We start from the raw sequence: 72089 nt of genomic DNA, 5'->3' as shown, positions 1-72089 counted from the left end.
TAGCCTACGAATAGGCAACGACTTGTCTTGGATTCCAATTTGTTCGCACTCATTCTTTTAACGTGCAGAGGACAACCCCAAATCTTCAAGTGTCTGACACTTGGTTTCTTTCCAGTCCAAAGTTCATATGGAGTATTCGAAACCGATTTGGTTGGAACCCGATTCAGCACGTATATCGCAGTCTCTAATGTGTAACCTCAAAAGGATGTGAGTATCTCTGAGTGTACGAGAAGTGACCGAACCATATCCAATAAGGTCCTATTCCTCCTCTCTGAAACACCATTAAGCTGTGGTGTAGCAGGAGGAGCCAACTATGATACTATCCCGTTGACCTTCAAGTAGTCTCTGAATTCGTTAGAGAGATACTCGCCACCTCGATCTGATCGAAGGGTCTTAATTTTTCTCCCTAACTATTTCTCGACCTCTTGTCTAAACTCTTTGAACTTTTCAAATGATTCAGACTTGTGTCTCATTAGGTACACATAACCATACCAAGAATAATCATCGGTAAATGTAATGAAATACACATGTTGGTTACGAGTCCTAACACTCAGGGGACCACATACATCAGTATGTATTAGGTCAAGCATGCCCGTACATCTTTCAGGCTTACCATTAAATGGCCGTTTTGTCATTTTACCCTGAAGGCAAGGCTCACAAGTGGAAAGATCTTCTATAGTTAGAAAATCCAAAGGACCATCCTTTACCAACCTTATGATACGATCAATGCTGATATGGCTAAGTCGGTAATGCCACAGGCACGTGGGATTAATTGTATCATAGATTCTTTTCTTAGGGATATCAGCCGACATAGTTTTGGCTATGTTAGTTTCTAGAGAATGATGGAGAATATAGAGACCATTCTCAAGTTCTCCATATGTAATGAATCTGTTGTTTCTTTTAATAGTAATCGTATTACTAAAGAAAATAGAATATCCATCCGCACACAGTTTTGAAACAGAAATCAAATTTTGTACATAAAGACAATCTTTCTGTACAATTGATCCTTCTCTAAAAATTAATTCTACGGTTCCTATGGCCGCAGCTGCAACACTTGCAGAAGTCCCCAAGTAAAGAGTCATCTCTCCTTCACTTAGCCTTTTGCTTACCTTGAACCCCTACAGTGAGCTACACGCATGAGTTGAAGCCCCAAAGTCAATACACCAGGACGCTGAAGTTACCAACAAATTGGTTTCTATGACACAGGATTTGAAATTACCTTGCTTGGATTCCAGGTATTGAGGACATTTCCTCTTCCAGTGGCCGGTTTGTTTGCAAAAGTGACAGGCATCTGATGCCTTGTATTTCCTCTATTTCTTGGGTTTGGTGGCCTTCTTCTGGGGCTTTCTCTTTGCCCTCCTTTTCTTGCCCTTCTTTCCAGCTTCAACAAGCATGGCTAGGGGCTCATCCTTCTTGATAAGTTCTTCGGCCCTCTGCAACATATTGTTGAGTTCCTGAACACTGACATTCAGCTTATTCATATTATAGTTCATAATGAACAGATTGAATGATGGAGGCAAAGAGTTGAGAATGGCGTCTATCTGGATCATAGATCTAGTCCAGATCCAAGAGCCTCAAGCTCATTGATGTAGCCCATCATCCGAAGACAATGGTCATGAACTTGTTGCCCCTTGGACATTTGCATGGTCATGAATTGTTTCAAGACCTTCTGTCGAGTAGAACGATTCTGCTCTTCGTACATTGTCTTTAGACTGTCTAATATGTCATTGGCAAGTTCGATCTGATCAAACTGCCTCTGTATCAGATTGTCCAGGGAGGCAATGATATAGCACTGGGCGAGAGAGTTTTTATCCTCCCATTCTTGATAGTCTCTTCTCTGTGCCTTCGAAGCCCTATTTCCTAGACACTCTGGGGCAGGATTCTTGGCCACCTTATCTAATTTTTCAGAGGTCAAAACCAGCATTAGGTTACGGTACCAGTCGGCATAGTTTGGGCCCTTAAGCTTATTGTAGTCCAAAACCTTTGCAAATTATTCGTTTTCCATTTTCTGATAAAAGAGCAAACATCAGTCTACAACCTAATTTGATTCATTTATTTACATAGATATGGCTTTTAATCTATGTTCCATTCCCATTTGTTCATCTCTGAGATTTCCCTCCTATCTCAGTGACGGAGACTGCAAATTGTCTCTGGAAATGTGGGAAATCACATAGGATGCATGGAGCCAACTGTTTCAGCTGCATAACCCCACCACCTTTCTATGAAGGATCATATCCACTCATCGTATGAGCTTTCCCTTTGGCCTCTGTCAGACAAGGTTCGTTGTCGTTTTAGGTTAGTCCTTTCTGTCCAGTGAGTGCTCACCCATCATATTCGTGAATGCCAAGGTACTATGAGAGTCTCCCATTTTCTGGTGAGGTCCTCCCACATCGGTCTATGATGCCCCTATCATCTTATGAAACACTTCGACAAATCCAACAACAAATGGATAGCCCAATTTTATGATGTGTTTCCTCATTATTGAAGGACCCATCTTCATGCTAATGATGGAATGCCTTTAGAGAGTTCATCACATGAATCTCCCTATCACATGCACTTATATTTCAGGAGGGAACAAAAGTTACGCCCTAGTTTGATTTAGGTCAAGCCAAAGTGGCTCCCACTGACTTTCATAAAGCCAGATTTTTTGTGGGCTCTAAACGACTAGGGTTCCGCACGTATCCTTTTCAGGGGTGTGGGGCCCACCACTAAGGAAGATCATCCAATGATCTTTAGGGACACCATGGCAATGATGTGCATTCAGCCATGGTGTGCGCAAGAGCCACTATCGTATCTGCATGAGCCAAGTGCTTATGGCCCATGTACGTAGCACATCACACATCCATACATCACATGCAATGATAGAATTGATCCAATCAATTAATATCTGTAAAGCCCATTTTAAACCATAATATTACTGATTAATATTATCTAGGCATATGGGCTGAATAACAGTTAGCAGCTCGGCCCATATAGCTTTCCTACAATTAGTGGGCTTTAGTAGTTTTAACTCTTTAAAACTATGCCTTCCAGGTGTGGGCCGAATTAATTATCTTAATTAACTATCAATCCCTTGATCCAAGAGTGGGAAATTAGGGCTAACAATCAGCCTCCATCGAACCACAGATTTGGTCCAACCAGTTTGGTCCAATCTGGTTCGAATGGGTCTAGGGTTTGGTTTTTAATTAAAGATTTAATTCAAGAAATGATCTGAGATTAAAATTACTGATCAAAGAACAAACAAGAATCAGTAACAGGGTTGTTCGCACATCTCCATCCTGCAAAACAAATGTTAGATCTCAGTTTGCAGCTTCATAAACTGCAAACCGCTGATATCAATTTTCATACCTGCGAAATCTCCTCCTTTGCGCCGCCAACTTCAATCATGAATGAAATAAAATAGAAAACCCTAGTTTTCTATTAATATTACATCAGATCGAATACCTATACATTCGGTCTAAAAATAAAAAAAAATTATAGACCAGAATGAATAGTAATTGCGAAATTGCAGATTTTCTGTGCCAATCAAGATTTCAATCTCCATTTGTATGAACAACCTAGAAATCAAGAAAATAATAAAGAGTAGTTCTAAATAAATTTCATATTTATAGAAATTAATTTCAGATCATTCGACCTTTAACTGGGAACCGATTTCCCAAAAAAACCCTAATCTGTGGAAATCAGGTAGAATGCCTTCTGTCCATTTGCGCAGGTTCACATCTAGTCTATTTTGGTTCAAGATTTGAACCATGGCTCTAATACCACTGAAGGGATGAGAGATCCATCATATGGATGGCCGAACCCTGCAGGAAGGTAGGGCAAATTTTCAAAAATTTCTCTCTCTCCCATGTGGGAATCACATTCCCTGTTTTAGAAAAACTGCATTTTTCAATGATCAATCTTGAACAAGAACCGAACCAGATCTGAACCAAAATAGTAGGAGAAGGATATACCTGATACGAAGAAATAATATATTCCAATGGAGGTGTTCACGCCCAAGGAAGGATCCAAAGACTGCTCCCACTGAAGATGACACAGTGTAGGGTGGAGCAGAATCAGTAGTGTTCTTCCCAAGAACCAAATCCTTCACCAAGAATTCACTGGAGGGTAGGTGAGCACAACTCCGAATCAAATTTTCACAAAAAACTGATATCAAGAACACTTCTTGATCGCTCCTACAGAATGGAGGTCAAACTGGCTATGGCGGCAACTGGAGGAGAACGCAAGGAGAAGATGGCGCAGTCACACCGGTGCTGTCTTCACTCTGTGTAAACAGAGATCTGATCTCTGGAATTTGGGATGGGCTGAATGGTTCGCCCCCTCATCCTTTTATAACCTTAAAGAGAGCTCCTAATCTCATTAGGAGTTTCCTAATCCAAATCTGTATTTGGATAAGGAGTTCTCTTTAAGAGATAAGGATAAGTCCTTATTTTATCTACATATTAGATAAGCTTTCTCCTAATCTTATCAGGAGGTTTCTAGATCCAAATCTGTATTCAGTGGTAGCTATGATTATAACCCTAGCAAGTGCACTAGTTATCAAGTAGTATAAAAATATTGTTCCCACGAGGATTTAATAAAATAAGTATTAGAACTACAGCCTTCCTTAATTATTTGGACAATCAAAATTCAGATTTAAGGCAAAGAACTAATGGAAAGCAGAAAAAGAAAACAAGAGCAGAAGTAACCACTACTGAAGTATGTAATGATTGATTGAATTTGCTAAGACTTTTGGTCCACCTAACCATTCCAATGAATATTAATGTATGAGATTATCCAAGATAATTTGTCACTCCCATAAGCTGAAGTCTTTCCAATTTTATTTAATATTCTCTCTTGAGATATACTAAAACTACTACCATCAGGTAACCCCTCGATGTCTCGACTAGAGTTTTCAAGATAGAAGTGCATTAAGTTCAAGGAAAAACTATTATATTCAGATGAATCATGTGTATATACCCCTATATACCATTCAATTCACACCATGAATTATGTGGTTAGCTATATGAATTCCTCTCTTGATTCATTCACATACGTCTAATCAATTAAGAGATGGTCACTCCTAATAGCATTAAGCAAGATAATTCATAGACTATAAGGAAATCATGATATTGAATAAATCAGAATAAAAATATATTCATTGATATGATTAGGCTTTCCATAACCCTAACTACAGATAAATTAGTTCATACTAGGAGAAATAAAACAAACAAGAGGAAAGAAAGAACTCATGGTTTCGCCCTTGGAGTTGAAATCTCCTCTTCTCCTTGCCTCCACCTCCTTCTTGCAGACTTCTTGCTTGATAGCTGGATTGCTCCTCTGCTTCTTGATGCCTCTCTAGTCCGCCCCTACCCCTTTATATATCTTAAGGGGAGGGGTGGTCTCCTACTCTTTCTTGAAGTTAATCTCCCAAAAATAGAAAGTCCTAGTCTAATCCTACTCTTATCTCTTTATCTAATGAACTCAATCTCTTTATCTTTATGGGATTACATTATAAATTTAGATCTAATAAGACTCTTCTCAGTTTCTTGTTCTTGGATTCGTATTAGACCTCCTCTGCGAATTGGGTTGCTGCCAGGCTTTTCTGCAAGTTGGGCTTAAGCTACGGATTGGCCTTCCTACGAATTTGCCCCGACTTCGGGCCCAGATTTGACTTTGATTCAGGCCGAATCTATGAAAGCCCAAAACATGAAAGTTGTAGGTTTCTCTCTTGTCTTTCAGTGAGTTTTGAATTAGTACAATCAGACTTTGGATACGAGAGTTAAGCCCAAATTACTAATCGGTGCTGAAACTGTGAAAAATTATCCGATTTGCCTTTCTTTGCTCCTGATGCCTTCTTTCATGCCCTGAACCGAAATACAAGATATATGAGTCCAATTAAGTACTAATTAAGTATGCAAGACAGAATATTTGGGGACAAAAATGTGATAAATTCTACTCTCATCATTCAGATCTAGACTCTCTGAGTGGATAGGGAAAGACCCTATCCTATGTGGTGATCCAATCCCAGATCCACCCCTTTCTTTAATTAGTCCAACTAAACCAGTTTGAAATGGGCTTTACGCCCAATAAGTCTGTGTGCTCATTAACCTTCCAAACTGCTACACAGTTGGGCTTCCTTGTATAGCATGGGACCCAAACATTGATCTACACATCAGCCACATTGGTTCGGCCCAACCTCTGTTACAAGGCCTGGCCGAATTCACTGAAAAGACAGTGAACCCCTTGAAGCCCATCACATGGACTTCTAATGGGCCTAACACTTACACTAAGTGGTCCCTGGGCCAAGCCACCTTATAAAACCCAGGGACTGTGGGCAGATGCAAGATTAGCCCATCAGGTATTACCCTCAATGGTCTTACACTTAACCTCTTAGCCCATAATGATCAAACACTACCCGACAAGAGAGGACTTCTCCCTCGGCTACAAGGAACAGTGCTACACTCTCTGCTCACATGGATCCCGGGAATTAAAACCTTTTGCAAACATTTTGAAACCATAATATATATATATATATATTTATATATATGTACATCCATATATAAATATATTTTGCAAAACAAATTTCAACGATTGAAATCGGCTACCGGAAGTCTTGGTTTCCATCAGAGAGAGTGCATCCCCGACCATTACCTTTGTCTAACAAAGGGGTTGATCCTGTCACTATGATCACCCACTCAGATGAATTCTCAGACTATCCCAACATACCCAGGTTTTGACCCCCTCTAAGGATCTCATTGATTGGCATATCAAAGACAGCCCAATCCGACACCTCGTGCAGTATCATAATCGAGTCTATGGGCCAGGTGTAACATTCCAGTTTTGCCCGCTAATCACCAATGTCCAATGCAATACTAGAATTCTGGTTCGGTTTAGGGTTTCAAGTAAACCTACACTGCATGTACCTCGGGTCTCACCTTGGCAGCTGAGACAGGCCACCCCAACACTTGGCAGCGCATCAGTGTCAGCTTTAGCAGGATAAATCTCCCCAGATCTATCCAATGGCTGTGAACATTCTAAACTAACACGAGTCTCATATGTGTCCATTTTAAGGGTATAACACAGAAACACACCATAATAACATGAATCAAATATGTACTTTATTCATTTACAATAAATGTCATAAGGTACATCATTCTGATTGGAGCTAAGGGCATACACTGTCTAGCAAAAGTGTGTAGACAAACTATGATGATTTCTCATCACTTTTTTGTAGATGACAACTTCATCTCTACATTAGCAAATCTTAAAGGAGGGAAACTTCTGGAGGCAATCTCAATCTATGAAGTAGCTTTTGGTCAAATGGTGAATTATGACAAGTCTGAGATTTTCTTTAGTTCCAATGTGCATGAAAAATTTAAGAAGATAATCTCCAAAGCTTTGAAGTTTAAAAAAGTGAACAATCTTTATATTTAAGACCAGTCTTAAGGTTGGACTTCTCAATCTTTCTTAGTGCTAACATGAGGACTTCTCAGTCTTGGGGTTGGACTAGTGTTCTAAGGGGGAGAAATGTGTTAAGAAAAGGTTTAATCTGGAATGTTGGAAATGGTAACCAGATCAAAATTTGGTCAAACCCTTAATTCCAGATATGGATCATTTAAGACCAGTGGGACCGGCTCCAAGGATAAGTCAAAATCAAAATGTTGCTGATCTTATAGACAATCTTACCAGAACCTGGAATCTCTAGGTGATCAAAGGCCTTTTTCTAGACGAGGTGGCTGATAAGATCCTAAAAATCAAACAGCCTTTGAATTCATGGGATAACAAATCAATTTGGACTAGTTCTGTTTCAAGCCAGTTCTCGGTCAAGTCAGCTTATTTTATTGCCTCTAAGGATTTGAGTGACTCAAGCCCATTAAGAAACAACTCTCTAGAGGAGAAATCCTTCTGGAAGAAGCTCTGGCATATCCTGGTTGAACCAAAAATAAAATATTTCTTGTGGAAATGCTATAGAAATGGCCTTATAGTTAATGAGAATTTGTTTAAGAAGAAAATAATTCCTTCTCCCCTATGTAGTAGATGCAAAAGAGAGAATGAATCCGTAATGCATACTCTCTTTCATTGTGAAAAGAGTATATGCATTTGGTTTGGGACTGGTTTGGGTCTTATTGTGGATCTTGTGGAAAGGTCTATCGCTTTTGTGGATTGGTTTGCTCAAACTCTAAAAATTCTTTATATTGGAAATTTGGATGTTGTTGTAAAAATTTTAATAGGACTATGGGAGATTTGGAAAGATAGAAACATGTGTGTCTTTGAAAGTTGCTCTACTAACCCATTAGAAGTTTTTAATGCCATCAATAGGTCAACAGCAGAGACATCTCTGCTCTTGCAACTGAGATCTGGAAACTCTTCAGCTGAGGGGATCCAAAACCCTCCCTTTTTTTGTTGGTGCCCACTACTAGATGATTTTGTGAAGATTAATGTGGATGCAGGTTTCAGGGCTTCGAATAAAGCATCATTTGGTCTTATTGCAAGGGATACTTTAGGTTTATGCAAATGGGCGGCTTGTGGCTCTCCTGTAGCTGATTCTTCCTTAATGGAAAAAGCTTTAGCTCTGTTAGAAGCTGTTAAAGCTACAAAGAGAAATGGTTTACTACGCTTTTTTGTAGAATCATACTATTAGATCTTGATCTCATATCTAAACAGTTCTAATTATTTTTTACCTTTTGATTTGGCTTACCTAAAGGAAGATCTTCTTAATCTCTGTGAAGGCTTAGAAATCAAGTTTCTTTGGTGCCACCGCGGTGCAAATGTTGCAGCCCACGAGTTAGCCAAGATTTGCTTTTCTTCTTTAAATTTGGATGGAGTGTTTCCAGACCAACTTTCTTCTCTAAATTTGGATGGAGTGTTAGTTTCTTGCTTCTTGTTGGTGTTGTTCTGTTGTATGCCTTAGGGCACTGTTCTTTCTTAAACTTTAAGAATATAGAATTTTTTTTATACGCAAAGAAATCCATTAAACTAAACCAAAAGCAGAAAACAATAGAAGGTCTCAAGAGAGGTTAGCTAGAATCAGATCTTACAAGGGACTAAATCCAAGCAGGGCAGTCCAAAATAAACAGACCTCGACCCTGGAAACCTCTCTGAGCTAAAGTATGAGTACAGCTATTACAACTTCTGCTCACAAAAGGAAAGGAAACAAAAATAGACTTAGACACACTCAAAATATCTTTTAGAATGGATTTCACGGTTGTAGGGACCTCAGGGAGGCTTTTCTGAATTGCATTCACCAGCTCCTGATAGTCAGACTCAAGCACACAAAAGGATAGGCCCGCCATCTTTTCCAAGTCTAAGCCTTGCCTAACTGCAATAGCTTTAGCCTGGAGAGCTGAAGCCACAAAAACAGGTCCATAGAAGGCCGCCACACAAGCACCATTGTGATCTCTGATAACAGCACCAAAACTTCTTGAATTAGGATGTCTGAAACCTCCATCCACGTTTATCTTAAAAACACCTGCACAGGGAGGCACCCAAAAAGTGTTGCAGCTCTGGGTTGTCTCAGATACACTCGTACCTTCGAAGGAGCTCTTCGAAATCTCTGTCATGAGCAGCAATTGCCTGCAGACATCCAAAATAATAAAATTCGCATTGAAACATTCATTTTCAAAGATAACTTTGTTTCTGGCTTTCCAAATGAACCAGAGCAAGTAGGTTGTGCTTTGGATAAGAAAGACTAAGTTCTCTTTTGAATCTTTATAGGATTGGATCCATCCAGCAAACCAGTCAATGAAATTTATATTTGGAGGATAAACCTCCATTCTTGCATTGAAACAAATCCCAAACCACACCTTCCTTATCTCCTCACAGGAGCACAGGGCATGAAAGGTAGTTTCAGGTTCTTTACCACAAAGTCTGCAATCCTCAGAGATGATAATTTTCCTATGCACCAGATTTGAACTAATTGGGAGAGCATTCCTACAGCATTTCCAAAGAAAAGATTTAATCTTCAATTCCACTAGTATTTTCCAAATTGCTTTCCAGAGAGTACTTCTTGGCACAAGGTTATTCACATTGATTTCTGAAGCCCGACTTTGTTTTGCTAAAAAATAGGCAGACCTAACACTGAAATTACCTTTAGTGTCCGGGATCCAAGCTAAAACATCATCCCGCTCACCCCTAGCTAGGTTGATATTTTCAATTTGGTCCGCAATAACCCCACTGAGGCAGCCCTGGATTACCTCAGTATTCCACCTCCTGTTCTCAATATCAATAAGCTCATTGACAACCTGAGGAGTACCTGGTCTTGGATTTGGGCCCATAACTCTAAAGCCCTCCACCCCTAACAACCAGTTATCTGTCCAAATGGAAATATCACTACTTGTGTTGACTAACCAATAGAGCCCTCTTAACACTAACTCTCTTCTTGCCAAAATGCTCCTCCATCCCCAAGATCTATGTGTAGGCAACTTGTCTCTAAGAAATTTATTTATTTCTGAAGTATTTGTTTCGAATGACTTGTGCCCACTGACTATTCTCTTTATTTGCTAGCATCCATGCTAGCTTGGCTAAGAGAGCCACATTGAAACAATGAGGATCCCTAAAGCCTAGGCCGCCATTGCCTTTGCTTTATGTTAAGGAACCCCAAGATAGCCAATGAATCTTGCTTTTCTCATTTGATTTTTCCCCCACTAGAAGGACCTCTAAAGCTTGTTAATTTCATTACATATTTTCTTTGGGAGGAGAAAGCAAGACATGCAGTAAGTAGGGATGGCAGCAACCACAAATTTCAGGAGCACCTCCTTACCCGCTTGGGTGAGGTACCTCTCATTCCAGGCATTTGTTTTCTTATACACCCTCTCTACCAGATAGGAGAAAAGATTTGCTTTGGATTTGCCCATCTAAGTTGGCAAGACCAAGTACTTTGACTAGCTCCTAACAACCTTGATTTTTAGGCTTTTTTCTATTATCTTCATGAATCTAAGGTGGGTTTTAAAACTAAAAAACACCTCAGATTTTGCAAAATTCACTCGTTGACCCGAGGCCTTTTCATAGTTTCGAATCGCTTCCACCACATGGCCTCCTTCTCTGGAGGGAGGCTCTAGTAAAGATGTAGCTATCATTTGCAAAGAACAGGTGAAGATAACAGGACAATGAGCATTTAACTTGATACCTGACATTTTTGCATTTTGCACTAGGTCTGTTATGCTAGCCGAGAACATCTCAGAGCACAGAATAAAAAGCTAGGGGGAAAGAGGGTCTCCCTGTCTTATCCCCCTCTCTGAGATGATTTTCTCAGAAGGGGAGCCATTCACTAGAATTTGGTAAGTTACTGAGGTAACACATTCCATTACCCAATGTATCCATATTGGACCAAAACCTAAGGTTTGGAGGACCCTTTCAAGAAAAGGCCATTCCAGTCTGTCATAAGCCTTACTCATATCAAGTTTTAAAGCCATCATCCCTCTCTTGCTCTTTGAGGTCCTCATGTGATGAATGAGTTCATGAGCAATGAGGATGTTACCAGTTATCATTCTATCTGGGATGAAAGCACTTTGGTTTTTGTTGATAATGGTGTCTAGCAGCGGCTTTAACCTGTTCACTAGAACTTTGGAGATAATCTTGTATATAGTATTACGTAGACCGATGGGCCTATAATGGGCAGCACACTTTGGATAATTGTTTTCTGGAATCAGAGCTATGTAAGTTGTGTTCTGTTTCCTCAAAAGGTGGCCTGAGTGAAAAAAAAAAACTCTTAACAACCCTAGAAACATCCTCTTTCACAATGCCCCAATATTTTTGAAAGAAAAATTTTGGAAGGCCATCTAGTCTAGGTGCCTTCCAAGGACCCATTTGGAACAAAGCTGCAGTAATCTCCTCCTCAGTAATATCTCTCTCAAGCAAGTTCCTTGCCTCCTCTGTCAGTTTGCTATTACCAAAACTGGTCGCCATGTTCAGCATTTCCATAGAAGGGTTTGAGGATTTAAAGATGCTTCCAAAATAGTTAACTAGAATTTCAAAGATCCTATCCTCACCCTTGACCCAAATTCTATTGGAGTCCTAACTTTTGGAAATTGAATTTTTGGCCCTTCTCTTAATAGTTTGGATGTGAAAGAATTTGGTATTTCTATAACCTAGACTAAGCCAATTAATTCTAGATTTTTTGGCCCACAACATCTCTTCTCTTCTCATCCAAGAGTCTAGTTGGTCCTGTAGCCTATTCACTGCCTCTATGTTAAAGTCATCTCTGTCGGCGTTCATTTCTCTGGCTAGGGCTTCCTTCGTTGCAGCTATCTTACCTTGGATGTTCCCAAACACTTCTCTATTCCACTTTTGGAAATTTTGTCAGAGAAATTTACACTTCTCCTTAAACTTATATTGGCTTGAGCCTGAATATTGGGTTTCCCACATCTTTTGGATAAATGGTTCACAGTCTCTATGGGTTGTCCAGGCTTCCACAAATCTAAAAGGCTTCACTTTTTTAGTAGGAGGGACCTCAGTATCAACAACAAGGGGAAAATGGTCTGATCCCGAGGCTGGTAAGACCCTAATTCCAACATGTTGGTACAGAAGCCTCCAATTTGCATTCGAAAGAACACAATCCAGCTTGGCTCTTACATTTTCTGCCCCTTGCCTTTTGTTTGACCAAGTGTAAACTGGACCCTTACTCTCTAGAATGTTTAAACCACAATCAGCTATCACCTTCCTATTTCTGAGGATGACTACCCTCTATGCTGGCTTTCCCCTCACTTTGTTGCTTTTGCCGAAATACATGTTTAGATTCCCGACACAAAGCCAGGGGCCTACAGACAATTGGGAAAGATTTAACAATTCTCAAATTCTCTAGAGCATGTGTCCCTTGCTTTGTTGAGAAAACTGGGGAGACCAAGTCTCCGTTGTTGAACTTATCCTATTTTAGAAAGGAAGGAGAACCAGGTGAAGGGAAGGGAGATCCATCATATAGATGGCCGAACCTTGTAGGGTGGCTGGGAGAAAATTCAAAAATTTCGTTCTTCCTTTTCGGGAATCGTATTTCCAGTTTTAGAAAAAACTACATTTTTCAAGGATCGTTCTTGATCCAAACCGGACCAGATCTGAAACCAAAAGAAAGTAAGAGCAATACCTGATACGAAATCCACACATGTAGCTCCCATAGTAGGTGTTCATGCCCAAAGAGGGTACCAAAACCCGCTTCCACTGAAGATAGCGCAGCTTGAGATGAAGCAGGTTCAGCAATGAAGTCCTTTAGCAAGAACTGCAACCCAACAACTTGGGTTGAACACGGGAGGTAAGCTCAAAATTTGATCTGATTTTTCTTGCAAAAATCAAAATCAGAACTGGTCTCTATCTGATGTAGGGTGATTTGGCCCGACCTAGCGAGAAGGGGACATGTGGACGTGACCTAATCAAGGGATGAAATCTCAGCTCGACAAGTCTAGTTCGCAACATTAGGAGCTCGGGTATTTAGCCACCTCAGCCCAAATCCCACCTTGGTGTAGAGACACCTCGGCATCCAATCCGATTCGAGACTACATAATTGAAGTACCAGCTCAGGCTAATGACCCAAATCACTACGTAACCGACTCCAGAGGCCTCTCCAATGGATCTCGAGTTTCTTGAGATCACGATGAGCCAACAGATCCCAAGTTTCTCGAGATCACGATGAGAACTCGTCCCAGCTCCGCTGGAGTTGGAAGTGAAATGATAAGCCTTATCTACACACTGCTCTCCTTCAAAGATGAAACAAACCTTATCTTTACACCCCGGGGATCTTGGAGCTCTTTTGTGAAGCTCATGACTACTTCACTATATAAAGGCATGAAACCTCAAGGCAAAGGTACGCGTGATTACTCTACTCTCTAGCACTCAAGCTCTCAAGCACTCAGCTCGCGCTTACAGCATACTAACTTAAGCATCGAAAAGACCTTGCCGGGTTAGCCACCCTAGGTTCTCTGGTAGATTGTCTTGCAAATAGATCCAGCTCATTGCTCGATTGGAAGCCATATCATCCTCCAGCTAGGAGTAGTCAGATCACGCAACAAAAATTGGCGTCGCCTATGGGAAATGATCGAAAGGTCATCCCCATTCTTCATAGTTACCAACCTTGATTTCTATGTCAATGGCATCTTCCAGTCATACTGGGAAAAGCAACGAGATGAACATCTCCAAGGGGCAACCCCAACCCCCTATGATGTGCATCGACCAATTCACCATCCCGCTTTCTGTGTATGGAGTTCCAACACTGACCGCACCACCAAAGACCACACAGGTGAGCACCCCACTTCCCCTAGTGGTAGGCACAACTTTTTCTGAGCCTTTTGTGGTTCCCCCCGGAGTCGGGCAGTCCCAGTTCAACGACCTGGTTTAGTGCATCTGGGCTATCCAGATCTAGATGTAGCAGGTCCAACAGTTTCAATAGTACCAACAGCATTATTTCTACCAGCAGTATTAGAATCAGTTCCCTTCACTACCACAGAACCAGTAGCTGGTTCCACCTCGGCACCCAGGGGCCCATTAGAATCAGAATCAGCCTAAGACTAACCAGAACATCAGCCAATCTCCCCATCGGGGCGAAGAGACCTCACAAGTACCAATTCCTCTCAGGAGTCAAGCCTCACCCCGTGGGAGAAGAGACGGTAAGCTTACTCCACCGGACTCGCAAGGGAATCTCGGAAACAAGTCCGGGGATACTCAGCCTAACAGGACCAATCCTCCTCGGCATTCACAGCAAGAAAATGATGGTTCACTAGCAGGTAACCAGTTCAGGGTTCGAGGAGCAAACTCAAGGCAGGGCCTCTCCGTCCCTCGTGATAGCCAGCCCTAGAATCCCACAAGGAACTAGGAGTTACCTCGCAATAGAGCGGTACCGGAGCATACCGAAGTCAGTAGCACCAACACCGAGCCAGTGAAGAAACAACAATGGAGATGCCACAAGACACGTCGTACCTCAGCTTAGAACAGCCAGCCATCAAAGCCAAAAGAGCAAACCAAAGGTAAGGAAGAAGTAAGCTCGGTGGCTACGAAGACCGTGCCTCCATTGCTTTGCCGGTCATCCCCTCTATCTCCCAAGCTCTCGGTGACTCCAATGCCTAAAGACTTCAAGATGCCTCCCTTAGACAAGTACGGTGGGTCGTTCGACTCCAATGACCATGTGGACTCTTTCCAGTCTTAGATGCACCTAACTGGGGCTGATGAGTCTTGTATGCGTGTGACATTCTCTACTACATTCAAAGGGGTAGTTCACACCTGGTACCGAAATCTCACACTGGGCTCCATCAAAAGCTGGTCCCAGTTCGCAAACCTATTTACCTCGCACTTCATCACTAGCAAGAAGTGCCTAAAGTCACAAGTAAGCCTTCTCAACGTAGTTCAAAGGGAAGGGAACCGATTAGAAGCTATATTAAGCGCTTCAACGACACCTGCCTACAGATACCAGACCTTGACCCGGTGGTAAGACTCATTGTAGCAAAGAAAGGAATAACCCACAAGGAGCTTAAATGGCATGTGGTGGCCAACAAACCAAAGGATATCACCGAATTCCTTAAGCTAGCCGATCAGTTCATCGGAACCAAAGAGGAAATCAATCAGAAGACTGACAATCCACCAACAGAAAAGAGGAAAAGAGACAATGAAGAAAAAAGTAATGGTAAACGAAAAAGGAGGAAGAGAAAATCCCCGAGCAGAGGAAGAAACAAATCTAGAAGCCGGTCTCCCTCGTGAGAAGAAATCCTAATGGCCATTAAGGACTCCTCCTTCGTTAAATGGCCTCCCAGGTTAAGGGGAGATCCTGCAATAAGGAATCGAAACATTTACTATCATTTCTATAGAGACCACGAGCACAACACAGAAAATTGCAGGAACCTCCACGACGAGTTAGAGGACTTATCCGCCGCGGATACCTAAAGAATTTCATATAGCGAGAAGAGAGAGGCCAAGTAGATCGGCATACAGATCAATAGGGGGACTAGAGAAGGAATGCCCCCGAGACTAGCAGGTAGAATGAGCAACCACCGCGACAGTTGCCCGAAGAAAGACCGATCCACAGGGTAATTAACATGATTACTGGTGGGTCCATCATCGTGGGGTGTACATCAGTAGTCAGGAGGACCTCAGTCCGCGAGCTAGAAAATGAAAAGGAAAACCCGCCAAAGCAATTTGGGCTTGAAGAACCAATAGGCTTCATAAAGGACAATGCACGCGGGATCCAATACCCTCATGACGATTCCCTAGTGGTAAAAATGAGAATCAATGACTTCAAAGTGAAGCGCATCCTGGTGGACTCAGGTAGCTCGGCGGATATATTATTCAAGGAGACTTTTGACAAGCTACATCTATAACAGAGCGATCTAAAACCGGCAGACACTCCTCTGGTAGGCTTCAATGGTGAGAAGGTTAGACCTCTTGGACGAGTCACGGTACCCGTAGAGGCCGTCACATAGCCAAATATTATGAGGTTTGAGCGCACATTCCTAGTGGTCGCGACTCCCTCTCCCTATAATGCCATAGTAGGTCAACCCATTACGCATGTCCTATGTGCAATAGTATCCACCTACTATCTGGCGATAAAGTTTCCAACTGACTATGGAGTAGGAGTTGTGTGAGGTGACCAGCTCAAATCTCACAAATGCTATGTAGCTACTCTCAAAGGGAAAGCGAAGCTAGCGGATGATGTCGAGCTTGAGTGGCCAGCGGAATATGTTGATGAGCGAGCTGCCTTGACAGAGGGGATGGTTCATATCCCGGTCTCAACTGACGACCCGACCAAGACTCTCCAGATCGGTGCCTCGATCAACAAACCACTCTGCTCCCAACTAGTAAGACTGATTTTCTCTTGTTTGTTTAGTTTGTTATTGCTTTCTTGTTCTTTTAATTTTAGTTATTTTATTTTCCCACTCAGTTATATTATCCATTCGGCTAAGAGATTATTAATTTGCTCCCTGTGGGATTCGACCTAGTACCACTTTTACTGCAATTATTTGATTGTGGGACTAGCATTAATTTTGAGAGCTTCGACAACCCGTCAAAATTTTGGTGTCGTTGCCAGGGAGCAACTTTAATTTCTTAGCTATTACCTTCTCTTTGTTAACCTCTTTTGTTTTATGACTCGTGCTTCTCAACGAGGTGAACTCGAGTACAACCCCAAAATTGAGAAGACCACCTGTAGTTTAAGGAAGGAGGCAAGACAAAGGAAGGATCGTTCACCAAAAAAGGTGAATTCAGATTGTGATTTACTCATCTATGATCTACCCATCTTCGAAGGAGAAGAAAGAATGGCTGATAGAGAGAGGATGTTGAGAGAGTTAGCTGCACCAATGATGCACCAACAGCCCCTATGCATCACGTATCCCAATCTTGAGGTAGGTTTTGAATTGAAATCTGGTTTGATACAATTATTGTCTCTATTTCATGGTTTTCTAGGTGAAGACCCTCATAAGTATCTGAGGAATTCCATGTTATCTGTTCAATCATGAAACCCCATGGTATAACCGAGAATTAGGTAAAACTCATAGCCTTTCCATTTACTTTACGTGATAAAGCAAAGGATTGGTTGTATATTCTTCCTCCCGGTTCAATACGCACATGGGATGAGATGAATAGGATATTTTTAGACAAATATTTTCCTACATCCTGGGCTACAAATATAAGGAAAGAAATATGTGGAGTTCGACAATTTGGTGGTGAGACGCTATATGAATATTGGAAAAGGTTTAAACAACTTGTTGCTAGCTATCCACACCACCAAATACCCGAACAACTTTTGATCCAATACTTCTATGAAGGGCTTCAGCCCATGGATAGAAGTATGGTTGATGCAGCTAGTTGAGGAGCACTAGTGAACAAGACACCCAAAGCGGCCAGGGAATTAATTCCCAACATGGCCAAAAATTCACAGCAGTTCGGTGCAAGGATAGATGGCACCACAAGATGGGTTAATGAGGTAATCCATGTCAATTTATACAATCACATTTCAGATCTAACAGCTTTGGTTAAGCAACTTGCTGTAGGGCAATTACAAACAACCAGGGTGTGTGGTATCTGTTCGATCCATGGTCATCCTACGGACATGTGTCCATCATTACAAGATGGATCGATGCAGCAAGTAAATTCCATAGGAGGATTCTTGGGGCAGCCCCAATGAAAGTATGATCCCTACTCCAATTATTACAATCCGGGGTGGAGAGGTCAACCAAAACTAAGCTACGAGAACCAAGGAGGAAAACAGCAATATCAGCCCCATTTTTTCAATTAATAGCCCTAATTTTCAACACCCATTACAGCGCAAGGCCAACCCCCGAATTCAGGTACGTCATTAGAAGATATAGTTAAGGCTCTAGCTACTAATACTCAGCAATTTCAACAAGAAACAAGAGCCGCATTCAGAATTTGGGAAACCAAATCAGCCAACTTGCCACTGCCGTTAGCAAGTTGGAGGCATAGAGCTCTGAGAAACTACCATCACAAACGGTAGTCAACCCCAAGGAGAATGTAAATGTAGTGGTGCTAAGAAGCGGGAAGGAATTGCAGCTAGAACCTACCTCACCAAGGAAGGTGGATAAAGGACAGGAAGAAGAGGAAGTACAGGACTCAAGAGTTAGAGAGAACGTTTCAGCCATGATCAAGAGGACCTTACTAGAAAAATATGTTGATCTAGGTATGTTCACCCTACCTTGTGTGATTGGCAATAAGCAAATCGAGCATGCCATGCTAGACTTAGGTGCATCTATCAATGTCATGCCATACTCGATTTACTATGCTTTGAGATTAGGTCCTTTAAGGGAAACTAAAGCTATTATCCAATTAGCTAATCGTTCTAACGCCTACCCAGAAGGGATTGTTGAGAATGTAATGGTGCAGGTTAACAATTTAATTTTCCCAGCTGATTTTTACATTTTGAAGATGAAGGAAGACACGATCGAAAATTCAGCCCCACTTCTATTAGGCATGCCATTCATGAAAATGACCAAGACCAAAATAGATGTGGATGAGGGTACCCTCTCCGTCGAATGTGATGGAGAGACTGTTAAATTTAATATTTTTGAAGCTATGAAGTACCCAATTGAAGACCATTCGATCTATTCGATTGACACTTTTGATCCAACTATGTAGAAAATTTTTGAAAAAGATATGAATGAGGAGTTAGAATCGAGTGCATAATTGGATACCAAGGCCCCTATTCCAGATTTGAACCCACCCATGATTGATGGAAGGGGAGCACACCGAAAGTTGCAACCACGAGAGTTAAAGTAGCAAAGGAGGACGTCGAGCATAACGACGTTAAGCAATTGTGTTTGTGGGAGGCAACCCATTGTGTTTAGCTAATTTCGTTATTTTGGTTTTGATTTTTTTGTGTTTAGTAAGAACCCAACAAGACAAACAGCGAAGTACCCCCAAATCCTTCTACTTTATGCATAATCACATACATTGGGGACAATGTATAACTTAAGTGTGTGGGGATTAGGGAAATCTAATGGAAATTTGGGATACCTTACCTTCTTGAAATTTTTGCTCCCTGGAAACTTATCCTTGAACAATTTTAACTTTTCAGGATTCATGTATTTAGGTTGAATGGATAGGATAGGATGCAAGCATGACTAACTGAATCTTTCTTGGCTGCATATGGTACCTCATGATTTTAATCAATCAATAGGCAAGATGCATAAGGGTTTGATTGATTTTCACATAATTATCTGTCAAACATGGGTTGGTTATTCTAGAACTTGCTGTGTTAGGCATATAGAGACCACAATCAATGAATTCATGGATTAGGCGGTGAAATCCTGTGATTCTTGAGCAAAAAAAATAATAAAATTGTGACTAATGTGAGATGGAGCATAAAATGCACTTACATGTAGAAATAAAAACAAGTATGAGATGGAGCATAAAATGCACTCACATCTAGAAACAAAAACAAGTGTGAGATAGAGCATAAAATGCACGCACATCTTGAAACGAAGGCAAGGGTGAGAAGGGTGAGATGGAGCATAAAATGCACTCATCCTAGAACCCCAACCCCATTCTCACCTTCAAATCCTATGAATTCATACTAAGTGGTGGAGATGTGATACATAGCAAGCTTATGGCAATAAGCACACCTTGTTTTGGCTTAAGAGACAAAGAAAGGTAAGTGAATCTGGCTATATTGGTTTGTTAAAGCAATGAGTACCCATTCAGCCAAGGATGCTTCAGCTGGGAAGGCTTGTCTCTTGGACTATCGATTTAACTTGGGACCATGGGGAATGGTGATACGAGAAGAAGGGGAGAAAGAGATATAAAGAGGGAAGGTTACCAAGTCTGAATTAAAGCATGCAATGAACCAGGCCTCATGTAGAGAAAAAGAAAGATTGAAAATCAGTAGTTGGTTTCTTTTGTGTTATTTGAGTTTTTGCCTTGCCCGGGGACAGGCAAAGTTTAAGTGTGGGGGGATTTGATGAGACCAAAAAGAACCCTATTTTTATCCCCTAATATTCACTCTTTTACATTAATTTGGCACTTAGATGGACTCATTACTCTTGTATTTCGATTCAGGGCGATAAAGAAGGCAATTGGAAGAAAACATGGCAAATCCGGTGATTTTGCACAGTTTCAGCGACAGTCCGTAATCTGGGTATAACTCTTAATTCCGGATTCCGAATTGGACAATGCAAGAAGCATTAAAAGATGAAAGAAAGGCCCACAACTTTTATGTTTTGGGTTTTGACAGACTCTGCCCACATCGAGTACGAAAACGAGCCCGAAGTCGGAGCAAGTTCGCAGCTAGGCCCATTTCACAATTGAATCCCAACTCGCAGAAGTACCTTGAAACGGCCCAAGTTAACAAAGCAGCCCAACATGAAATCAAGAGCCAAGAGTCTCAATTTCGAATATAACCTCTTGAGAGAGAGTCTTATCAGATCTAAAGCCTTGAATGTAATCCTATCAAGATAAGAAAATTGGATTAGATCACTAGATAAGAGATATGATAGGATTAGTTCAAAAATAGATTAGGACTTTCTAATTTGAAGTTAATCTCCTAAAAGGAGTTGGAAAGCAGCCCTCTCCCTCTGCTATATAAAGAGGGTGGTGGACCAGCTCTAGCATCACTCAATCATCCAGCAATCAAGCATCAAGCAACTCAAGAAGATCAGTTCGGCCATGGAGAAGCAAAGCATGGAGATTGCGCAGATCATGAGCAGCTAAGCTTCTTTTTCTGGTTCAAGGGGGGAGGTTCGATTGTGTCATTGTGAAGTTCTGTTGTTAATTTATTTTTTTGCTTTTTAATTCAAGTATTCATTGATTCTTGAGCATATTTTTTATTGGATGTTAATGTTAATTAGTCTGACAAACTGAATTAATGTTGATTTTCCTACTGCAATCCATGATTTCAGTAATCCGTAATTGTCACGAATAGTGGTACAAGTAGCAATTAGGTTGATATCTTTTTGGGTCAATTGTTCATGATAGCCTTTGACCAATGTTTTAACATGATACAACCTAAAGGAATCGATGGAACAAGATTCAATCATTGTAGCTATCTCAATTATTGTTGTTTTGGTTTAACTGTTTTCACAAATCTTAATACTATCATCGGTTAATATGGAACGTTATCGTATCTAGTTGAGTGGTGATAAGTGTTGATCGAATGCTGGGTTTGGTCAACTGAATTAGGAAAACACAAGGTTTATTATGGCTATCCTAATAAATCTAAGGTTAAATGCTTGAATTGCAAGAATGTTGAAATGTACCTAGGATCGATGGCCAATCGATTCAACCTGAACCCTTGAATCAGAATTCGGTAATACTGATTTTCTCTTGTTTGTTTAGTTTGTTATTGCTTTCTTGTTCTTTTAATTTTAGTTATTTTATTTTCCCACTCAGTTATATTATCCATTCGGCTAAGAGATTATTAATTTGCTCCATATGGGATTCGACCTAGTACCACTTTTACTGCAAATATTTGATTGTGGGACTAGCATTAATTTTGAGGGCTTCGAAAACCCATCACCAACACCTTGTCCCAATTAGCCAACACAAGTAGTAACACCATGTGGACCGTATACATAGAGGACTTACCTCGGCCCAGCATTCTTGGGGGGGGGGGGGGCAGAAGAGGTCGCTCCCGTATCACAAGCAGAACCGAGCTGGATCAATCCACTTGTAAGTTATCTGTTTCATGGGACACTGCCTGTAGAACGCAATGCGGCCCGAAGGGTAAAGCGCTAGTCAGCTAAGTATGTCCTTATAGGCGGACAGCTGTACAAAAGGTCTTTTACGCTCCCCTCCCTGCATTGCTTGCGATCCTTAGAGGCCAAGCATGTACTCCGCGACACCCATGAAGGCTTGTGCGGTGGACACTTGGGGGGCAGGGCTCTCGCATAGAAAGCATTACAACAAGGCTATTATTGGCTCATGATGAAGGCAAATGCACTCAAGCTCGTCAAAAAGTGTGATAGGTGTTAGAGGCATACCAACATTCACCATCGACCTGCTGCTGATCTGAAATACCTCACTAGCCCATGGCCCTTCACACAGTGGGGAATCGATATCCCTGGTCCTTTCCCACCAGCAACAAGACAGAGGAGGTTTCTGGTTGTAGCAGTAGATTACTTTACGAAGTGGGTGGAAGCCGAACCTTTGGCAATGACCACAACCCGCAATATAGAAAATTTCTTTTGGAAAAATATAGTATGTCGCTTTGGACTACCTTGGGTACTTATCTCGATAATGGGAAGCAGTTCGAGGATATCAAGTTTCAAAACTGGTGTGCCGAAATGGGAATTCAACAAAATTTCACCTTGGTGGCACACCCCCAAGTGAACAGTCAAGCAGAAGTCACTAACAGAGCGATACTTTGCGGGTTGAAAGCTCGCTTAGCCCGACCCAAGGGATTGTGGGTGGACGAACTGCCTAGTGTCCTTTGGGCCTATCAGACCACTATCAAAACTACCACAGGTGAAACCCCCTTCAATCTCACGTACGACACAGAGGCGGTGATCCCAGAAGAAATCGAGGTACCTACGCTACAGTTGGAGGCTTACGACAAGGAGACGAATGATGATGCGCTCCGTGCCAACCTAGACCGGGTAGAAGAAGTATGAGACCTGGCTTACATCTGAACTGCAACTTACCAACAAAGAGTAGCTCGGTACTATAATGCCCAGGTCTAAAAACAACACTTCCACATCGGTGACCTAGTTCTTTGGAAGGTTATGGTGCCTGAGTCCAGCGTTGGTAAGCTTGGACCGAATTGGGAAGGTCCGTACCAAGTAAGACAGGTGTTCGGGGAAGACACGTATGAGCTCGAGACTTTGTAAGGGAAGAAGGTAACCCAAGCATGGAATATCGACAACCTGAGAAGGTACTACATGTGACCATTGAACTGGTCAAAAAAGGTGACTGAACTGGAGAGAGGACTACAAGTTGCTCCTAGAAGCCTAAGGGCCATGGCGTCGAGCTGACAGAAGACCTCGGCACTACGATAAGTCCTAGTCGCCTCTTCAGCATAGGCATACAAGTCCTAGTCACCTCTTTGGCATAAGCAGACAAGTCCTAGTCACCTCTTCATCATAGGCATACAAGTTATAGTTGCCTCTTCGGCATAGGCAGACTAGTTCTCACGCCTGAGGCATAGACAGTTCAGATACAAACCCTACAACGTCTAGCCCATCTCAGCGAATAATAACAGGTCAATCTCATTTGAAGTCAGGCCCGATGGCTCGACACTAAGGGATAACCAATACCTAAGCGAGTAGCCCGTGTGCAGACAGGTCGGGTATATACCCTACAGTGTCCGCTCACCTCGGTGTATAACGATACGAAGTTATCCCTACTTGGAGTCTAGCTCGTTAGCTCGAAAATTCGGGGTAACCTACACTTAGAGAATAAATTCACTCCTATTTGGTTTAGTTCGTCAGTTCGGGAGTCATCTACACTTAGAAGAAAAAAGAAATTTTAGCACAAAGATTGCAAAAGAAAAAAAACATTTATATTTCATTGATATAACATGTCGAGTACAAAAAAATATATTTTTACAATGAACCGAGCTCAGAGGCTCGGAGTATTGAGCATTACAGAAGGAGGTCCAAGAAAAGAGGCATCTAGTCACTCCAAGGGTCCTCATCCTTACTGGATGCTTTGGCAGGAGGATCCGTCTCCATGTGGCTCTCGCCAGCACTGGTCTCCTCATCTTCATTGAGCAGGTCGCCGTCAATTTTTTTTTTCAGAGTCCAAATCTTGGGTAGCTTCGACGGACATCTCCTATGTGATCCTCGAAGTGGTTATGACACTGAGGTCGAGCTGGGGAAGTTCACGTTGGGTCAACCACCTTCTAAGTTTGAATCCTTTGCAGTAGCTCTCCGTCCCTACCTCGACCATCTCTTTCCGGTAATCCACTGAGGACTTGTACTCCTCGACAGCCTTAGCCTTTGCCAGCTCCATTGCCTGAAGAAGAAGCTCGGTTTGTTCCTTCACATGAGCCTTGAGGTTCTCCACCTCCCTCTTCAATGTCGCCTCATGCTCCTCGAGCTCCTTCTTCTCCGACATCAACAAAGTGAGCAGCTCCTTCTTAGCCTGTGCATCGTTCTTCAACTGGTTATTTTCATTACGGGCTAAGTTCAGCTCGACGTGAGCTTCCCGGGAAGACTCCTCGACTCCGAGGGCTCGCTTCAAGTTCACCTCGGACTGATCAGCCAAGGAGTGGATGGTGGAATTCAACAGCCAAGAGAAGAAAATAAGCGTCAATGTACAAAAATCCAAGTATAAGACAGATTGAAGAAGATAAGTCTGAGAACTTACCACCATGCAGTGAGTAGTCACTCGGGCTCCGAGTTGAGCAACTGGCAGTTCAGCCCAACTAGCAACCTCCTCAACAAATATCATTCCTTTGCTCTTGAGAAAGCTGAATTTCAGAGTTAAAATACTCCAAACTGCATCGTCACTGCCCGAAGAAGCGGCAACTACAGGGACAGGCTTCGAAGATGTAGCCTCCTCAGGCATGTGGGGTGGGGAGGGCTTGCCTGAGTCCTCTTCGACCAGGTATATCACAGGAGGCTAATCGGCAGTTTATGGCTGCTCGGGCTCAGGAACGGCAGCTGGTGGGTGCTCAATGCGAGCCTTCTTGGTGGCTCTCTTCTTCTTCCCCTTCTTCATGCTCTCGAAAAGTTCATTGGCAGGGATGTCCATGATAGTTGTGACAAAAGATGAGCTATCAGATAAATTACCAAAGTAAAACAGAGAGAAAGTATAGCAAACAACGACCTACTAGGACTCATACCGGCCTGCATGAGTTTCTCCTCGGTCATGAAGTCTTCAAACTTTAGGCCGAGCTCTGACCAAGATCGGAGCGCCTCCCTTGTCTTCAAGTCCAACCTAACACCAGGGTCCTAGATGGCTGCCCTCCAATAATTCGGGAAAGGCCATCCCTCAATGTTGCGGACCATGAAATAGCGCCTCTTCTAGGCCAGGACCTTGTTAGGGAGCTCATGCAAAAGTTTGAAGCCAGGACGAGGTGATAGATAGTAAGTTCGCCTGTGCTTGGGCAGAACACAAGATGAATTTTTCTTTACGGAAAGAATAGAAGAAAAAACATCGAGGTCAAGGGGAAGATCATAATCGTGGAAAAGTGAAATGGTCCCTACGATGTTGCAAATAGAGTTCTGGTGTAATTGATCTATGGTGATGTTGAAAAACTTTACGATCTCGACTATGAGAGGGTGAAGTGGAAGGCAAAGTTACCTAAGGGGATGTTATACACAAAGTTGTTGGGAAGTCTGTACCGAGCTACTAGGGTTAGGACCCTGTCTGCCGTCATTGTCGATGGGCCAAAGTTATCTGGCAGCCGACCTCGATGTGAGGTGAAAGCTAGGTTACCTGAGGCCTCTCACTCCCGTCGAGGTGAGTTCACCTTGGGAGGACCGTGGACCACATCTTGGCCTGAAGTAACCTCCTCGGTAGGACAAGGATCTACGGCCTGAGCTGAGGTACCCACCTCGGCTCCAGCGGATTCACCGCTCCAATCTAAGAGACTATCAAAACTGAATCGAAAAGAAAAAGCAAAGGAAGACTCACCCAATGGAAGATCGAAGAAAGGAAAGCGACCTTGGAAAGATTTGAATGTGACCTCAAAGATTGTGGATTTGTGGAATTGTGGCAAGGAAAATGAGCCCCTTGGCCCCTATAACAGAAATAGGGGTTCAGCCCCTATATTTTTTGAATTTTCTTTTCTTTCTTCTTTTTCTTCTCATGAATATGTTGGAATATGTTGATTTTCTATACTTTAACATGAAATTTATACTTTTCTTATGAAAATTATGGATATTTATTAAGAAAATATGATTATGGAACCTAGGGAACTACCCTAGGATACATGTTTTTACTGAAAAAAATCCATTGCATAGGTGCCCGCCTAGGCGACTAGGTGACAAGGCGCCCCCCTGTCGCCTAGCCTCGCCTTGGCGCCTTGAAAACCATGCTCCAAGGGCGCTTTGTTGCCTTGACAACAGGCAAGACTTGGTACTTGAATGGAAGTATAATTGGATCTACGGAGAAGGGCCCTGAACATGACAAATGAAACTAAAAAACTGTATGGTGATGTCTTGGTTGTTGATCAAGCTAAGGCCACATATTTTGAATATGCAAGAATCTTTCAGTTACAGGTTGAGTTGGCTGCATGTAAACAAGGTGAGAAGTCTATATGTACCTATTATTCTACTCTCACATCCATATGGAAAGAGTTGCACTACTATCAGACTATTGATTGGAAGAATGAAGAAGATGCTGAGGACTATAGAAAGCTAGTGTCTCAGCAGTGTGCTTTCGCGTTTCTTGCTGGTTCGCACTCAGTGTATGAACCTATTAGAGTTCAAATCTTTTGAAGCAAGGATTTTCCAAGTTTATAGGAATCTTATGCTCTCATCCAATCTGAAGACAGTAAAAGGTAGGTGATGAATTTGTCTGAGGGGGAGTAGGTGGCCTTAGTTGTAAGGAGGTTGAAGAAGGGTGAACCATCTAAGATGGATGAGGTTGACAAGGACAAATTGTGATGCAATCACTATGGTGTATGATGGCACACTGAGGAGCATATGTGATCAGTTGGTACACGTGCATGATGAGCAGTCTCCTACAGCTCCTACTGCACCTACTCAGAACTCTACCCCAGAAGAATCTACTGAGTTCCACATGTGATCAGTTGGAGCAGTTCAGTTGGTCTCTATGTAACTTAGAGGGAAATAACAGTGCTCCCTCAACTTCCTTTGCAGCTTTAGGTAACCAGGGTTCTGCTTCCCATACTTCTTTTATCCCTATTGATTCCTAGATCATTGACTTCGAGGCTTCCAACCATATGATTGGTAAGCCTACATTGTTTTCTTCACATCAATTGTTATCTGGGAGGGATAAGGTGAGACTAGTGGATGGTTTTCTTCATATCAATTGTTACCAACCATATGATTGGTAAGCCTTTATGTTCTTGAAGATGATACTGGATCAAAGTCACTTCCTTCTACAACTCTTATTAGTCACAGTAATAGTCATGTTACAAGTCAAATTTATTTGTTGCATCATTGTCTAGGTCATTTGTCTTTTGAAACATTAAAGTGCTTGTTTCCAACTTTGTTTAAGTCAGCATCTCTATCTTCATTTCAATTTTCTACTTGTCAGTTACGCAAACATTGTATAACTTTGTTTCTACTGAATAATAAAAGATCTTTTTTTCCCTTTCACATTGTTCATTCAGAGGTGTGGGGCCCTGCTACTATTATGACTAATGGTGGTTATCAGTACTTTATAACTTTTATTGATAATTACTACGCTCAATATACTTGGATATATTTACTTCACTTCCAAGAAGTTCCACATATAATAAAGGACTTCTCTTGCATGATTGACACTCAGTTTCATGTGGATTTTCAGATCTTCCAATTAGACAATGCTAAGGAATATTTTACCCATGGACTGACTGAGTTGTTTGCTACAAATGAAATGTTACACCAAATCTCTTGCTCTTGGACACCTCAACAAAACAGTGTAGCTGAGAAAAAATACTGGCACTTGTTGGAAGTGTGTTGTGGTTTACTACTGCAGATGCACATGCCAAAAAAATTCTGGGGTGATGCTATTCTTTTTGCCACATATTTAATTAATCACGTGCCTAGAGGAATTCTCAAGTTCAAGGCCCCCATAAACTCATGTATCCTTAGTCTCCCCTTTCTCCTATTCCCCTTTCACGTGTTTGGGTATAAGTGCTTTGTTCATAATTTGTCTCCTTCATGGGGTAAACTTCTATTCCTTGTGTCTTTCTTGGCTACCCTTCATCTCAAAAGGGGTTATGATCTTGTGTTAGGTAAATCTTATGTGTCCCTAGACATCACCTTCTTTGAATCCCAACTGTATTTTACTGCTTCTCATCAGGGGAGAGTAATAGTGATGAGAGATAGGTTCAATTTCCTATTTCCATTCATATTTCTTCTAGCTCTATTCACCTGCTATTAGTTATTTACATCCTCAATAGGTAAATCTTATACAAGATCCTCCTTGTATGACTTGGGATCACTCCATAGATGACAAAAGATCAACCTCTGGGTAATGTACCTTTGTAGGAGGTAGCCTTGTAACTTGGAGAAGCAAGAAACAATTGGTTGTAGCCAAGTCAGGTGCTGAAGCTATGTACCAGGCTATGACACATGGAGTTATTAAATTGTTACAAATGAAGAATATGCTTATAAAGTTATTGGATAGTCCTATGGCACTGTACTATAACAACAAGGCTGCCATCAATATTGCCCACAACTCTGTCCTTCATGGTAGGACAATATTTAGATGGACAAGCATTTCATCAGAGAAAAACTTGAATTGTCTGATATTTGTACTCCTTATATTGTCCATGAATCAGTTAGTTGATGTACTTACTGAGAGAGTGTTTGCCTCTCATCACACTGAACTTTGTAACAAGTTGGGAATGATAAATATCTATGACCCAACTTGAGGGTAAGTGTTGTTTATGTTGTGTTTTATGTACTTTTAGTGTGTCACAGACAACACTGTTCTACTGTTTATGGTCACCCTAATATAAGATGGGCAGCCAACAACTATTCTTTTTCTCCCAACAGTTCAATCTTCTCTTCTCTCCTTCTATTCCCTTTTCGTCAAGCTTTCTAACACTGAAAACACCTTGCCATTAATATAACCAGCATTTTCCCTTGCAACAATGTATATTTTAATACCTTTAGACCACTCTAGGTAATTTCACCATCCAGGGGGGCTACAGCCATAGGAAAATTGATGCTATACATTCCTCCATTTAGCATTCCCCGAGAAGGGGATCAACAATCGAGATCAACACGATCCAATGGCTCCTAGGAAAACCGCTTGCACAACCCCCGAGATTGAAATCAATTTAGCGTGTGTTTTGACGTCCACGGAGTTATAAAATGGCGTGACGTCCGCGCGTAACTTAGACATGACCTGGGTTATTCTTGGTTGAGTTGGGCGGTCGAACAGGTCCGACCAACAGTTCACCCATCAAGCCACCTAGACCTCGTGCCAAATCCACATGGACTTGTCATGAACTCCCAGCACCGGGTTGAGACCCCTGCCTCGGGGAGTGGGGGCAATTGATGAAGGATGATTTGGCCCAACCTAGCGAGAAGAGGAAATGTGGACGCGACCTGATCAAGGGATGATAGCTCAACTCAGCAAGTCTAGTTCACAAAATTAAGAGCTCGGGTATTCAGCCACCTCGACCCAAATCCCACCTCGGTGTAGAGACACCTCGGCATCCAATCTAGTTTGAGACTACATAATCGAAGTACCAGTTCGGAGCTAATGACCCGAATCACTATGTAACCGACTTCAGAGGCCTCTCCAATGAATCCCAAGTTTCTCAAGATCACAATGGAACAACAGATCCCAAGTTTCTTAAGATCACGATGAGAACTCATCCCGGCTCCGCTGGAGTCGGAAGTGCAACGATAAGCCTTATCTACACACTGCTCTCCTTCAAAGATGGAGCGAACCTTATCTCCCAACCCCGGAGATCTTGAAGCTTGTTTGTGAAGCTCACGACTACTTCACTATATAAAAGCATGAAACCTCAAAGCAAAGGTACGCGTGATTACTCTACTCTCTAGCAGTCAAGCTCTCAAGCTCCCAAGCACTCAGCTCGCATTTACAGCATACTAACTTAAGCATTGGAGCAACCTCGCCTGGTTAGCCACCTTGGGTTCTCTGGTAGATTGCCTTGTAGATAGATCCAGCTCATTGCTTGATTGGAAGCTAGATTGTCCTCCAGCTAGGAGTAGTCAGATCGTGCAACAACACTTTCTATTAGTTCAAGAATGGAGGTCAGGTTAGGGCAACAAGAACAGAAGGAGAGGGACAACTGAGAGCAGTGTGTAAACCTAGAGCAGTTTGCCCTCCTTTATTTATATAGCTTAAAGAGTTGCGCTCCTAATCTAATTAGGAGTTTCCTAATCCAAATCTTTATTTGGATTTGGACTATTTAAGTGGATAAGATTTATCCTCTTATCCTTATCTACTCATCCAAACCCATATCCATACCCAAATTCGCCCATGTTGATTAATCCAATTAATCTTTGGGCTTTAGGCCTATTAAGGAGGTGGCTCACATCCCTTATTAATTGTTGGCTAACTTGTCGCTCTTTGTATGGCATGGGACCCTAACATTGATCTCACAAAAGCCATATGGGTTCAGCCTAGCATCTATGACAAAGCCTGGCTGAATTCACTCCTAAACACAGTGAACCCTTGAGTCCATCAGTATGGGCTCTTAATGGGCCCAACATTTACACTAAATAGTCCTCAAGTCCAGCCATCTTATGAAGGCCCAGGGACAATGGTCTTAAGTGAGATTATCCCATTAGGTATAAAACCCCTAAATGGTCTTACACTTAACCTCTCAGGCCTTATTGATTGAACACTGCCCAACAAGAGATGACCTCTCCCTTTAGTGTTGCACTCTCTACTCAGATGGATCCCGGGAATTAAAACCTTATGTAAACATTTTTCATAAAACATATACATATATATATATGTAAGGGCATACACTATTGAAATCGACTGCTGACAGTTTTAGTTTCCACCAAAGAGAGTGCAATCTGCGGTCATTCACTTTGTTCAATAAAGAGGCTGATCCTGTTACTATGATCACCCGCTCGAGTGAATTCTCAGACTACCCCAACATACCTAGGTTTTGACCCCTGAAGGATCTCACTGATTGGCATATCAAAGATAGCCTAATCCGACACCTAGTGCAGTACCATAATCGAGTCTAGGGGTTAGGTGTAACTTTTTAGTTTTTTCCACTAGTCTCCAAGGTCCAGGGCATAACTCGAAAATGGTTCGAGTTCATTGTTTCAAGCAAACACACACTAAATGTGCTTTGGGTCTAACCCTGGCAACTGAGACAAGCTACCCCAACTGAGTTGGCATCACATTAGTATCAACCTTGGCTAGATAAACCTCCCCAGGTCTATCCAATGATTGTGAACATTCTAAACTAACATGAGTCTCATAAGTGTCTAGTTTAAGGGTAATTATATAGAAATACACCAATTATAACATGAATCAATTATGTACTTTTATTCATTTACAATAAATGTCTAGAGTACATCAATCTGATTGAAGCTAAGGGCATACACTATCTAACACTAAACACCCTGCCTAGTCTGCATCTGTATAGGATTTCAGCTTTAGATTTTCATGGTTTGAAAAATGAATGCCTCTGTCAGGATTCAATGTTAGGCCCTTTCATGAGGAATGTAACTACTCCCTCGGGGTTAGATCCATTGTCAATACAACACAACCCAATTTTCCGTCATGGTGGTTTTTCGGTCACCTTTTACTAGTGAGAGCACAAAATTAATCATTCATCCGACAGCTTGGCATCTGAACTCTTTCTTAGTATCTTGATCTCCCACTTTAGATGAGGGATGATCATCCTCGCGGACCTTCTCCTTCGTAACATTAGAGTAAGCCACCCCATTGAAGTCCAACAACCTTCGTGGTTCTATGTTGTTTCTAGAAGTTTGTCCACCAGAAGTGTCTCGACGAATTCGTGTATGCTCCTTGTTTTCCTTCCTTTGGTTTCACTCTTCTCCTTTCTAGTGAATTTGAATTCATTTGGAGCTATAGAAGCTCTCATCCAGTGCCCAAAAATGCCTCTTCCACTCTCATCTTTCATTGTTTGGCTTGCTAGAGTGGCGGTAAGTTCCTCCTACACTTGGGTTTCTGAAACTCTTAAGCACTTTGATTCCTCGTGCCCAAAAAGCCCACACCTATAGCATAACAGAGATAACCATTCATATTGATATGGGAACTAGAGAGATTTTCCTGTAGGTGTCACTGAAAGGAAGGGAGATCCATCATATGGATGGCCGAACCATGTAGGGTGGTTGGAGAATTTTCAAAAAAATTCGTTCACCCTTCTGGGAATCGTATATCCTGTTTTAGAAAAACTGCATTTTTCAAGGTTCGTTCTTGAAACAAATTGGACTAGATCTGTAACCAAAATAAAGGAAGGGATATACCTGATACAGAATCCACAAACATAGCTCCCAATCGTAGGTGTTCACGCTCAAAGAGATCACCAAATCTTGCCTCCACTGGACATGGCACAACTTGAGGTGAAGGAGGATCAACAAAGCAGTTCTTCAACAAGAACTACAATCCTTCAGCAAAGGATCACGCAGGGGAAGTGAGCACAACTTCAGATCTGATTTTTCTAGCATAAATTAGAACCAAGATTGAATCTTGATCAGTCGAAGACTTTGGAGATCGAACAGGGTAAGGTGACAAGAACAGAGAAAAGAACTGGTTCAACCAAAGTGTTTAATAGAAGGAATTTGCCCTCCATTTATAACCTTTCAGAATCAACTTCCTAATCCTATTAGAAAAGAGTTCTTTGATCCAAATCTTTATTTGGATCTAAACTCTTAAGTGGATCAGAATTATCTTATCCTCTTGTTGATCCATATCTAGATCTAAACCCAGATTAGCCCATATTATTTAATCTCATTAACCTGGTTCAAAATGGGCTTTAGGCCCATTAAGCTATCAGGTTCACTTCCCTTTTAATTTGCTGGCTAGCTTGGCTCTCTTTGTAGGGCGTGGGACCCCAACATTGATCTCGACAAAAGTCACATGGGTTCAGCCTATAGCCTCTATTACAAGGTCTGGCCGAATTCATTGCTGAACACAGTGAACCCCTGAGCCCATCAGTATGGGCTTTTACTAGGTCCAACATTTACACTAAATGGTCCTTGGGTCTAGCTACCTTATGAAGACCCAAGGACTATGAACTTAAGTAAGATTAGCCCATCAGGTAAAAGCCCTAAATGGTCTTACACTTAACCTCTTGATCCATAATGATCCAACACTGCCCGACAAGAGAGGACCTCTCCCTCAGTTGCAACGTGCAGTGTTGCACTCTCTACTCAAGATGGATCCTAGGAATTAAAACATTTTGCAAACTTTTTTCATAAAACATAATATATATATATATATATATATATATATATATATATATATATGTATATGTATATATATTGCAAAACAATCTCAAACTAGTTTAAAATCCACTACCGGCAGTTTAGGTTTCCATCAGAGAGAGTGTTGTCATCGATCATTCACTTTGTTCGACAAAGGGGCTGATTTTGTCACTATGATCACCCACTTGGGTGAATTCTTAGATTGCCCCAACATACCTAGGTTTTGACTCCTACAAAGGACCTCACTAATTGGCATATCAAAGATAGCCCAATCCAACACCTAGTGTTGTACCATAATCGATGGTAGGGGTTAAGTGTAACTTTCCAGTTTTTTCCATCTGTCTCCAAGGTCCAGGGTACAACTGGAAACTGGTCCGGTTCAGAGTTTCAAACAAACCCACACTACATGTGCTTCGGGTCTAACCCTAGTAGATAAGACAAACCACCCCAACCGGCTTGGCAGCACATTAGTGTTAGCCTTGGTAGGATAAACCTCCCTAGGTTTATCCAATGGTTGTGAACATTCTAAACTAACACGAGTCTCATAAGTGTCTAGTTTAAGGGTTAATGCATAGAAACACACTAGATATAACATGAATCAATTATGTATTTTTATTCATTTACAATAAATGCCAAATGTACATCAATTTGATTGGAGCTAAGGGCATACACTATCTAATAGTCACCTCTCTGATACCCACTGCTATTGCTCTAGAGATTTCAATCCTCACCCTCATCCTTAGAAAACAACCCTAGCAATGTAGGTCCTCATCTTTGTCTACATCCCTAGTCAAAACTTGCTCAATAGTCTTAGCCTCCATGGCTAATCTTCTTGTCCATGCAGTAGTCATCATCTCCACCGGGACGTCTAAGACTCGGACTGTAATAACCATGTCTGAAAAAACTAACTCACAAGGAACAACATTCGGCTCCCACCTCCTAAATAGCAGAGGATAGACTTTTCCCATCCACGGTTCTTTATCAAGTAATAGCTATAAATATATAACCCTAGCAAGTGCACTAGTTATCAAGTAGTATAAAATATCATTCCCACGGGGATTTAAAAAAGTAAGTGATGGAGGGTGATTTGACCCCACTTATAAAACGGTGACACATGGACACTGAATCAGCATGAGCAACAGCTCAGCGTTGTAACCTAGTACGACCAAGTGACGGGCCTACAAAGCAGCTCGCTACATTGTAGCTCGCAAAAGGATTTTGTCGTGACGTGAACCCTAGGCTCCCCGAGCTACCTTTGAAGAGATACTCTGAGGCAACTTTAGCTCGCGAGCTAAAGTTATTAGCTCGTCCGAGTTCCAAGCAGACAAGTCATTCTGAGGACCAATTCCAATAAGGGTAATCCTGGAGTGTTCCAAGCTCGCTACAAAATAGCTCGCGAATGAGCCGCACGAGTGCTCTTCAGGAAGCTCCTGACTGACAGACCATACCGGTTAGACTGCACCATATCCCTTATTGACGGTGCAGTTCCAGTCCTTTTGGCAGTCTACATCCATGTCTCTTAGCAGGTGAAGGCGTGCCTGACACTTTGGAAACGTGTCACTCACCCGGGTGACATGTACGCCACAATGGCCACCTATGCAGCCCTAGCAGGTAATGGATGTGGCAGAAGCCCAATGGCGGTTATGCTCGACCTGATGTGAGTGTCCCTATAAAAGCCCTCAGGGCAGAAGAGAAACTTCTTCTTGAGACCTCTAATCTCTTAAGTATAGTGAGAACGTGCTATCTGCACTCTTAGCCTTCGTCTCCTTCTTGCTTCTCCTACACAGTACTAACTTAAGCATTAGAGTATCCCCACCGGGTAAACTCCCCGGGGATTCTTCTTCTTCCTCATCTCAGGTACCTTCTAGGAGCCATGCGAGTGCCAGCTAAGAGTGACCGGACCGCGCTACATCATTTGGCATCGTCTATGGGAAATGCTTCAAAAAGCCTTTCTCTAAACTTTCACATCTTCTTACTCCCCAAAAACTCAACGCTCATGGCTTCCCCTAGCAACATCGGATGAAGCACAGAGATGAATAACTCCATGGAACAGCCCCAGCTCCCTACTGTTTGTATCGGACAGTTCACCGCCCCCCTCTCAGCGGACGGGATCCCTAGTTTAAACGTGCTTCTTGTAGGGGCACCCGTCATTGCTCCACTCCCAACCACAATCGGAACAACCTTCACTGAACCCTCGGTTGTGCCCCCAGCGACCAGCCCGAACCAGCTAGAAGATTTGGTGCAGTGAATGCGAGCCATGCAAGCTCAAATGCAGCAGTTTCAGTAGTTTCAGATCTATCAACAGCACGTGTTGCACCAGGTCTCTCAGTATCAGTATCAGCAGCAGTTTCCCCTACTACCGCAACCTCAGCTTCAGCAATCGCAACTCCCTCCTCGGCACCCAGCCTCATAGCAAGGTTGGTCCCATCGTCAAGAGGAGCACATTTCCCGCCAAGGAAAGGCCCCCCGAAATCCTCAAAGGAGCCAGGCCTCCTCCCGCAGCAGGTAGGAAAGGCCGGCCACTCCGGACTTGCCACGGGAGGTCAGGTCGAAAGGACCCCAGCTCGCCAAGCCCACATCGTCTCAGCCCTCCAAGCCCGATACCCTGTTCTTAGAGAACTGGTTCGAGATCCTAGCCGCAGGCTCCAAGCAGGAGTCCTCTGTCTGTAGCCATCACCAGCGCGGCCTGAGCTGCTTCCTACACTCACCGTTCCTAACAGTACAGAAGTGAGCAGCACGAATGTCGAGCCCGCCAAGAGCAAAGACAACGACATCGAGCTCGCCGGTCTGCCACCCATGACCTGTCTGAGCTCGAAGGCAAAGAAGAAGTAAGCTCGAGTGAAGTCAAGGCCCCCATCCTTTCAGTTCAATCCCCCTATCTCCCGAGCTCCTAGCAGTCCCAATGCCTAAACACTTTAAGCTCCCCCCTCTAGACAAGTACGATGGGTGTTTGACCCAAATGATCGCGTAGATTCCTTCCAATCGCAGATGCACCTGGTAAGAGCCAACGAGTAATGCATGTGTGTGGCCTTCTCCACCACTTTTAAAGGAGCAGCCTGTATGTGGTACTAGAACCTTAAACCTGGGTCAATAAGAAGTTGGGCACAGTTCGCACAAGCCTTCACGTCCCACTTCGTTACCACCAAGCGGTGTCCGCAAACTGAAGAGAGTCTCCTCAACATAGTGCAAAGAGCGGGAGAGTCCATCCGGGGCTACATCAAGCGGTTCAACGACGCTTGTATGTAGATACCGTGCTTGGACCCCACCGTGCACCTTGCAGTAGCCAAGAAAGGCGTGACGCATAAGGAGTTCAAGTGGCACATGGTCGTCAACCAACCAACGACCATAACTGAATTCCTTAAGCTCGCGGACAGGTTTATAGCCATCGAAAAGGAGATCAACCAGAAGGGCGAGGGAGCGCCCCAAAAGAGGAAGAGGGAAGGAGAGTCTTCCATCCAAGGGGACAGTCAAAAGATAAAACATGCGACTCGGGGAGCAAAGTCGGGTCAGTCGTTCCGAGCTCCTATAGCAGACCGAACTGATTACACCCCACTGAACGCAAAGTGGGCCAAAATCCCGATGGTGATCAAGGATGCCTAGTATGCGAAGTGGCCACCTCGTTTGAGGGGGAATCCCAATGAAAGAAACAAGAATCTGTACAGCAGTTTTCATAGAGATCACGGTCATAGTACCGAAAATTGTAAAAACCTCTGCAACGAGATTGAGGAGCTCATCCATCGCGGGTATTTAAGAAATTTTGTACATAATAATAGTAATAGTAATAATAAAGTAGGTCAGCAAGGGGAGCATGGTAAGGATGCTCCCGAGTCCAGTAGCAGGCCGGCCGAACAGCCATAAAGGCAGCCTCCAAAAGAGAGGCCGATTCGGGGGACCACCCACATGATAGTGGGAGGCTCGACCGTTGTAGGTTGTACTTCAGCAGCGGCTCAGACGTCAGTTCGTGAGGTCGCCCGCGAAGAGCAGAACCCTCCAAAGCGGCTGAGGACAAAAGAGCCTATTTTCTTCACAGAAGATGACGCGCGAGGTGTTCACTACCCCCATGATGACGCACTTGTAATATAGTTGAGGATCAATGACTTCGAGGTCAGACGCGTACTTGTCGACTCAGGCAGTTCGACCGACATCCTCTTTAAATCTGTGTTCGACCAACTTCAGTTGTAGAGAAGCGACCTGAAATCTGCAGACACTCCTTTGGTGGGCTTCAGCGGAGAAGAAGTCTGGCCCCTTGGGAAAATAACAGTACCTGTGGAAGTTGGCACATGGCCTTGCATGGTCAGATTCAAACACAACTTCCTGGTGGTCGCGACCCCCTCCCCCTACAATGCCATAATCGGTCGCCCAATCACCCATGTCCTACAGGCGGTGGTCTCCACTTACCATTTGGCTATGAAGTTCCCAACAGACTTTGGTGTGGGGTAAGCGCGGGGCAACCAGCTCGAGTCCCGCAAGTGCTACGTCGCCACCCTGAAGGGAAAGACCAAGGTGGCCGACGACCTCGAACTGGAGCGGCCTACGGAGCAAAGCGATGAATGAGCCGCGCCCATGGAAGAAACAGTCGTAGTCCCGAACTCAGCAGCCGACCCGGCTCGGACGCTTCAGATTGGTGCTTCCATCCGAGAACCTCTACGATCCGAACTGGTAAGTTTCTTACTCCAAAATTTAGATATTTTTGCATGGTCCGCGGCAGAGATGCCCGGTATAGACCCCGACCATATAACTCATAAGTTGAATATTGATCCTATAGTTAGGCCTGTTAGACAAAAGAAACGGAACCTAGCCCCAGAGCGGTGGAAAGTGGTCGACGAGGAGGTCGAGAAACTCCTTGCAGCTGACTTCCTAAGAGAAGTCCATTGCCCGAGCTGGGTAGCCAACCCTATCCTAGTAAAGAAGGCCAATGGCAAGTGGCGCATGTGCGTCGACTACACTGACGTAAACCGGGCTTGCCCAGAAGACTGCTTCCCACTCCCCAGAATTGACCGTTTGGTGGACGCAACCTCAGGGCACGAGTTGCTACGTTTCTTGGACACCTATTCGGGCTATAACCAAATCAAGATGGACCCAGCGGATGAAGAAAAGACTGCCTTCATCATAGAGTTCGGTCTATACTGTTACAAGGTTATGCCCTTTGGGTTTAAAAACGCAGGGTAAACCTTTCAAAGGATTGTAAATAAGTTGTTTGCGCCACTAATTGGTAGAAAGTAGAGTGCTATGTAGATGACATGGTCGTCAAAACCCAATTCTCGCATGAATTAATACAAGACCTGCATTCTGTTTTTGAAATTTTGCCTAAGTTTAATATGAGGCTGAACCCAAATAAGTGTGTATTCGGTGTGACCTCGGGTAAGTTCCTAGGGTACATCGTTAACCGGCACGCATTGAGGCCAACCCGGACAAAATTAAGGCCACCTTAGATATGAGACCACCCCGGAAGTTGAAGGACGTTTAGAGGTTGAATGGCCGCATAGCCGCCCTGAGCCGTTTCATGTCCAAATCGGCAGACCGCCGTCTGTCGTTCTTCAAGGCAATCAAGAGCAAAGGGTTCGAATGGACCCAAGACTGTCAGCTCGCATTTGACGAGCATAAGAAATACCTCACTAGTGTGCCAATCTTAACCCGGCCCGAGGAGGGTGATATTTTAGAACTGTACCTCTCGGCAAGCGACGAAGTGGTCAGTTCAATACTAATAAAAGAAGTAGATCGGGTTCAGCGACCCATCTATTATGTTAGTAAAGTATTGCAGAGAGTAGAGATGAGATACCCAAAGATAGAATAGATGGCTTACGCACTGGTAATTGCAGCTCGAAAGCTTCGCCCATACTTCCAGGCTCACACTGTTATCGTTCTCACTGATGAGCCTCTAAGGCAAGTCTTACTTAAGCCCGAGGTCTTTGGTGGGTTGACGAAGTGGGCCATTGAGCTCAGCGAGTACGGCCTCCAGTACAAGCCACGAACTGCCATCAAGGCCCAAGCCTTAGCAGATTTCATAGCCGAATGCACATTCAGCCCCGAAGTCCCCAAGTTGGTTGAGCACAAGGCTCCCAGCTCGGGTGAGCCCGAAGCTCCTAGGCCGGTCGAGTCCGAACCTCGTGAGGTAGCAGCCAGTGTGGCATCTCTTCTAGCTCGACCAACCACGAGCTGGGATGAGGAGCCCTGGATCCTTCACGTAGATGGCTCCTCGAACCAACAGGGCAGCGGAGCCGGAATAGTTCTACACGGCCCAAGTGGCACAAAACTAGAGTACGCGCTATGCTTCGAGTTCGTGGCGTCTAACAATGAAGCAGAGTATGAGGTGTTGATAGCTGGACTAGCCCTAGCCAGAGAAGTAAAAGCAAAGCACATTGTTATTTGTAGCGACTCCTAGCTCGTGGTCAACCAGGTCACCGACGAGTACGAAGCTCGCGAGCCAACCATGATAGCTTACTTAGACAAAGTCAGAGAGGTCCTACTCAACTTCCAGTCACACTTCATCAGACAAATCCCAAGGTCGGAGAACGCTGAGGCCGATGCCCTATCCAGACTAGCCAGTGCCAGCGACATCACCAGGAGAGTCGTATACATAGAGGACTTGTCTCGGCCTAGCATTCATGAGGTGGTGGAGGAGGTCGCTCCCGTCGTTCAAGCAGAGTCGAGCTGGATTGACCCACTCGCGAGCTTCTTGCTACACGGGACCCTCCCTGCAAAATGCAATGCAACCAGAAGGGTGCAGTGCTAGGCAGCCAAATACGTCATGATAGACGAATGGCTGTACAGAAGATCCTACACGCTCCCCTATCTGCATTGCTTGTGACCTACCGAGGTCGAGCTCGTACTCCACGACACTCATGAGGGGTTGTGCGGCGAGCACTTGAGGGGTAGGGTCCTCGCCCAAAAGGCACTTCGATAGGGGTATTATTGGCCAACAATGAAGGCAGATGCTATTGAGCTTGTTAAAAAATTTGACAAATGCCAGAAGCACGCCAATATTCACCACCAACCTACCGCAGATCTCAAGTATCTTACCAGCCCGTGGCCCTTCGCACAATGGGGCATCGATCACAGCCCGAAACGTGATCTTAGTAGTAGTAGTGGACTACTTTACCAAGTGGGTAGAAGTTGAATCCCTTGTAACGATCACAGCCCAAAACGTCCAAAACTTCTTTTGGAAGAATATCGTGTGTCGCTTCGGGTTACCTCGGGTATTGATTTCTGACAATGACAAGCAGTTCGCGGACATCAAATTTCAAGACTGGTGCCAAGACATGGGAATCCGACAAAATTTTACTTCAGTCACACACCCTCAAGCAAACGGTTAGGTAGAAGTCATGAACAGAGCCATCCTCCGTGGACTAAAAGCATAGCTGGACCAGGCTAAAGGTTGTGGGCAGATGAGTTACCCAGCGTCCTATGGGCTTACCAGACCATGGAGAAGACCACCACGGGAGAAACACCCTTCAATCTAACCTACAGCACCGAAGCAGTGATCCCTATAGAGATCGAGGTGCCTACGCTGTGACTAGAAGCACACAGTTATCAGACGAATGAAGATGAGCTCCGTACCAACCTCGATCTACTCGACAAAGTAAGGAACCTTGCGTATATCAGCACTGCAGCCTACCAGTAGAGAGTAGCTCGATACTATATCGCCAGGGTCAAGAAGCAGAACCTCTGCATCGGCGACCTAGTTCTTCGAAAGGTTATGGTACCTAAGCCCGACGCTAGCAAGCTTGGGTCTAACTGGGAAGGACCTTACCGAGTGAAACGAGTACTCAGGGAAGGAATGCATGAGCTTGAGACCCTTGAAGGAAAGCAAGTACCTCGGGAATGGAATATTGCCAACTTAAGACGATACTATCTATAGCTGAGTAGGCCACGAGCCACTCTCAAAGCCTAAGGGCCAAAATGCCGAGCTAACAGGATCTCGCCGCAATAAGACTCAATCGCCTCTAAGGCACGGACGAACTTCAAAAGTGAACTATAAATCACTCCCAGAGCCTAAGGACCAAAATGCCGAGCTAACACGATCTCGGCGCAATCAGACCCAGTTGTCTTCATGACATGAGCGAACTTCAAGTGAGGAGTGTAAGCAGCTCGGTCTTAAACCCTATCGCGCATAGCTTGTTCTAGTACGATGATCAAACTAGAGGATAACCGACGAGCATATAGTTCAGGCACACGTGGTAATAGCTTTGTCGTGCACCATAAAGATGCCTTAAACAGTTTAAGGAATAGTTCGAGGTAACAGTTATCGAGGAGCTCTACTTTGGGTACATAGCTCTAATAGCTTGGGTGTTGAGATCGCCTTAGCAAAGATTAAGAGAGCACATCATACTTAGAAGAAAAAAGGGAGAACTTTCATTGTCATTTCAAAAAAAAAGGGGGAGAGAAGAAAAATAACAATGCGGTAACTGAGCTAAATAGCTCGGGAAAGTCTGACTATCACAGGGCACAACTGCCCAACCAAAGACTTGTAAAAGACCGGGTTTACAGCACCCGGGAGCCACCAGAAGTCCAAAGAAACACTGCCTCAGGGATCCGCCTCCTCATCCTCTGGGGAGTCAGGCTCCTTTTCCTCCGATTGGTTCATCGTCTCAGGAGATAGACCCTTCATAGTAATGCCGTTGAGGTTGAGTTCGGAGAACTTCTTTCGAACCAGCCACCGGCAAAGCTTGAACCCAGAGCGGTATGAACCCGAACCATACTCCGCCTGGAGGTCATGGAATTCCTAGGAGTCTTTAAAATCCCAGACCGCTTTCTCTCATTCAGCCTCCACCATCTTATCAAAGTTTCGAGACCGATTTAGAAGAGTGGACTCCAAGTCCCACACCTGCTGCCTGAGGAGCTCCCTCTCCACCATCCTCGACGATTCCTCCCTGTAACGCGCTTTCTCTTCAAAAATCCGAGCGATTTGAGCCTCTTGGTCGTGGACGAGCAGCTCCTGAGACTCGCTCCCCTTGCGGGTGTGATGGAGCTCACCTCAGATCCAGTCGAGCTCGCCTTGGAGCTTCTTGTTAGCAGCCCGCTGGTCGAGGGCATCGACGCGATGGACGTGCATCTGGAGAGCCATGGCATGGATGGCGGAATTCACCTGCCGATGGAAGAGAAGATCAGAGGATAGTGGAGAGGAGCAAAACAAGAGAGGAAAAGGGAAAGGGATCACTTACCACCATGTAGTGGGCGGAGGCGAACGCAGCAAGGTCCCCGGACTCTGTATTCCCCTACTGAGCGACCTCATCATTAGTAATCGCCTTTCGGCTCCTCCGGCGAGCCACAAGGTAATCATTCACCCCTTCCCATTTCCCCACTAGGAACCAGGTGTAAGGACGTGGCTGGAGGGGGCTATAGGGAGCCTCCCCCTGCTGAGGGAGCTCATTCCCCCCCCCCAAAGCCAACCCCACTAGTTCCCTCAAGAGGGGGTGCCGGAATCTCGGGCGGAGGGGAGGATAAAACCGGCTCGGCAGACCCAAACTCAGTACCTCTTGAAGGGGGAGCCTAGTCAGGGTGCATCCTCTTCGCATGGCACCTCTGGCTGCTCAAGAGAAGGTGGCGCGAATCGGCACTAGACACAATGGTTGCCAAGAAGAGCATCAGTGTTAGTCCAACAAGAATGAAATATATGCATGCGAATGTGAGTACGACATTGTTACAGAAACTACGTGACCTAAAAAGACAACCTACCCGGGCTCAAGCCGGCCTACACGAGCTTCTCCTCGGCCAAGTAGTCCGAGCAAAGGAAGCCTATCGATGCCCAGAACCGCATCATTTTTCGAGTTTCAGGGTCCAGCTCGGCCCCGGGGTCCTAGATGGCGCCCCTCCAAGTAGTTGGGAAGGGCCACCCCTCAGGGTTGCGAACTACAAAGTAATCCCGCTTCCAGGCGGGAATCTTATTCAGCATCTCGTACAAGAGCTTATAGCCACGACGGGGAGAGAGATAGTAAAAGCGCCTCTCTGAAGGAACCCCAGGAGCATCATTTTTTATACAAAGGATAGAGACAAAAATATCAAGGTCCAAAGGAAGACAGTACTCGTAACACAAAGATATAGTCCCAATCATATTTCGAATGGCATTGGGATGAAGCTGGTCAATGGTGACGTTAAAGTCATTTAGCACCTCCACTATCAAGGGGTGCAAGGGGAGACGAAAGTCAGCCTCGAGTTGTTCCTAGAAGATTACTATGTCGTTGGGACCATGCTCCCAAGGGAAGTTTCCAGTAGGGACGTTGTAGACCAAGTCCCCAGGGAGGCGAAAGTAGCGATTAGAGACCTGAGTCTCTCCGCTGTCATGGAGGAAGGGCCGAAAGTTTTGGGCTCCCTCCCCCTAGAAGTAGATGCTACATCGTCGGAGGCCTCCCGAGCCTTTGGTATTTGCTCCCAGGCTCCCCCCGAGCTCGAGGGAGCATCGTCGTCCTAGCTATCGCCCCGGTGGTAGGTGTGGTATGGGTACCCAGACATGGCTGGCAGCGATTGGGGCTCACCAGAAGAGGCCCGGGAGGCCCCCACATTTATAGTCTCCACCCTTTCAAATTGACGGCCCAGTTCAAAGCAGATCCAATGGCCCGCGGGCACCCTGACTGCATGCCTTCTGAAAATCGAAGGTGATTGATGGCACGTCTTTCATAATTAAGGTAATCGCAGCCACACAACGTTTGGAGGTAAAAGCCACTTCAGCACGTTTCCGGAATCCGAAAAGTCAGGAAAGTCAAAAAGTCTCTTGATTCCTGCAAATGCATTAATGTGGGCAATCAATCAAGTTTGAATTTCGGTCAAATCAGTCCATCATGCTTCAAAAACTCCCTGCGCTAAGACAGTGCTCTTAGCCCAAGGAGTGGGGGGCAATTGATGGAGGGTGATTTGACCCCACTTATGAAACGGTGACACATGGACACTGAATCAGCACGAGCGACAGCTCAGCATTGTAACTTAGTACGACCAAGTGACGGGCCTACAAAGCAGCTTGCTACGTTGTAGCTCACGAAATGATTTCACCACGATGCGAACCCCAGGCTCCCCGAGCTACCTTTGAAGAGATATGCCGAGGCAACTTTAGCTCGCGAGCTAAAGTTATTAGCTCGCCCGAGCTCCCAAGCAGACAAGTCATTACGTGGACCAATTCCACTAAGGGTAATCCTAGAGTGTTCCAAGCCTGCTACAAAATAGCTCACGAATGAGCCGCACGAGCGCTCTTCAGGAAGCTCCTAACTGACAGACTGTACCGGTCAAACTGTGCCATATCCCTTACTGACGGCGCAGTCCCAGTCCTTTTGGCAGTATGTGTCCACGTCTCTCAACAGGCAAAAGTGTGCCTGCCACTTTGGAAACGTGTCACTCACTCGGGCAAGACGTATGCCACAACAGCCACCTACGCAACCCTGGCAGGTAACAGCTGTGGCAGGAGCCCAGTGACAGTTATGGTCGACCTGATGTGAGTGTCCCTAGAAAAGCCCTCAGGGCAGAAGGGAAACTTCTTCTTGAGACCTCTAATCTCTTAAGTATAGAGAGAACGCGCTATCTGCACTCTTAGCCTTTGTCTCCTTCTTGCTTCTCCTACACAGTACTAACTTAAGCATCGGAGTATCCCCACTAGGTAAACTCCCTGGGGATTCTTCTTCTTCCTCATCTCAAGTACCTTCCAGGAGCCATGTGAGTGCCAGCTAGGAGTGACCGGATCGCGCTACATCAATAAGTATTAGAACCACAGTCTTCCCTAATTATTTGGACAATCGAAATTCAGTTTTGAGCAAGAACTACTGAAAATAAAAACTAGAGAAAGAAAATAAAAGCAAATGTAATCACTAACCGAATATGCAATGGATAAGATCGCTAGGACTTTGGGGTCCACCTAACCAATGTAATGAATATTAACGGATTCAATTAACCAAGATTATTTGCCATTTCCATAAACTGAGGTCTTTCCAAATTTATTTAATATTCTCTCTCGATATATACTAAAACTATGTCCATCAGGTAACCCTTTGATCTCTCGAGTAGAGCTCTCAAGATGGAAATGCATTAAATCCAAGAAAAACCATTTAGTTCAGATGAATCATGTATATATATCTCTATATACCATTCAATTCACACTATAAATTATTCAGTCGATTATGTGAATTCCTCTCTCGATTCATTCACATAACACAAATCAATTAAGAGGTGGCCAAGCTCTTAATTGCATTAAGCACAATAATTCATAGATTATATGGAAATCACAATCTTGGATAAATCATAAAGATAAAAATATATTCATTAACATGGTTAGGCTTTCCACAGCCCTAGCAAGAAACAAATCAGTTCATGATAAGAGAATTAAAGCAAACAAGGGGAAAGAAATAACTCTTGAATTCGCCCATGGTGCTGAGATCTCCTCTTCTTGCCGCCACCTTCTTCTTGAAGTTTCTTGAATTCTTGATCACTTTTCCTCTGTTTCTTGACTTCTTTTCTCTTCTCTTGACTGATTGCTCAATGCAATTCGTGATCCCCTCCAGAGATTTAGTGATCCTAAGGCTGGTCTACCCCCTCCTTTATATAGCTTAAAGGGGAGGTGGTAGTCTCCTACTTCCTCTTGAAGTTTATCTTACAAGAATAGAAAGTCCTATTCTAATCCTACTCTTATGAACTCATTCCCTTTATCTTTCTAAGATTACATCAAGAATTTAGATCTAAAAAGACTCTTCTCAGTTTCTTGTTCTTGGTTTCGTATTAGACCTCTTCTGCGAATTGGGCTTTAGTCAGGCTTTTCTGTAAGTTGGGCTTTAGCTGTGCATTGGGCTTCTGTGAATTTGCCCCGACTTTGGGCCCAGATTTGTCTTCGATGCAGGCCGAATCTGTGAAAGCCCAAAAAACATGAAAGTTGTGTCTTATTCTCTTATCTTTCCAGTGGGTCTTGAATCAGCCCAATCAGAGTTCAGATACACGAGTTAGGCCCAAATTACTGAATGCTGTCAAAACTGTGAAAAATCATCCGATTTGCCTTTCTTTGCTCTTGACGCCTTCTTTTATGCCCTGAACCGAAATACAAGAGATATGAGTCCAATTAAGTACTAATTATGTATGAAAGACAAAATATTTGGGGATAAAAATGTGATAAATTCTACTCTCATCAAATTCCCCCACACTTAAACCTTGTCCGTCCTCGGGCAAGACAAAACTGAAGAAAAACTAAAAGAGAACAAGCTGACTAACTACTAAAATTTTTGGAGGTCATTCTTCACAGGATGTTTGCCCTCTTTCATGCATTGATCAGTATTCATGATCCTTCCCTTTGCCCACTTCTTTTCCTCTTTAACTTGTCAAAGAATCATCTTAAATCGCCAATCCTCATGATCCTAAATAAGATCGACAATCGAGGGAAACAAACATCTCTTTGCATGAATAATTTAGGACTAGAGTAAGCCCTCTTTGTTTCCACAATCACATGTAGTAAGATTAAAAAAAAAACCCTCTCACGATTTTTCAAAATGAAACAAGGAATGTTATCACCATAAGCTTGCTTATGTATCACATCTGGGTTTGGGATCTAGGAATGAGTGCATTTTATGCTCCATCTCACCCTTTTCTTATATTTTTAGTGTGAGTGCATTTTATGCTCCATCTCACACTTTTCTGTTGCTTTTAGTGTGAGTGCATTTTACGCTCCATCTCACACTTTTTCAGAAATAATAAATTTTTTTCGATAAAAATCATGTTCCAATCCATGAACTCATTATCGTGGTCTCAACATGCCTAATAAGACAAGTTCTATAATAATCAAACCATGTTTGTTCGTTAGAAACCGAATGCTCACAAGGGTCGAATTTGTATTGTACCTTGTCTGTTGATCATTCAAACTACTGAGAGACCTTCCATAGCCGAAAATTTCAGCTAGATTTGCATGCATCCTTTCTTGTCTATCTCACCTAAGCACATTATTTGTGATGGTTTACAATCATTCAAAAACAAGTCTCTGAGGAGAAAAAATTTCGAAAAGAAAGGTTAGAGAAAGGTAATCGAAGCATGCTAGAGTCCGAAAAAAAAAATTATCAACGCCTTAATCCTCCCCCACACTTAGGATATACATTGTCCTCAATGTATAGAGTATGCATAATAAGAACAAGGAGAGAAAGATTTAAGAGGACTTCCTTGAATGCCTCGCAGAGATCCTGCAGATGTGAGATACGAAAAAAACACTCATAAGAGATTAAAAAAAAAAAACTGAACAAAACAGACAACTAAACTTAATGGGTTGCTTCCCACAAGTGCTCTTTTTAAGTCGTGAGCTTGACTTTCACCTTTCTTTCATGGCGGTTTTAAAGAGAGAATGGACCCATGGTGGATGGGTTGCTCTCCTTCAATATAATGTTTCAACCGTTGTCCATTTACCTTGAATGTACTCCCATCATCATTACGTAGTTCAATTGCTTCATGAGGGAATACCCTAGCCACTTCAAAGGGTCCACTCCACTTGGTTTTCAACCTCCTATGTTTCCCCCTTTCATCCTTCATAGGTGGGTTTAAACCTGGAATAGGGACCTGCACAATAGATGGGAGGGGTTTTGTGTGATATGGAGGTAATGATGCATTATGAGTTGTAATTTCAAAAGAACTTGGCTTAGAAGTCAAACTTCGCAATTCTGATTTCAATACAAACTTCTGCTCTGCTTGTTGCAATTGATTATTGTTACGTTCAACTTTCAGTGTGTCTTCTGATTTAGATGTATCGATGCCTTCAATTGCATATATTTCATGTTCAATTGTGTTGGGACATTTCATGTTTTTAAATACATTAAACACCACTTCTTCACCATTGATTCTAAGAGTAAGTAGACCTTCTTTCACATCAATTAAAGCATTACTCGTGGCAAGAAAGGGTCTCTCTAAAATCAACGGCATTGTCTTATCTTCTTCCATATCCAACACAATGAAATCAGCAGGAATGATGAAATTACCCACTTTGACTAAAACATCTTCTACTATTCCCCTAGGATATTTAATGCACCGATCAGCTAATTGCAGGATAATAGTTGTAGATGTTAGTTCATGCAGTCCAAGTTTTTTAAAAATAGAATAAGGCATTAAATTTATACTGGCACCTAAATCACATAAAGCTTTTTCAAATTCAGTATTCCCTATGGTGCAAGGTATAGAAAAACTCCCTGGATCCTTAAGCTTTTGGGGCAATTTCTTTTGAAGAATGGCTGAGCAATCTTCGTTTAACTTCACCATCTCATTGTCCTCCCATTTCCTTTTTTTCAACACCTCCTTCAGGAATTTGGCATATTTCGGCATCTGTGACAATACATCAAGAAGGGGAAAGTTAATATGAATATTTTTAAACACTTCTAAAAATTTTTCAATTTGCTTATCTAATTTAGCCTTCAAGACTCTTCTTGGGTAGGGAATAGGAAGTTTAATTTCATGTAAATTTAGATTAGGGGTACTTCCGTCATTCTCCTTTTGCAGATCGGCCACTTCAGCTTCCTTGTCTTCTCTTTGAATTTCGCCAATCGTTTTCCCACTTCTTAAAGTTATGGCGTTTACTTGCTATCTGGGATTCTTCTCCATGTTGTTGGGTAGCCATCCCTCTCTTCTTTCTGACAACAGATTTACAATCTTCCCCACTTGAACTTCTAAGTTCTTAATCGATGCTTCATGGCTTAAAAACCTCTTATCTTGCTCTTGGAACCTTGCTTCAGTAGCATTAATGAACTTAGAGATCATTTCTTCTAGATTACTCTTTTTTTCTTGTGGAGGTAGCTGTTGTTGGAATCCCATGGGTGTCATTGGTTGATTGTTGCTCCATGAAAAGTTTGGATGATTCCTCCACCCTGGGTTGTATGTATTTGAATATGGGTTGAAGTTTGACTTGCCAGCATGAGAAATAAAATTAGCATTCTCATGGGAAATAAAGGGACTATTTAATTGACAATCAGAATTAGTATGTCCCATTTGACCACATAAATCGCATGAGATGCTAGATGGTGTATTAATGGCTGCAATATTAAAAGTATCTAGTTTCTTATTCAAATTAGCAATTTGCGCAGATAGGGCTGCAAAGGAATCGATGTGGTGTACTCCCCTCTGATTGGTTTGGTCATTGCTCCACTGGTAGTTGTTCGACACCATCTCCTCTACTAGGTCATAAGCTTCCTCCGGTGTTTTTCTCATGATCGTGCCACCTGCGGCTGCATCAATAATGGATCGACTAGAGGGGATAATACCATTATAAAAGGTCTGAATTTGATGCCAAGTTGGTATCCCATGGTGAGGACACTTCCTAAGCATCTCCTTAAATCGTTCACATGGTTCATACAAGGATTTCCTCTCAAATTGAGCGAAAGTAGTAATATCATTAATTAGCTTTATTGTTTTGGAGGGTGGGAAATATTTAGCAAAAAATTTTTGGGTTAGATCATTCCAAGTGGTGAAACTTCCTGCAGGGAGTGAGTTAAGCCAATCTTTAGCTCTATCACACAATAAAAAAGGAAATAATCTAAACCTAATTGTATCATCACTAACTCCATTATGCTTAAAAGTATCACATATTTCTAAGAAGTTAACAATGTGTGCATTAGGGTCATCACTTGGTAACCCACTGAACTGAATACTTGTTTGGATCATTTGGATTATTGCAGGCTTGATTTCGAAGTTATTGGCATGAATGGTGGGCTTGCAAATGCTAGATGTCGCCCCATCAATGTTTGGACAAGCATAGTCCTTCCTGTCTAGTGCATGTCATGCACTATTAAATCTGAACCAACAAGAAATCGAACAAGTAGAATAAAAAATAAAATTAAAAATAAAAATAAAATAAAAACAAAATAAAAACAACAAAAAAATCCAAATTAATTAAGGTCAACAAATTCTAATACTATTTTAGGATTAAATCCCCGACAATGGTGCCAAAAACTTGATAGCTATAAATATATAACCCTAGCAAATGCACTAGTTATCAAGTAGTAATAAATATCGTTCCCACGGGGATTTAACAAAATAAGTGTTAGAACCACAATTTTCCCTAATTATTTGGACAATCGAAATTCAGTTTTGAGCAAGAAATACTAAAAATAAAAACTAGAAAAAGAAAATAAAAGCAAATGTAATCACTAACCGAATATGCAATGGACGAGATCGCTATGACTTTTAGGTTCACCTAACCAATGTAATGAATATTAATGGATTCGATTAACCAAGATTATTTGCCATTTCCATAAACTGAGGTCGTTCCAAATTTATTTAATATTCTCTCTCAAGATATACTAAAACTACGCCCATCAGGTAACCCTTCGGTCTCTTGAGTAGAGCTCTCGAGATGGAAATGCATTTAGTCCAAGAAAAAACATTAAGTTCAGACGAATCATGTATATATATCTCTATATACCATTCAATTCACACTATAAATTATTTAGTCGATTGTGTGAATTCCTCCCTCGATTCATTTACATAACACAAATCAATTAAGAGGTGGTCAAGCTCTTAATTGCATTAAGCACAATAATTCATAGACTATATGGAAATCACAATCTTGGATAAATCATAAAAAAAATATATTCATTAATATGGTTAGGCTTTCCATAGCCCTAGTAAGAAACAAATCAGTTCATGATAAGAGAATTAAAGCAAACAAGGGGAAAGAAATAACTTTTGAATTCGCCCATGGTGCTGAGATCTCCTCTTCTTGTCGCCACCTTCTTCTTGAAGTTTCTTGAATTCTTGATCACTTTTCCTCTGTTTCTTGACTTCTTTTCTCCTCTCTTGACTGATTGCTCAATGCAATTCGTGTTCCCCTCTAGAGATTGAGTGATCCTAAGGCTGGTCTACTCCCTCCTTTATATAGCTTAAAGGGGAGGTGGTAGTCTCCTACTTCATCTTGAAGTTTATCTTACAAGAATAGAAAGTCATATTCTAATCCTACTCTTATGAACTCAATCCCTTTATCTTTCTATGATTACATCAAGAATTTAGATACGGAAAGACTCTTATCAGTTTCTTGTTCTTGGATTCGTATTAGACCTCCTCTGTGAATTGGGCTTCAGTCAGGCTTTTCTGCAAGTTCGGCTTCAGCTGCAGATTGGGTCTTCCTACGAATTTGCCCCGACTTTGGGCCCAGATTTGTCTTCGATACAGTCCGAATCTGTAAAATCCCAAAACATGAAAGTTGTGGCTTATTCTCTTATCTTTCCAGTGGGTCTTGAATCAGCTCAATCAGTGTTCGGATACGCGAGTAGGCCCAGATTACTGAACACTGTCGAAACTATGAAAAATCATCTGATTTGCCTTTCTTTGCTCATGATGCCTTCTTTCATGCCCTGAACCGAAATACAAGTGATATGGTAAAATCAGATTTACCATTTAACCCGATCCATTAACATCCATCAGATATAGCATCGAAAGTGTTTGTCACGTGGCTATATTAACGAAGTTAACATCTCCGGAAGCGATCCTAGAAAGTAGAAAGAGAGGACTGATGTGGATTGGGTGAATGAGGACATGGTCAATTCATAGCGGTCTTTTACTCGAGACAGTTATTTCATATTTGAATGGCCCCATCAAGTGTCCACGTGGCAAGTAGTTAGGACAAGAGGCCCGGTGAAGGACGAATTTATGTAGCACTTGGGAATATCGGGATACCTCATAGGTTCATACCCCAGTCATCCCTATCCTGTCTGTAGGGCGATGTATCTAAGAGTTGCATACAGTCGTTGTATCAAATCTAAAATGCCAAGTAGTGATTGATGCTCGAGGACCATCCAAGCATTCCTCAGTCGCGCTCTAGAAGTTTCCGTAAAGCCCTAAAATTACATGAAACAAAAACGTAAACTGGTTACAGCTTCAGCCTTCAGAATTCAGACGGAGTTTTTCGTTTCCTTACTCTGTTAAACAACGCTGCTAACGATTTTAGCTGGAAACAGAAGAATTGCGAATGGCGGAAGAATTGGCGCTGGATTTGGAGGAGCTTCGCCAGCTTCAAAGCATTGCAAAAAGGCCTCGGATTGTCTCCCTCCTCTCCTCCGAGATCCACAACTTGGAGAAGGTCTTTCCATTTTCTTTCTTTTCCATCGTACTTCGACTGTGGGTGTTTAGCAAAGTTGGATCTGTTTGAAATGTTTGTTTCTTTGTTGATTGATAAGCTTTTGACGTTACCCTGTTAATGAATGCATGCATCTTCTTTCTTGTTTTTGCAATGTTGGAAATGGATTCTGAAAGCATGGATAGGGGATTTATTCCATCGTACTTCGACTGTGGGTGTTTAGCAAAGTTGGTTCTGTTTGAAATGTTTGTTTCTCTGTTGATTGATAAGCTTTTGACGTTACCCTGTTAATGAATGCATGCATCTTCTTTCTTGTTTTTGCAATGTTGGAAATGGATTCTGAAAGCATGGATAGGTGATTTATTTAATCGTAGTTGATTGATACTTACTCAAAGAGTTGGTTTTTTGGGAAGTAGGTTCGTTTCGGGTTGATTTTCCATTTGGTTAGCCAATTTGGGTTGGAACTGCTTAACGTGTAGAGCTTGTACTCTCTGTAGGAAATCTGTACGGGAGTTCGAAAGGGGAATGGGGAGTGAGGGTTTCTCTAGATAGCACTCTCAGAGGAAAACCTCATTATAATGAGCTTCCCTTATTAATGTTAGTACTTAATTAAGAATATTGGAAATTAGGAAGCGGAATTCCCTTGTGTTCTATTCTGTTCTTGCTCATGTCCATAGGAAATTAGGAAGGCATAATAGATTGGATTTGATGGTTGGAAGAAAACATTGATGATTAACAATTTCAGAAACTGAATTTGCATGCAATTGTTGCAGACGATGCAGCATAGGAGTTATCTACATTGTATATTTGTTCACGGTTGATGGTCTATTAGCATAATGCTCACTGGAACTTGACCTTTCTGATTGCTAGCTTCAGCATGTATAGTTGCGTTTTAAGTGATGTCTGTATCTTCTAGTGTAGGTGTAAGAGCATAGATTTGCAAACCGCCACAGACCTGGTTTAATCCATCCTAAGTCCATCCAGTCCAGTCTGGTCCAATTCTTAACTCAAGGTACGGAGTGCAGCCCCTCCCGTTGTCTGGCTACTTTCCATTCTCCCCAACGCCCAACCCATTTTTCTCTTCAGACCTTCAAAGCCAACAGTCTTTGCCAAGTCTATGGGCCTACAGTAGTTTCTCCCCACAATTGGTATATGTCTGTTATAAATCTATTCGAATCAAAAGCCATTTGGATAACCTACTACCCCTGCTTTTGTCCTTTCTCGGAGTATGGTTTTTATTGTTTATTATAAACTAATTATTCTTTTATTTGTTGTCAACAGCCTTCATATTCATGTACATGAAATCTGATTGTAAGTAGGGCATTCAAAGTTGATTTGTTAGCATTCAGATTCAAATAGAATCTTATGTGTCCGTTTTAGATTGAACTCAGATCAAACATGGATATTGAATACTGTTTGTAAATTAAGCTAAGAAATGATTAGAAAGTTACATGCTATTATGGCTTGATCTCATATTGTTGGGACGAGGCTTAGATGATGATGATGTTATATAGTACTATGAATGGGAAATGAATAAAGTAACTTGTAAACAACTTATTCTTTTGCAATCATACAACATTAGAATTTAGAACCAACTTTACTAATAAATACATATTAGTTTTATGTAGATTTAGGCATATCATAGCAGATAGGGTTGGGGTAGATCCATACTCAATTCAATTATAAATAGATTGGATTCAGATTACCTTAATCGGATAGTACTTAAATTTGGAGAAATGGACAACCTCTGTGGCCATTCTGCAATATTTTCAGCTAACTTGATATAGTGTGAAACATTGGATATCTTAGCTTGGTTATGCTATTCTAACTTTTCGAATTAAATTTTCTGTTTAGGGAGGAATCTGTGTTTTGCATAAATACTGAATCATACTTGATATACTTTGCAGTTATCTAAAGATGCTGCTTCAGAAGCAAGTGCCCAGACTCCAGCACCGGCCGTGAAGATGCCAGCAACTACTCCATTGAACTATGCTACACTTAGTTCATTCAGCTGGGATCAAGACAGTGACAAAATCAAGGTATGGGAATAAAACAGAAAACAGTTTAATGTTATACATGCTGAAGGGAAAATATTAGAAAATAATTCATTTGGAGGTGTTTTTTTTTTAATGCTTGATTGAATAAGTGTAGTGATGTATGGATGGACAGGACGTTCAACAACTAGATTATCCACAAGAGTATTTTCTTTTGTACAATTGCTTGGTTTCTAAACTTATATGCCCCCCTCCCCCCATTTTTTCCTTTTTTCTTTAACCTGTTTGGACATGCTATGAAAGAACTTTGTCATTCTGTATTTAGTCATCCTGACGATGTCTTTAGAAGTTTGAGGTTTGTTTAATTATGAACTATATATATTCTTTCTTCAGATATATGCTTCTTTAGAGGGAGTTGAGCAAGAGAAGGTGGAGACTGTGTTCAAGCCAATGTCTGTTGATATAAAATTCCATGATGTCCAAGGGAAGAACTACCGATGTGCAATACCAAAATTGAACAAGGAGATTATTCCAGAAAAATCGAAGGTGGTTGTCAAGCCTACAAGGGTTATCATAACATTGGTTAAAGCTTCAAAAGGCAACTGGTTGGATTTGTACTACAAGGAAGATAAGGTATGTATTGCATATTTCTTCTCTAAACTTTGCTAGTAGTGGTACCATAGAAGGGAGCTACTACAATTAGACTATTTTGATGATTGTCTGAGATAATGAATGACAACTGCATGTCCTGTTTTCTAATAGTTGAAGCCAAATCTCGACAATGATCGTGACCCCATGGCGGGAATAATGGACTTAATGAAGGTAAGTTTTCTATCTGTTGCTTGCTTGTTTCAATGGTGTTTATGATGTTTGACGTATCTGGGCCTGAATCCTGTGAGAATACATTATAGTTACAATGGTGTGATGTGCATTTGGCAGAACATGTACAAGGAAGGGGATGATGAAATGAAGCGAACAATTGCAAAAGCATGGACTGATGCAAGGTCTGGGAAAGTAGCTGACCCAATGAAGGGGTACCGCTGAATCAAAGGGCAAAACAGTATGAGAAAAAAGGAATTATTGAAGCGTAATTTCCCACAGTTAATTGTATTCTTCCTTTAGTATGAGGTACCCACTAGAGGGTCTCTGTCTTCTGAAAAGGAGAACATGGTTAAATATCAATCAGTCTTAACTGCATCATGTATTCCAGGTGCGATGGGTCACTCGATTTTTCACTTCTTGACTTTCTTTTGCATCACAATTATTAGCCGACTCAACTCAGGCTGCGTTTGGTAGAGGTGTAAAATCGAACCGGGGTTTACATTTTACCAACTAATTACATCGGTAATCGATGTAATAATTACATTGAAATTATTGATGCATTTATTATATCGTGCTCTCTCTCTCCTCTTCTTCTCCTTCTTGCTCGCTTGCGCTCTCTCTCTCTCTTCTCCTCTTTTCTTCTTCCTCTCTTTTTCTCTCTTTCTATCACCGCCGCGGCAGATTTGAACCCACCTCCGCCTCTTTCTCGCTCTCTCTCGCCACTGCTAACTGACGCTCCTCTCCTGACGGAGTTCCTCCTCGCCCTTCCGGTGCATCATCCACTATCAACCAAACCTTCTTCCACCGTCGATTCGTCTCCGGTCAGTTTCTACGTCTTTTCTTTGAATGCATATCATGGAAACCAATTCTTGTTCGAAATTGTATTCTTCATTCTTTTAGTTTTACCGATTAAAAGCGAGTGAATTGAAGGTTCGTGAAGTATAATCGATCATTTTATTACTTTTGCTGATTTCTTTAGTTATCATTTTGGCTTGACCTCGACGTTGGGGTGGGCGGTTAGGAACTGCTCTTACTATGTTTACTGGGCTGTGGACATGTGGCGCGTACTCCTGATGTATAGGTTACTGGGCTGTTAGTAAAATTCCTTACTCAGGGACGGAGAATCAGGAGTATCTCGTGTCTATTAGCAGAATCCTGTTCCGCAGATTTGCTTCCGTTTTCTCTGTGCATTTCCCGCCGGCTGAAAATACGAGTGACTGATCGGAAACCGGCTCCATGTCAACTAGATGAAACAAGTCACAAGCTTTTTGTTTTTTGGGTGACAACAAAACCACTGCTCACTCCAACTGCTAGGTAATAGTTGTTGGGTTTCGTCTCCAATGGAGGAGGATATCTCCAATAGTTGTTGGGTTTCGTCTCTCCCTCTCTCTCCCTCCCCCTCTGACAAATCTCCTGTAACCGATGGAGGAGAAGGAGATCTTCAATGGCTAGATAATAAATTAATTTAAGCAGTTGGAGAACACTGAAAGAGAAGGAGATCTTCAATAGTTATTGGGTTTCGTCTCCCTTTCTCTTCCTCCCTCTCTGATAAATCTCCCCAGAAAACAGGGTAACCTCTAACCAAACAGGACGAGTGTAAATGGGCACAATTGCCGGTCCGTATTTTACACTCTCACCGAATTATCTGTCTCAACTCCATTGTTGTAAATGCACTTACACCAGAAACAAATGCAGCCTCAAAGAAGGGTGTTGGTCATTATTTTCCGATCCTGAAATAAGTTAAATTTGTACTTTAATTAGCAGCAGATAGGATTCACGCATCTGATAATACTGTCATCTTCCTCTTTCAGGCACGTGGCATCCTATTAATTTAAGAAATAGGATTCAAAAAGTGTGGTTTTTACTTCTTAACATTGTCAATAGATAATTATTTATTAGCTTAATACATGTTTATCCATAAAATTTAATTAAACACGTGGCATGTTAAAATTTAATTAAACAATATCCAGAAGTGGGTTCATCACACTTAAAAATTTGTCAAAATGATTATTCAGTTACAAACAAATTTGAATTAAGAACCAATATTCAGTAATTAAATACTGATTATTAATAAGAATATAAGAAAATAATCATCACCATTACTAATTAGAAATAATATTAATATTTAATTAAATAATAAAGTAAATATTATATTCTGATTATTCTTTAAATTTTTATGGTAAAGATTTTAATTGTAATAATTATTATGATAATAAAATCATTAATTAAATACTTAATAATGATAATAATAGCTAATTAATTATTACAATACAAATATCTTTAAAAATAAAGAGATAATAATAAAAAGTTAGACATTTTTTGTTTAATTAAAATAAAATTATCAAAAAATATTAACCCTGTACTACCTCTAGTAATGCTTTAAACGTAGATATCCATTCCACTCATCATATCCAACTTAAAAGTAGTCTAATAAAGTTGGAACTTTTTCACTACTGTTAATAAACTGATGATTTAATGAAAGTGTTATTGATGAAAAAAAAAAAAAAAAAAACAAACTGTACAGAGGGCGTAATATTCTCTTCCTCCCCGTTCTGAATTCTGTAATAGAAGGCGCTAGCTGGATCAGCCTATTACTGCCTCTATTCAAAATCCTAATTCTACATTATTAGCGGAGGGCCCCTGCTGCTCCGTAGGGACTATCATTCGATTATTTTAGTTATCCTGAATAAAAATATAAAATTGTGAATTTTATAATTTTAATTAATCTATATGGTGTATAGGAATTGAAGGGAGAGTATAAAAGCGATTTATCAAATACTCCATTTAGCGTGAAGTAAATGTTGGAGAGCAGGTGATTTGTTGGAAGAAGAAATGTAGGGCTTTGACCTGTAATAGTGATGTCAAAATAAGGGAAGTAAAATATGACAGATAAGAAACAAAAGGAAAAGATTGTTAAATAAGTTATGTTATATTGAAAAGCATGAGTATCAATAGGTTATGTTAGAACCAAGACTGTTGAAGTGTATGTTTAGGAGAATGAGTGCATGACAGTACGAGGACCCTATGAGTTCATGTTGTAAAGAAAGCGGGTGCAAATCTTGTATAATATATGAATTTAATTGGCAACCATGCTTATTTCACTTCAGATGTGTGCATTTACACTTAGCAATAGAGAAGAAAAAAGAGCCTTGGGTACAATGTATAGACTTCTCCCTTGTCTATATTACAAGAAACATACCTACTCACTTCATTGTTCTAGGCAATCAATGGGATGTATCATAAAAGATTATAAAAAATTATTAAATGTTATAGTAACCGCGAAATTAGTTGTTGTTACCTCTCTTCCCCTCACTGTTCTTTCGTCATTCCTTTCATATACTTTTTCACTTGTATCAACTGTTAAAGAACATCAGAAGTAGGACGACAATCTTGCAAAAATGAATGGGAAGCTTAAATAAAAGAGGGGCGAAAGAAAAAAAAAATGCTTGTTTCAGCAATGTCTTTGTAATTAATGCTTGTAGGGAAGCAAATGTTGGTTTCCTTAGTCAACAAAGTTTGCATCTTCATTGATCGCAATATTCTTGCTTAATTCTATCAACTACAGTCCTTGAGGTAATTGTCGAGATTCATTAATTGAAAGGCTGGGATACCCACTAAATTTCAATTGCTCTCCATTGACCAAAATCATAGCTCAATACAATACTCATCACCTACTCGACTAAGCACCCATTCAAGTTCAAGAAGGTCTAATTCTTCCAACACTAACTGCAAAACTGATTTACCTTAGTAGAAGCATACAGCAATTTTATAATTATCAATTGCATCATTCAATTTAAATAGATCTTTCATTGGTTAAGTGGCTATTTGTGCCCCTGTAATGCTTTTAACTTGGGGCGAAGTTGGTAACCCAAGTCTCAAATGCTTCACCTAATTTGATATATGATTTTAGCATAAAGTCCCTTATCTAATTCATTGCAGTGCAATACAAATAGGACAAATTTTACAATCAAATACATCCATTTAATTGTTGAAAAAGTAAGATTCTATTCCGGGCTCTCTCGTTGATTGGAAAACTATAAGTTAAGACCATGATTTGAACTAAATCTGTTAATCCACTCCTCTGATAAAAAAATCCGTAGCTTCCATTAGATTCAAAACAACCAAAAGTGCCTACCTACCAATTTTCATCCCAAAATTTCATTATTGGACATTTCATCAAACCAAGCTCATATTTCAATAAATCTCATTGATTTGAACTTGTCAACCATAGATCTCAATCATCCTGACCCAATTTGACCAATCAGACATCACCACTATGCTCAAAGAACCCCCCCCCCCCCAAAAAAAGCCAAACATGCCAAATTTCATGCATAGATTTATCTGTTTAATCATTAAACTAGAAAATATATCATTTTGACACACCATATTAAATTGCCATGTCATCTCTCCCAACCTGAAGCCTCTAAAGGGTGATGGCTGATGTAAGACCCATTCTTGACCCATTAGAATACTTGGACCAATGAAATTGATCCTAATAAACCAAAAAGCCCAAAAACCCCAAGATATCTCTACTTGAAACCAAGAAAAGATAAAATAGCATTTTAAAGTTCATTAAATTTATATTTTCTACCACTGACAACCCCAAATACGAGACAGTCATGAAAGGCACACCCCAAACTCCTATTGGACGCACAAAACCCAAGAAAATCACCCCCAAATCAAAGAAAATGTTTTACCAAATAGAAAAGCTTGACTAGGCATTTGTTTCTTCAAAGAATATTTGCCTATTTGTGTGAAAAATCGTTGTTGAGTCCTAAGCACTATAGATGAATGAGTTTTAAACCCTTTCTCCTCCCTTTTTTCTATAAATTTCTATAAATAAATGCCAACTCAAGCTTGAGAGGGGGGGGGGTAGTTTCCCAACTTCTATAATACACCAATTCTATTTGAAACCCAAAATCTTTGAAGCCAAGATCAAGCCTCAAATTTGTTTCCCCCATTTTCTAAATATAACACTAGAAATGCTCAAACCCATCCCCGTAACTTGCTCAAACTTTGTTTACAGTCTTTCTAGCAGCCAAAAAGTTTATTTCAAGGTCACACATGAGAGGTAAGTCTCTCATTCCACCGTCTCTCTGCTTTTAGTTTAGTTTTAGATTGCTTAAAGTCCTAAAACCATGAGAAATTTGCATTCCCAAGTTTCTCCAGATTGAGAAAAAGAGGTAGATATGTGAGGATCTTAGGGAAACCAGTACCTAAGACCCGATAACATCACCTTAAATCAATTTTGGAAAAATTTGAGAGCGCTTTCGCCAAATTTCAAGAGCTTTGATAAATCCTATTAATTCGCATTTCGTTAGAATTTGAGCCCGAATAACTCCCGTATTAGATTGTTACATAGCTTGGAGAGAGGGGTGCCTAATACCTTCCCTCTCCCAATTCTTAGAATCCAAAATCTCTCGGTTGTATGCCTTTTCCATGGAGAATGGAGTCACTATCAAAGACTTAAATTGATTTTTCAAATATAAAAATGAGGGCCCGTTTCCTCTAAAAAAATGGGTTGCGACTCCATCTTTTTGAGCCGGCCATGAGCTTTCCGAAGCATATAGCTGCGACTCCATTGGGGAATTGTCAAGACCTTTATAGGGTGTTATTAGGGTTTAATTTGACGTTTTTTTATTGTGCGCTATGAAGATTTAAGAATTTAAGGAGACCAAGTGACTTGTCTCCTCGCTAGGGACATAGGTTGGGTCTTACTACTCTGAGGTGTGTGTCTTGACTTGGTCACCAAGGACATCGCAAGGTTGACGACACTCATCCAGTAGGGGAGTTGGACGATTTTGCTACTAGTCTTGAGTTTGATTCTGATTCTGAGGGGGGTTCTAGTTCTGTGGTGGCGGCAGTTGCACTGGTCCCATGAACTAGGGATGCATTGGCCTGAGGGCTACCATGTGTTACTCCAAGGACTACAAATGCAGGTCAATGTTCCTCATGTAGTTCATGAGCTCCATGAACTATTGCATTCCAATGCCAACAAAAACCATTGAAGGCTCAACCATCGGAGTTTGCCCCCTAGACAAACTAGCGTGAAACTAGCTATCCTTATTTTGTGAAGACATTATTGGTAGATGCTTGAAGAGAGAGAGAGAGAGAGAGAGAGAGAGAGAGAGAGAAGAAGAAGAAGAAGAAGAAGAAGAAGAGTTGGATTTTCGTCGTTTTCCTACAGACAACATCGATTGATGATGCTTAGATCGCCCACATTCTTGCTGGATGGCAGCTCAAATAGAGAGATGCTGAGGTCGGAAAACTGATGTACAAGACAAACACAGTCAGAGTACCTAGGGGTTTGGACCTAGACTGGGCACTCCGATGCTTAAGTTAGCCAAGATGATTACAAGAAAACAGGGAAGCTAAGAGCAAAAGAGTAATATAATTTGCACTTAGGCTTCGGGGTCTAAGTGAGGTGCTCAAGATATTCAGGGCAATAAGCCTTATCAACCCATCATCCTCGGAGTGCGTTCTACCGATGCTAGTTGTGATCCTTATCCAGCTCCTCGCAAATTGGGTGGAACCGGGGATCATCTTCGCCTAGTGGGTGACATGCCATCGTTTGTTTCAGAACGGTTAGGCGTGCTCCCCGAATAAGGACAGCATGTCGCATAGGTTGGTACCCCGATCCACAGCTGGCTACTTAGGTCGTTGGTTGCCTAGGTCAGGGGAGCACAAGTTGTCACTCAAGGTCGTGGGCCTGCTCTATCGAGGTGAGGTGCTCCACCCTGTTGAGGAGCGACAAGCATGTCTTTTGCGGGTCAAGGTCCACTTCAGAATGGTTGGCTCTACTCGATCTTTAAAAAAGTAGTCTCCTCATGGCACCGATATGTCATAAAACGGTATGAGCTCGCTACATGGCACTTCGTGATTGGCGAGCCAAATCAACACTCATCAACATCTAGGCATCCTAATATAATAATTATAATGTATTTTTTCCTATATACCATTATAATATACATTTCCTATGTATTTATACACTACTCATGGTTATTTTGTCATTAAATTTAGTGGTATTAATATAATTACAAAATTTGTATGCATTTCGTAGCGTATCCAAGCATTTTCATATTTTTCCTTTGTATTCATGTGTTCCTAAAGCATACCCATATTTGTATCCATATCCAAGTTGTCTGATACGATACTCAATACTAATACTTTAATCCTTAACGTGTACACATGTTTCTATGGTGATGTTTGAATGGTATGCTTCCTTTATTGCAAGTTATTTCAAGGTTCACTTGATGTGGATAATCTGAAGACCACTAGTTCTTCATATGCCCAATAATGAAAACCTTTTGGGTTTGGTGCCTCAATCACTTTACGGATTGACACCCATCCAAATTAATCATTTAAAATTTGGCTTATGCATTGGATCACTTGAGAAACGAAGGGTTTGTTTCTTCTCCTTCAATGTGCAATTGTGCTTTGGCATTCACAAAAATGGCACTATAGGAAAGTGTTTGAGGGAATCAACTTTACCCCTAACATTATAATGGCTATTGCTAATGCACATATCAATGAATTAGTTAATCAAATTCAAAATGCAAATACGGTTGTGGGTAATTTGTTGCACTTAAATATGCAGGTCTGGGCAATAAGATGGCGGCCTCCTCTTGTTGGATATTTCAAAATCAATATAGATGGGTCCTCTTGTTCTAATAAGGCAGGTGTTGATGAACTTCTATTTTTGGTCAAACTGTTAAGCCATGTTTGGTTCAACTCTCATTCTTACCCAATATGAAATTCAAAAATGGACAAGAATAGGTAAAAATGGGCAGAGTGAGAAAATATTACTATGGATCATTTTTTTTTATTCCTAGAAAATGATTTGTTTTCACACTGACACCGGTCCTTTGTTGCTCATTTTCATTCTTCAAAAAACTCCATACCGACGGTCATAAATTGCTGGCCTACGTCTTCAAAACCATTGGCATAGATATTTACTAGTGGATGAACAATACTTAATGTTTGCTGGCATAAGTTTCCACAGCAGACCACCAAATAAACATTTATGGCGGTTGTTTTATAGGCCTAAGCCATCATGAACATAATGTTTCTTTAAAGAATGAAAATGAGCAAGATGGGGCATGATGCCATGATTCATGTTGTAGGCTACCTTAAATTTTGTACTATGAGCTGATTTTTCATTTCGAAAAGATTGAAACCCATGGTAAAAATTTTGTAACTAAACACTAATATTATTCATTCTTTGCCCAAACATGGTCCCTGCAATAAACCAAACATGGCCTATGTTGCCCATGGTCCCTGCTAAAGTGGCCAAATCCTATACCTTTCTATTTGCACTCAGGTAGTGAGGTTGGATTATTATGTGCCCTGGCTAAAAGTGATTGCTCGTCTCTCATAAAGCTTCTTTTAGTGGGAAAGAATCCGTCCTAATTACAGAAGTTCGATGCCTTTATTGATTGTGCACTCTCCTTTAAGGTCGTCAATCTTTACCCCAACCCATTTGACCCACCCAACCCATCCACCTATACACACCCAATCGACTGGCAAGTCAATATGAGTAGAATAACCCATTAGGGTCAGTGGAAAAGGGTCAGGGTGGGTTGGGTCGAGGGTACCCATTAGGGTCAAGATGGATTGGGTCAAAGTTAGCTCTATACTTGCCAAATCTAAAAAAAATCAACAAGTGACTCGAATTCAAACCTACTAACACAACTATATCTCATTAGAACAACAAACCACCATGCCACATTTCATTTTGTGATTAAAAGTGAAATAAAATAGATTTTATTAACTTTCGTGTTCACATGCAATTCTACACAGAAGCACTTCTACAAAATAATTTTATAAATTAATTTTATGAAAAGGACTTTTACGAAAGTACTTTTATAAAAGTACTTTTACACGAAAGCATTTCTATAAAAGTACTTTTACAAAAGTACTTCCACAAAAGCATTTTTATACAAAAACACTTTATGAAAGTACTTTTACGAAAACACTTTTATGAAAGCACTTTTAAAAAGTACTTTTACATGAAAGCAATTTTATAAAAGTACTTTTATGAAAGCATAGAAGCACTTTTATGTAAGTACTTTCATAGAAATACTTTTGTGAAAGCACTTTTATAAAAGTAATGCATTTTTTTTTTGCATTTTCTGCAATTTCCTGCATTTTTTATATTTTTGGTATTTTTCTACAGTTTCTAAAATTTTCTAATATTTTTATGCATTTTCTACAATTTTTTGGTGCTTAATGCATAATTTTTACATTTTTCTTATTTTTTCATGCATTTTCTGCAATTTTCTAGTATTTTTTTGCATATTTTCTGAATTCTTCTACAAAACTTCTAAATCTTTTGCGGTTTTAGTATTTTTCTGAAATTTTTATAATTTTATAATTTTTTTTTGTAATTTCTATAATTTTCTACTATTTTATGCATTTATCTACAATTTTTGCATTTTTTGGTATATGGATTAACTTGACTCATTTTTGTCATGTGACAATCTTGAGAGATTATTCTCTCAAAAGTTGTCCGAAAATGTGTCGTTAAACACCCCAGAACACCAATTTAAACATTTATAATTTTTATCATTTCTCAAACAACTACTAACGCAGTAAATGAGTGAGAATGAATCTTATCCATAGGGAAGCAAGTGAAAAATTAATATATATTTAGATCCAGACAAGAAAATGCAATCAAGAATGGCAAAAAATACGAAAATAAAATCTATTATTGCTGAAATTAAATGTTTCAAATTTAAACAAGATAATAAATAAAAATAAGAATTTAATAAAGTATTGGAATCAACAAAGGAAATAAAAGAAATAAATAAAAACAAAAAAAAAAGATCCAAAATCCGGATTCGGTGGCGATAGCTACAGATCGACCATACAGTTTGCAGAAACCCCTCCTAACAAGAACCGCACATCCGTCCTTTCTACAACCCTCAAACCCTTAAAGACACCTTAACTTTGAACCGAACAAATTCAAATCTATTTGTATATATAGATAAAGATAGGTGGATTATTATAGGTGAGAGTGGTTAAAGACTAATATAGATGGATCAAATGGGTTGGATGAGTTAGAGTGAATTAGGGTTATAATGAATTATAACCCTTACCCAATCCACCCATTTCCACCCTTACTCTCGTTTATTCGTAGATCATCTAAATATCTAATCAAGTGGCAAGTTGTTCAGCAAAATTTGCTTATTCTATACAAATCATCTATACTTAGGTCTGTGGAGCCTTTTTTATTCATGATATTATTATATTAGTCATCTCTTAATTAATGGATGCTTTGTTTATAAAAAATGTAAGGATCAATGTTGATGACAGCTCAAATCGGGCCAGATGTCTAACCATTTTGAAGATGTCATTATACGCTTAACCAAGTCAACCTTTTTAAAACCGGGAAGATGAAAAACAGTATTGTCTAATGCCTACTAGTTCATTCCCACCTTGGTCTAATTGTCTGGTTTGGTCCGGTTCTGACAACAATAAAAAAGAGCTCACCTCACATCTATACTTGGTCAATTTCATTCTAAAAAATATTACCACCCAACTATAAAAATGCCTAAGCGTGACATTTCAGGATATATGACCATAAGCATTTGGCAAAAACTTTAACGTTGGCTGTAAGGGCATTTTTTTGTCTTTTCTCCTTTTATTTTGTACGGTTGTCCTAATCTATATATACAAAGGCTTGTAATCGGATCGGATTCATCTAAATCGGAATTCGATTCAACAGGATGTTAGCTGCATCTGACTCCGATGGGATTGTGTGCAGGGCATACAATTCTTTACTTGAAAGAAAAGTAATTTATTTTGAAATCATGGTATCAGAGCAGGACTGTGTTCTATAAATATTTTTTTCCTGATCGAAGCCCTCCTTTCTATTCCTTGGACTGAGAATGGAGAAGACTAGCTTGTACTGGCTTAGAGCTCTTCGCCTGCAACTTTCTCCTAAGAGGTCAGCTGTTACCTTCTCTTCCATTTCTTATTTTTTTCTTGGACTGGAAACTCTAGAACCTCTCGGACTGAACAAGGGCAGAAGCTAAACTCCTTTTTTCTTGGTTCTTGGTGTTGTTACCAAGAACAGGTTAAGGTTTGCCTTAACCGAATGGTATAAGGGAAGTTTAAAGACTCTTTGTGGGTCTGATGATCCAGAAACCTATGTGCATGTGAAAATTTTGTAGGTCATGAGTGACCTGGTTCGGCTGGTTGGTACAACAGTAGTGTATTGATGATGTGATTCATAGACTTGGAGAGGTCTGTTCAACCTGTGAATGTGTGACAGCAAGGGCTGTAGTTGTGTTTTGGCAGTTAAAAACACTTAAAAGTGTTGTTCATGAATTCTGAAGATTCTGCAACCTCAAGAACCACCACTAATCGGGGTGGAATGAACAGAGGTCGTGATTTCTTTTATTTTTCAATGATTATTACCCCTTGGAATAGCAGAAATTACTTGGCATGGTCTAAGGAAATGCGGTTGTATATTATAGCCAGGGGAAAGGTAACATATATCAATAGGAAAATAAAAGAACCTAGGGAAGGTACTACTGAATATAAATGGGACCAAGAGAACAGCATGATTATGTCCTGGCTCTAGACATCTATGTTACCATCTGTTTAGTAGAACTTATATGTGGGCTGGGACAGCAAAAGAAATATGGGAACAAGCGAAGGCAAGTTCATCATAAGTTTGAAATCTAAAAGGACGGCAATAAATGGAGCACAAAAAGTGATTAGATGCACAATTAGGTTGTGTTTGGTTTGAAGGAAAAAGTAGGGAAAGGTAGGAAAACCTTTACAAACATTGTATAGGGTTCCCTGCCTTTCCCTTCCTTTCCCTACCTTTTCCTTCAAACCAAACATAGCCTTAATGAGAAGTGGGATTTAATCATGGTTCGAAGTATCGATATGCACGATCAACAATTTTTGCATATATTAATTGTTTTAAAAATGTCTTAAATTTTAAGATTGAGTCTTAAATTTTAAGATTTTCACCAAGCCATCTCTAGAAAGGATATTAACCATTGAATATTTCCCTTTTTCCCTAAATCATATTATTTAGAATTTTGATGGGTTTAAAAGCTATACAACATGATGCACACCAATATGTTGCGATACTTTGAATTTGATTTAACGGATTGAATGACCCAATATTCAGAACCAAGACATTGCTAAAATTTATTAGTTACAAACAAAATCTTCAACATGTAAGCAAGGAGAAAGAAGCTTAGCAATTTACTATTCTGCCTCACTTCAGTATGGAAAGTGTTAGATTACTACCAAAGCATTAAATAGGAGTGAGAAAGATGCCAAAGCCTATAAACAGTTAGTCTCACAGCAAAGGGTGTTTGCTTTTCTTCTAGGTCTGAATCCCATGTATGAACCCATTTGGGTATAGGTTTTGGACAACAAAGATCTTCCTTCTGTCCAAGATTGTGCCTTGTTCTGATCCCAAGAATGTGCCTTCTGTCCAAGATTGTGCCTTGTTCCTTCTGTCCAAGCCAAATCAGAAGTTCACCTCAGCAAACTTAGCATCCCATGAGCATTAGGGTGGTTTCTCTACCATAAGTTCTTCTCAGGATTGTGCCTTGTTCTGATCCCAAGAAGGATATTATCAATTCCTTCCATGACCATTTGGAGCAATAACGGTAGGGCCCTTAGACAAGCATATTCTAGATCCACACCTTCAACTTTGTTTGCTTCCTCCTCAAGTAATTCAGCCTCTGCTTTTCATTTATCTACTAATAACTTGGAATCCCCATGGATTATTGATTCCAGTGCCTCCAACCATATAACCGATAAGTCAATTTTGTTCCAATCATACTCTTTTCTCTGACAGAGATAAAGTGAGGTCAGTTGATGTGTCCTCTACTGCTGGCCGGGGATCTATATCTTTGTCTTTTGGTCTTTCATTGTCCAATGTTTTACACGTTCCAAAGTCACCCACTAATTTGTTGATAATTAGTAATATTATACATGCCTTAATAACCTTTCTTCTACATTCTTGAGTTTTCAAGATTTGGCCTCCTGGAGAACAATTGGTAGAGGGAACATACCCGATGGTCTCTATGTGTTGAAGAATAAAGTTGATCTTGTAGTCTCAGAATCTTTAAGTTAATCGAGTAAGAGGCAAGTTATTTTATGGCACCACCGTTTGGCCACGTCTCTTGAGTCATTGAAGTACTTGTTTCCAGATTTGTTTTAGTCTGTGTCAGTCAGTCATTTTGTGTCAAGTGTGTCAACTTAGTAAAAGCATTATAGAGCCCTGTTTTCTTTAAGTAGAAAAGTTTGAACAACCTGTTTTGATATAAAAACTATAAAAAATAAGAAAAGAAAGAGAAGAAAAGTTTTAAGCTAAGAAAGAGAGAGAATAGAGATAGAAGAGAATTGGAGAAGCTCAAAATTAGGTCTGGCCGCCCCTTTCATTGGATTAACTACTTGTGAATAAAAGAGAGTACAAAGACAAGTATGCCCTTAGTCAGCTACTTGTGAGAAGTTAAAAACACTCTTAACTTAAAACATAAACTAATGTGCCCAAGGCCCAACTATGTATGTTATGTAAATAAAAAACATGTTATATCAGCCCAAAACTCAATACCACTCAAGTTGGGAATAAATGTCACACATTCCCAACTTGCGTAGATCAAGCTCTAGCTTGTTTCTTACAACTCCTTTTGTACGAACATCAGCAAGCTGCAAGTCAGATGGAACATATGGCAAGCAAACTTTTCCAGATGTCACCCTTTCCCTTATATCTATCCACTTCTATATGCTTCGTCCTATCATGCTTTAATGGGTTGTGAGCTATGTTAATTGCTCCTAATTATCACAATATAGCATCATAGGTTCTTCGGCCTCAACTCCAATCTCCCCTAACAAGGAACGGATCCAAAGGAGCTCTAAAATACCATGTGTCACGGCTCTGTATTCAGCTTCTGCACTTGACCTTGCCACAACTGTTTGTTTCTTACTCTTCCATGAAACTAAATTACCTCCAATAAGAGTACAAACTCATGATGTAGATCTTCTATCATCTAGACACCTTGCCAAATCAGCATCTGTGTAAGCCTCTAACTTCAACTATCCATGGTCAGCGAACAATATGCCTCTACCTGGGGGTCCCTTCAAATAGAAAAGTATCATAGCCTCCCAATGCTAAACTTGTGGAGCATGCATGTATTGACTCACCACACCCACTACATAAGAAATGTTTGGTCGTGTTATACATAAGTATAGCAACCACCCCACTAACCTCTGATATCTTCCAACATCCTTCACTAATTCACCCTTTGAAGCATTTATCTTGTGGTTGTGATCAATAGATGTATTAGATGCCCTTGCCCCAAGTTTTCCTGTCTCCTATAGTAGAACTAGAACATACACTATTAAAACTAACCCCAGTGACCCCCTCCTCTTCACAAAAAGTGTATAATCATAATGAGTTTGAGTATACCCAAACAAAACCAATGCACTTCTAAACCTGTCAAACCAAGCTCCAGTGATTGCTTTAAACCATATAGAGACTTCTTCAACTTGCATACTTTCATTTTTCCACATTATTGTAGAAGCCAACTGGAAGGTCCATATACACCTCCTCCTGCAAGTCCCAATTGAGAAAGGCATTCTTCACATCAAGTTGGAAGAGTGGCCAAGAGTATATAGCTGCTAGTAATAAAAGAATCCGAACTGAACCCATCTTTGCCACTGGTGCAAAAGTTTCCAAATAATCTATGCCATAAGTCTGAGTATACCCTTTGCAAACCAACCTCGCCTTGTACCTTTCTATACTCCCATTAGCCTTGTACTTCATTGTATAAACCCATCTACATCCAACCGTCTCCTTGCCATCAAGAAAATCTACAATCTCCCGTGTCTGATTTTTAATTGATGCTTTCATTTCCTCCTGCATAGTTGTTTTCCACTCAAGGGTGGAAAGGAAGGCCCTGTAGGAAGGGGTTAATCCACTATAGGAAAGATAATGTGAGATGCAATGAGCAATACACCTCCTCTTCTCTTTTCTGAAGGCAATAGGGAGATCAAGGTCATCTGCAATGGTGTTAGGAGCAAGGGTAGTAGTATTAATAGGAACTAAATCATAAGGGAGAACAAGAGGCATACCTGGGTCCAAGGTTCTAAATATCAATACAGGTCGATACATCGGTAGGGAGTAGCGGCCTGCATTGATGCTTTTTTTGTATTTTATTTATTTTTTTCAAAATCAATTCAAAGGAGTCGATTTAAGTCCCGACTACCCTTTGAACCATGGCCTGACCTGATACACCCCCTGTAGGGGTGTATCGGGAAAGCCCCGCTACGTAATGATATTTTGAACCTTGCCTGGGTCTATGTCAGTCAAACCTGGAATCTCCAATGAGCCTATAAGGAGCTATGTAGGTCCCTCTGCTATGGAATCAACCTCCCTGTGCTGTTGTAGGCGTTATCATGTGAAACACTAAGAGACAGGACACAATAGAGGTGGCAAAGTGGGTGAGATAGGTAGGTCAAACACTGGAGTAGACAAAGGAGCTGGAATAGGAAGTGGTATAGATTACTCACTTCCTTTCCCAAAACACTCCCCCTAAGAACCCCCGAGAAAAAAGTTGTGGATTCAAAAAATGTGACATCCATAGTAACATACCGAATTCCGAAGATTGGATTATAACAACAATACCCTTTCTGATTTCCTGCATACCCAAGGATGACACACTTCATCTTAGGATCTAGTTTTGAGTAATGAGGACCAAGAACATGGACAAAGCATACACATCTAAACACCCTTAGAGGAATATGGAATGTCTCCCCATTAGGAAAAAAAAGGTTGAACAGAGTGTTATATCCAAGAACACGAGAAGGCACCCGATTAATTGAGAACACTATTATAAGAACTACATCACCCCAAAAACGAATTGGAACTGTAGAGTTCAACATCATAATTCTTGCTACTCCACAATGTCTGTTCTTCCTTTCTGCTACACCATTCTGTTGTAGAGTGTATGTACAACTGCTCTAACAGATAACTCCATGCTCCAATAAGTATGATGCCAAGTTTTTTTTTCTAAGTATTCCCTGGCATTGTCTAATCTAAACACTTCCACTCGTACCCCAACTATGTTAGCACCATCTGATGGAATTGTTGAACCAAAGACGGTATATCTCATTATGCGATCTCATCAAATATATCCAAGAGTATAGAGAATAATCATCCACAAACAAAAGAAAATACCGATAGCCACCCATAGAACAATATCAAAAATAGAATAACATCTTTTATTACTTAATTTAAAAGAATGTCTATGATGCTTTCCAAGTTGACAACCCTCACTCCAAATTTGACAAATGATAGACTCAAACAATTTGGGAAATAGAAAACACAAAGAAGCAAAAGACAAATGTCATAACTAATTATGCCAAAGTATAATCTGACCCATTGACTCTGACTCAATACTCTTGCTGACATGATGACTAAGAAGTGCATCAAGAAGATAGATTCCATTTACCTCGCGACCACTCCCAATCGTCCTCTTTGATTCCAGATCCTACAAAACACAATGACTAGGGGAAAAAATCATTGAATAGTTCAAATTCTTTGTCAAGCTACTAACAGATAAAAGATTAGTGCGTAGTCTAGAAACATGAACGATAGAAGGTAGGGTAATGGTATCAGTTACCCTAACAAGACCCTTTCCCAACAATGAGAACATATGATCCATTGATTGTGGAAACTCTATCTTTGTTAAAGCAAAGGTGGTATGAGGTGAAAATGGTAGAAATATTGGGCATGTTCTGAGGCTCCTGAGTCTATAATCCAAGGAGGTCCCCCCTTATCTGTAGTGGATAAATAATTTGCAGTGGCATGTGAATTACCTATGT

General features: G+C 41.3%; 1 protein-coding gene, 1 long non-coding RNA gene and 1 other non-coding gene across 3 annotated transcripts; all 3 read left to right on the top strand.

Moving 5' to 3' along the window:
- Positions 1-49638: 49638 nt before the first annotated feature.
- On the top strand, positions 49639-49745 carry LOC148866693 (small nucleolar RNA R71). Its single transcript, XR_016112106.1, has one exon. It is a non-coding gene; the product is annotated as a small nucleolar RNA R71 (small nucleolar RNA).
- Positions 49746-52011: 2266 nt separating this feature from the next.
- LOC148866692 (uncharacterized) lies at positions 52012-55796 on the top strand. The gene is made up of 5 exons (XM_088981358.1): positions 52012-52416; positions 54321-54452; positions 54801-55040; positions 55170-55229; positions 55347-55796. The coding sequence occupies exons 1-5, from the start codon at positions 52306-52308 to the stop codon at positions 55449-55451; spliced, it is 648 nt and encodes a 215-aa protein (XP_088837484.1). The 5' UTR covers positions 52012-52305; the 3' UTR covers positions 55452-55796.
- A 31-nt stretch (positions 55797-55827) lies between these two features.
- On the top strand, positions 55828-63062 carry LOC148866691 (uncharacterized). Its single transcript, XR_016110842.1, has 2 exons — positions 55828-56050; positions 62827-63062. It is a non-coding gene; the product is annotated as an uncharacterized LOC148866691 (long non-coding RNA).
- Positions 63063-72089: the final 9027 nt, after the last annotated feature.

Source organism: Nelumbo lutea, chromosome 3, assembly GCF_056320005.1.
Source record: "Nelumbo lutea isolate HS-2025 chromosome 3, American lotus-T2T, whole genome shotgun sequence".
In the NCBI taxonomy this organism is placed as follows: domain Eukaryota; kingdom Viridiplantae; phylum Streptophyta; class Magnoliopsida; order Proteales; family Nelumbonaceae; genus Nelumbo; species Nelumbo lutea.
This window is presented reverse-complemented; position numbering and strand designations above follow the sequence as displayed.

Bases quoted from the DNA above. Each gene is read 5' to 3' on its own strand.
- LOC148866692 (XM_088981358.1), top strand. From the start codon at position 52,306: ATGGCGGAAGAATTGGCGCTGGATTTGGAGGAGCTTCGCCAGCTTCAA. The intron at 52,417-54,320 runs GTCTTTCCATTT...TATACTTTGCAG, and splicing joins AGATCCACAACTTGGAGAAG to TTATCTAAAGATGCTGCTTC. The intron at 55,230-55,346 runs GTAAGTTTTCTA...TGCATTTGGCAG, and splicing joins GAATAATGGACTTAATGAAG to AACATGTACAAGGAAGGGGA.